We start from the raw sequence: 67,616 nt of genomic DNA on the forward strand, positions 1-67,616 counted from the left end.
CGCCTGTGGCGTCACTCTTTTGTTACAGTGCTCCATTATTTTTCAGGAATGGAAAGTTGCAAATTACAATGAAAGTTTTACAGAATTTATTATGTTCTTATTCTCTTTCCCGTGCCTTTACCGACGAAAGAACCTTAGAAAATTTTATTATTAAGTTTATTTTCACATATAAAGAAAAATGAATGTGCCACTGCTAAGAACCAAACCTGAAAACATCACTTTCATAGTCGGGTACTCATCCCACTGTGCTATCGAAGCGGTTGAATGAAACTTGATTTGAAAAAACTTCAATAAACTTTTTTTTCGCCTTTTTCTCTCTATATATATTATTAAATACTACTAAGATATAGTATATATTTACAATGTACCTTAAATTTAACTATTATCGATTATAATTATATATAAACAAACAATAAGTACAAGCATTGAAACAGGCGGATTTTACGCGGATTAATGTACGAGTAGCTCTATTGTCTTGCACTACTTTATTCATTTTCAGTGATTTTCGCCGACCAGGAATTTTAATCAAAAGAATATGTGCTTCAAGCGTCCACTTTTTGACATTTGCCTTTTTGCCATTTTGTACATGTACAGACAAAAGTTAAGAGCACGAAGTGTTCACTGTCATTGCAAAATGTACCTGTCAATGTACACTTTAGATGTACAAATTTTAAAAGCAGTCGGAATATATACAGGCTGATATCGGCCATCGTAATATTTGTACTCTCTACATCAGTTTTCCATGTCAGATAATTGACATTAACAAACAAATACCATGACATATATAAAGATAACAAATAGAATTCAAGTTCAAAAGTCCATTGAACGTCACTAAATAGGAGCGGAACAAAATGGACCTCCAAAACATCAGATGTTAGACTAGGTCCCATGGAGGAGTGAGCATATCTCCTGCCGACCGCTCACACTCGCCGTGTTCTCCTTGTCATTATCGGAAGAAACGGAAAATCCGTCAACAATTCAGTGCGTTTATAATAGCCTATCAATTATGAAAAAACCGTCAGCCAGCATTTGACTTATTGATAAATTGTCTTTGCTTATAAGGACATTATATCGAGCATAGAACTTACAAAATCATGGTAATTTTGATTGTGATTGTTGATATCTATGTTTCAGCAACTTGTTCGTCAATAATTTACCTCGCATGAAAAATTGTTCATACGTAGAGCAAGGTCTGGCGTATCAAATCAACTGAGAGATATAAGCCACATACGCCGGTGATGAAGGTATCTTGTTGCATAAGTAATTAAGGAAAGTTGACGATTGAAAAGTTAAAGTCATCACGTTTAGTTGTTAATTTACCATTAACAACTTTTTCAAGTAAAATTTTAAATATAACGAAAAGGATGTTCAGACTCTGGTATCTTTTATTTCAAGCTCATCGGGATATATCGCATCGACATAAGAATGGAAATTATCATTTTTAATTGACAATACGTCGTCGATATATTCCAATGTCGAGTTGAATAGCAGTAAATAACAAAAATTCTATGAAGGTCTCATTTGACTTCACCCAATAGTATAAGTGGATTTGCAAAGCAGAGATGGGTACCCCAAAACGCAACAAACGGACGGACGTCCAAAGGAACATCCCGACCATTATATACCCTCAGACGTTTCAAGTGGGGGTATAAGGATAAAGCAATACTGTCTAGCAGATTCTATATAATATTGGCCTAGGATACCTATAGTAGTAACTGGAAGTGATTTTAAAACATCAACATTTTACAAATAATTGTATATTTGAAATATTAATCTGATTAATTAGGTCATGGGGATTGCAACAAGCTATATGGAAACGGGACCTTCGAATGATATCGAAGATCCAGAGTAAAAAATCTTCCCTCGTTTGTCATTTAAAATAACCAAGACTAAAGAGTATATAGTATAAAGATGTGAGTTGGAGGCGTTCTGATGCGAAATGATTGAAAATTTCACAAAGGACGAAAAAACGAAGAAAAAAAACAAATAAACAGGTGTGCCTTTAAGTCTTTCAAGAGATTTCTTCATGTTTCCAGACGGGAAGTTGGATTTAGCACTTTGCTAACTAAAACATTGGGCAAACATTTATTTCTAATCTACATGTGATGTATTAAATAGTTTTCATTGTTCATTTATAAGCTTAAAAACAATTTAGTCGGAGCTATGGATCCGAGTTACAGGAATTTTAATCACTACATATTACATGTACATGCAGAATAAACACTGACTACTGAAAAGAGAGATGGAATCACGTGCGAATGGAGGAGTGTGTATCCCCTGTCGACTGGTTACACCTGTCGTGTGCTCTATGTCATGATCAATTGAATGGAAAAAGACATCTTAATGTGAACATAATGGTTGAAAAATTCCAGATTGTATACATTTGCAATCAATGTTATTGTATCGACTATAGGACTTGTGGAATATTGACTTAATGCAAAATTGCTTCATCACCTTATTTGACTATTGCTGGGCATTGATCATTCGTGGTTCGTACTCCTGAGTCTCTATATACAGGTTACGATTTTTAATTGCTACACAAACAAGATTACATGTACGAGAGAGAAAATTAGGTCATCATTTTTATCATGATTGATTGATTGTATGTTGTTTTACGTCCAATTTGAGAATATTTCACCTACATAGAGACGTCTCCATTACTGGTGAAGGCCTTTAATCAGCACTTACAGCCTACCGAGAGACTGGGCCTTAGTTTTTATCGTCTTATCCCACGTACCCGGAACTTTCACTTCAAGTGGCCGAATGCATAGACTCTACCTTTAAAATTCAGTTTCAAAATCGATAATGATAAACATTTCTTCTTTATTTAGTAATCATTTTATATATCCTTTTATCTTTAGCCATAAACATATAGTTATGCATCTAGGAAGTAAAGCATGTCAACAGTAACGTCTACACTAGCTAATTTCAAACTGTCAATGTAACATTTACAAGTTTTATAGAGAGAACAGTTACTTGTATATACAAGCAGGTACTTTAATTGAAAAAAAAGATTTACATGTACCCCCAAATGTCGTCGAGAGCTAATTAGCAATATTTTCTAAGTATGAACGAGTATGAAAGTGTTTATTATATCGGATTACTTGCTTGGAGGTTGCTTAATGTTTTGAAATTGTTTACAAATGAATAACTCAGTGATGATTGCAACGGTGAACTGTCAGGGGCTAGCAACACCTCAGAAGCGGCGCGATGTTCTTAATTATTATAAGAAAAAGGGTCTTTCTATCCTGTGTTTACAAGATACACATTTTACTGATGATTTAGAACCATATGTAGAAGCTCAATGGGGATATAAATGTATTTTTAGTTCTTTCAGGTCCAATTCACGTGGTGTTAGTATCCTATTTGATAACAACTTTGAATTTAAAATCCATAAAGAAAAAAAAAGGATTGTGAGGGAAATCTAGTTGCTCTAGATATAACAGTTGAGGATAACAGATTAACTCTTATTAATGTTTATGGTCCAAATCTCGACTGTCCAGAATTTTATGAAAAAAATTCGTGAAATTTTTTTGGAATTTGACAATGAATATTTCATACTATGTGGTGATCTAAATCTTGCTTTGAACCCTGCTATCGATACATATAATTATACTCATGTTAACCATCCAAAGGCTAGAGACAAACTGATAGAAGTTATGGAGGATCTTCATATTGTTGATTACTTCCGGATTTTGAACCCAGAAAAAAAGTGTACACATGGAGGAAAAAAAATCCATGCAAGCAAGGTCGGCTTGATTATATTCTTATATCTGAAGGTTTATCCAACTTCGTAGAAAATTTTACAATAAAACCTGGCTATAGATCAGATCATTCTATTGTAGTTTTAGAACTTAAGTTCAACTCTTTTGAGAGAGGGTGTGGCCTGTGGAAATTTAATAATAGTTTGCTGTATGATATGACATATGTGGAAAAAGTTAAACAAGAAATTAAAAAAGTAAAATTGAAATATCTACAAAGCAAAACATCTATTGATGATATTTTCTGTATTGATGACAGTTTATTTTTAGAAGTTCTTCTAATGGAAATAAGGGGAGTAACCATTTCATATTCCTCATATAAGAAAAAGAAGAGAGATGAACTTGAAAAATCATTAGTAGAAGAAATAGAAGAATTAGAGTTACAAAATAAAAGCAACACAGTTATTTATGAGGATAAAAAAATATCTCTCGAAAATTTAAGAAGAGAAAAAATGCAAGGTCATTTAATCAGATCACGCGCGAGATGGGTTGAAGAGGGTGAAAAACCCACAAGATATTTTTGTTATTTAGAATCCCGCAACTACATAAACAAAGTAATAAAAAGGGTTGATATCGATGAAAGTAATACAATTTATGATCAGTTTGAAATTTTAAATCAAGTTAAGATTTTTTACAAAAACTTATATACAAATAGAGACTCTGAACTTATTGATTTGAATCTCACTGATATTATTGATCAATCTGAAAGTAAAAAACTTGATGAAGAAACATCTAACATCTTAGAAAAGGAAATTGTTGAAAGTGAAGTTTTAGAGGTTCTGAAAAATATGAAAAATAATAAATCACCTGGAAGTGATGGATTCACAACTGAATTTTTTTAATTTTTTTGGAAAGACTTAAAATGTTATATTCTCAGAGCAATAACTTGTATTTTCAATAAGCAAGAATTACCAATTTCCCAAAGACTTGGCATTATTTCGTGTATACCAAAGGGTGACAAACCAAGACAATATTTAAAGAATTGGCGACCAATAACTTTATTGAATGTGCTGTATAAACTTATATCTGGCTGCCTAAGTTATAGAATAAAGACTACCTTAGATTCCCTTATTTCAGATACACAATCTGGTTTTATCAAAGGTAGATATATAGGGGAAAATACATGATTTATTTATGATCTTATGTCATATACTGAGTCGAGAAATATACCAGGTCTCTTAGTTCTTATTGATTTTGAAAAAGCCTTTGACTCAATATCATGGTCTTTTATTTACAAAGTACTAAATTATTTTGGATTTGGAAATAAATTCATTGATTGGATCAAAATTTTGAATACAAATTTTAAAGCATCTGTTCTGCAATGTGGACATTTATCTGAACAAATACATATTCAGACAGGGAGATCCTGTTGCACCTTATTTATTTCTCCTCTGTGCTGAAATCCTTGCTATTCTTGTGAAACAAAATAAAGACATTAAAGGCATTATTATTCAGGAGAAAGAACATAAAATTTCCCAATATGCTGATGACACTTCGCTTGCCCTTGATGGTTCACCAAAATCACTTTTTACAGCTCTTGACACTTTAGATTTTTTTTTCACGGTTATCTGGGCTGAAAATAAACAGTACTAAAACAAAAATTATTTGGATTGGTTCAAAAAAATTTTCAAACCAAGTTTTTCACCACCCGAGATGGAAGTTAGATTGGGGGTCAACAACCTTCTCCTTGCTAGGCATAAATTTTTCAGTAGATTTAGAAACAATAACTGACATAAATTATGATCTAATTCTACCTAAGGTAAAATCATTGATTCAACAGTGGAATCGACGAATACTAACACCCATTGGTCGAGTCACTGTTGTTAAAACCCTAATATTACCAAAACTGAATCATTTATTTATTTCTCTTCCTGCACCTAGCATTGACAAAATTTCCTCATTAAATAAAGATATTTTTCAATTTGTATGGAAATCAAAATGTGATAAGATTAAGAGAACAATAGTTACTCAGGATAATCTGTCTGGAGGTTTAAAGATGGTAAATATTGACAATTTTATGAAATCCTTGAAATGCACTTGGGTCAAAAGACTGTTGACTGCAACAAACAAACCATGGTTTGATATATTCCTGGCAATTAATGGAAATGATGTTATAAAACAAATTTTAGATTATGGAGATGAATACATTTCTAATGTCATAATGTCAAAGAATAACCCTTTTTGGTTGGATGTTTTTAGTTCTTGGAAATATGTTATGAAAAAGGTAGAACATGACATGGACATAAAGACTAAGGCTTGTAATATTCCAATATGGTACAACTCAAACATTAAGATCGAAAATAAGAGTATTTTTATAGAAAATTGGTATCAGAAGGGTGTCAAAACTGTTGGAGATTTTCTGTCTGAAGAATGCATTTTTCTTTCAAAGTCTGCTTTTCAAAAAAAATTTAATCTTCCTACTGTAAATGTAATGCAGTACAATAGTGTTATTAGTGCCATTGCAAAATGTTTTAAAAATATGGCTATTAAGAGAACAATATTGAACAAAAGTTGTCTACCTTATTTACCTTTTTATTTTAAATATATTTTTTCGAATACAAAATGTTAAAAAATTATCTACAATATCATAAACAAAAATTGTTTAAAGCCTACAGCAATTTCAAAGTGGAATTCAGAGTTGTCTCCTCATGGAGTGAATGATATATGCACTCAAGATGTTTTTCGAGTGTGTTTCAAGACAACAAATGATTCTTCAGTACAATGGCTTCAATACCGACTTCTTCATAGAATTCTTCCTGTCGGGTACTATCTTAAGAAAATCAATATAAAAACATCTGATTCATGTAACTTTTGTAAAGAGGATACTGAAACTATTCAACATGTATTAACTTGTTATGATGTAGTGGATTTATGGAGAAATTTGAGTATGCATATCTATAGAACAACTACTAAAAGAATTGGTTTTAATTTCAAAAATATTTTTTTGGGTGAAATGCCATTCACTAAAGATAGCATAATTATAAACTTTGTCATATTATATACTAAGCAATATATTTTTACTTGCTTATTACAATGTAAAAAACCAAACTTTCTTGGTTTGATAAATCATTTAAAATTGAAATATAATATTGAGAGGTGTGTATCAATTAATAACTCTAAACTGTCATTTTTTGATAAAAAATGGGACTCCTGGAAGAAAATGTTTGAATCAAATTGACATGTTTATTTTGATCTGAATGTAATTTGAATGTCTTTAAATATGTTTGCATTTGATAATTGCTTTTTATGATTGGTGAACAATTGAAGTAGTTAATTCTAAGAGCAGCCTTAATTTTTTCCGTATAATTCCAGTTTAATCCGATATGTGTGAGTGAATGTAAGGGAAGGTGTGTGTAGGAGGTAAAAATCCTTTGTATACAACTTTGTAGAAATTTTGTTTATATACAATGGAAATGTAAATAAAAAAAAATATTTTCTAAGTATCGTAAAACAATTTCTTGCTCTTATCTACATCTGGTTTTGTTTGAAATTAACTTCATAAACTTATTTTGATATTTTTTAGTCTAATTTATAAACCTTCATTTGGTATATAAGACTCATGATTTTCAACACGAGATGCAACATCTTAAAGCTAGAGAAATTTAAGGTAAGACCTTTTTCTAGAGATATACATGTATACTTTTTAATATCTAGGGGAAGCAAAAGCTTCTTTCTCAATATTTAGCATGTTCAATGTCAAGCAATTTTTTCAAGACGACGGTTATATGTGAACACTTTCTTTAAATTGCGAAATTAACCACACTTAAAATCGTTTTGGCAAATGATATACATTACTTTAAAATTGTGAATCAAAGAAAAATAGGATAAAATATAAAGACAGCTACATTCAATATCTATTCCTAGTATTTTGAAATGTTAAATGAAATAGAGCTACAGAAAGGATTAAAATTTTTCTTTTTGCTCACACAAAAATCAGTTTCTGAAATATTTTTCATATTATATTTTATAAATTTCTAAAAATTTTATTTTACTCTATTGATATATTCTATTTCCTAAAGGATGTAAGTGAATTAAACAAGCATGTTTGTGATACAAAATTTTGATCTTAATTAGAAACCTTACCCCCGGAATGATTTGAATTATAGTAATGAACTTCCTATCTTATACCGAGATTTTTTTTCACTTGGAGACTTTTATATGAAATATTTTTCTATCAAAGATATTTGAATCATTGAATGTTTTCTAATTCTTTTCTTTATTCTTTATGAAAATAAACATGTGTTCTGCCCTTGCTTGAATCAGAAAGCGTTTGCAATTATGTTAAACATAGATAAAACAAAAAAAAAACGTCTTTTACTAAATGCAGTTTGCTTTTGTTTTGCCTCTTAAAAATTAGCTCTTCCGCAAGGTGAACCAAATATAACTGCTTAAATGTTCATTACAGTGTACATGTATATGTAATGTTATGTTTGGAAATGTATTTGAGATTTTAAATGAAATTGTTTCAGTTCTAATACACATTCAATTAATACAGGACTCTTATTTTTATACGTGAAAAACATGTATAAACTATAGCATTAGAAGACCATCAAAAGACAGAACAATGAAAAAGGTAAAGAAAAAAATGTTGATTTTTTACAACTCAATAAACACTGATAGAAACAATAGGCCTAAAGCCACATCGTTCACAATCTACACTAACTAAGGGTGCTTACACACTTTTTTCTTTATGACTGTGATTTTTTCCTACAAAATTGAAATTTCATTGTGGCCCCACTCTACCCCTGGGGTCATGATTTGAACAAACTTGAATCTACGCTCTCTGAAAATTCTTCCATATGACCAATGGCTTTGGTGTTCTTGAGAAGATTTTTAAAGCTTTTTCTTATATATTCCTCTGTAGAACTGATCGTCCATTGCGGCTCCACCTTACTCAGGTGGTCATGCTTTGAATAATATTGAACCTACACTAACTAAGGATGCCTCCATATAAATAAGAACAATCATAACTTTGCTGTTCTTTTGAAGAAGATTTTGGAAGTTTCTTCCTATATTCAGTAGTTCTGGAGAAGAAGATGAAACTTTGAAATGTTTACGACGACGACGACAGACAATGGACAAATTTCGATCAGAAAATCTCACTCGAGCCTTTTGCTCAGGAGATCTAAAAAAAATGAAAAAGTATATAAAGAACATGACCAAGAATACATGCTATTAGAGTTCGTTATTGGAAATCGAACATTTATATTTTTCATTTTAACTCATACATGTATTTTTAATATATTTCGTAGTCTTACAATTCTATTTCATAAGGTAAGTAAATAAAAAATATAAATGTGGATTGTTGAAATACCTACATCAACCAGTAACTGTTAGGATTAGTATGACATTTCGTTATAATAGCAATTATTTAGTTTTTAAGTCATTACATTTCTATTCTAAAAATAAACATATTTATGATCTGATGCATATAAAAAACTTTTATAGATTTCCTTGTCATTGGTGTTTTTGGTATTGCTGGTCGTGACTTCCTTTGTCGATGAATCGAATGGCTGGTTTTGGAGACGAGTCCGCAAGTGTAGTAAAGTCTGCAAACTTCAGTGTGGTAGTGTTTGTCCCAAACTTTGCTGCGTGTGTTGCTCTCAGAAATGTCACAGAAAGCGTCAGGTTGAAGTAGGTTTATAATTTGTAAGCCATTTCAATCTAAAATTTTACATCATGAGAATGTGATTTTTTTATTTGTGAAAGTTCCTTTTAAAATAATATACCAAAAGACTGCAAAAATGATTCCCAGATGGGAAGAAAAAATATATTATGTAGAAAAACAAACAAAAACACTCCCAAAATATCGTGACCAAAAAGAGCAAAAAAATACTATAAAACTATTTTCTTCATTCATATCCAGGAAGTCATAGTGCCCCTGCCATGTAAACTTTCTTTGGGACAAAGACGGAGATGGGGCTGTAAGTAAGAAGGAATTTGCAGAGCTGACGCACTCGAGCACAAAGAGTATTGACGTCAAATATATTTTCCATTCTTTGGACAAAAATGGTAATTATAATTTTCTTAACAATCTGCATTCTACATTACATGATAAATTATGTGTATGAATGGACACAACAACATACTTGTAGGTTAATTAGGAATTTGTGGGTTTTAACGAAAAAATACAGTTTAAGTTTTCTGTGGCTTAAAAACTTAAAATTCAACAACTATTTCTTTGATAATTCATCTCGTTATATGATTAAGGTTTTGCTCATTGTTAAAGATAAATATTATGTGAACATTATTGTTAAGAATAATCATTGGCATAAAGTCATTTATTTGTGTCTACAATTTTTTTTATCATCAGAAATTGGAAAGAATTCCACAACATTAAAGATCAATAACACAAACACTTTTTTTCAGAAATCAGCAATATTTCTCATAGATTTACATTTAAATTGGTAACTTGAATAATGTTTACTAAGTATATTGGCAGAATTTTATAAGATTTTGTCATAAGGTTAAAAATTGTGCAAAATTTTGTATAATATAATAATATATTGAATTATATAGAAAGCACAATATTTTTAACCTTATGACAAAATATATAAAATTCTGCCAATATTTTTAGTAAACATTATTTTAAAAATTGTGCAAAATTTTGTATAGAATTATATAGAAAGCCTTGCCCTTTGTGCCTCCGGGTGAGGTAGGTAGGTAGGTAGGTATATAGAAAGCAAAACAAAGTCTCATATCTAAGTACCAAGGAAAACCTGCGATTTCTTTATATTTCGGGGATTTATAATTTATGTCTTTTCAAATCAAAATCAGTCAAAAAAATACATGTATATCAATCCTTGCATCAAATTTTTGTTTGTGTTAAGTACCCTTCAATATATACATGTACCTGCACCTATGTAAAATAAATTATAGGATCATAATAACCGACGAATTGTGTTCTGTTATGTATTATAATGCTGATTTCTTTTTTAGGTGACAAGATCCTAACAAAAGAAGAATTACATAATGCACCGATTTTTACAGACAAATGTTAGCTTTCTTCATGTAATGTAAAGAAAATGCAAAGCACTTTTACAGACTGAGTGATAAAAATCTTCAGCATCTTGATATTTGTTTTTGATTCATTTAAACTTGAAACCTGTGAAGATCAAATATAAATCGATACAAAATGGAACAAGCAAATGAAACAAAACGAAAAAAGTACAAACTGCCTTTAATTAGTGTTCCTCTATTCCAGTGTCCTCTAAAACATCAGTGAGCATCCCCTGGCAACCGGTCACACCCGCTATGCGCTCCTTGTCATGAAAGGGAAAACGCACTGTTATACATGTATCGAACATACGCGAGTTTGTTTGTTGTTTAACCTCCCTCTAGAAAATTTTTCAGTCACATGGAACGTGTTTGAAATTTTGCGTACTCGGTGTTAATGAACAAACAATCGTTCATCCTGAGACGCCACACCTTGCGGATGGAGGGCTGCAAATTTATTACTATACTCGGCACTTAGGTTCATTGAGCTTTTTGTGCCATCATCTAATGCGACACAGGTCCTTGGTTTATAAGTCTAGATCTCATCCGAAGGTCCGGTCTCAAAGTCGAGCAGTGAATTGGTATCCGTGACGTTAAGATATTACCGGTCGGCACGGGATGCTCACTCCTTCATGGCACCTGATTCCACCTCTGATGCTTTGGAGGTCCGTGTTTGCTCTGCTCCTATTTTGTATTGTTTTATGGACTTTGATATTGAATACTGTTCGTTATCTCCATATTTTTCATTCCTTACTCAGAATATACAAAATAAAATTTTAAATAGTGTTTCGAATTGATCCGAAAGAATTTATGTGGTACACTTTTAAAAAAAATTGACGGTCGTCTGACCAACCCGGACATGCGATTTTGCAACAGTTGTTCAATAGGAAGCTGAAAGATCCTTTTCTGCAAAATTTCTATGTGTATTACGTAAATATTGAAATCGGAACCGAGTTAAAAATGTATTATCATTTTATGCGAATGAATGATATGGACAGCCTTTCCAAAGTTGCGACAGTTTGCTAACCGGATGCATTTGTATATCTGTGACTCACTGGCGTGCCTTCTCCTTATATATTATTAAAATAAAACTAGGCTTGTTTGATTCATTATCCCTGCGAAGAAAAGAAACAATGATAAAGGTAAGAAACTGTCCCTTCGTCAGAGTTTTATGTCAAATTCATCTATTTTTTAAATCAAAAAGATTATAGCTTTAGCACCCTACTTTCTTAAAAAATGTAATACGTTTTCTTTCATTTGAATGCTTAAAAAAACTATAGATGTCACTTGTCGATGGGTGGTATATTGTTTAAAAACCTATTATTTGGAACCTTTCAAGTACATTTTCATGGGTCAGAATGTGGTAACATACATTGAAAATAAATAAAGAAATAAAAAAGACTCTTAAAAAAAAAATATTAGTATATTTTGTTTTATACCGGGTATTAAAAACTAGAGGCTCTTCTGTGCTTTATTTGTTATAACACTTGATGAATAAGGACGTGTTTCCTTATTTAAAAAAATAAGTAAAGTACTAATTAATGACTAAATAGTAACATTCAAATTCTCTTGGTAAGAGTGTCATTTACTTATACTGGAAAAAATTCCGTAAAGGTAGCTTGTCCTATCTTTGAAGAGTAACCCCCTTTGATTTTTTCAGTAAAAATTTTCAATCCGGTGAAAAAAGTTTTAAAATTGTTTTTCTATTCGTAATGATCATTTTTGATATTCTTAGTATTTATGTTTTCATTTTCAAAAATTCATTTGTTTCCATAGACGTCAATGCAAGAAGAATTATTGCTTAGGTAATAAAAGTTTTGAAATTTCTCTTGGTAAATCCTTTTGTTTTCCAAAATGCATTGATATAATGACAGAATATTTTATGAGCGATTGATATTTAAGGTGAGAAAAATAGGTCCTGAAGTAGGTACCTAAAAATGAGGTTTAAGCAAACAAATGCCTAGCTATGACGTATGATAACAGTTTAAAGTTATGTCCTGGAAAATACGACAGTAAATTATATTTTTCTTCTTATGCATCGATTTCACGGTAAGTAAAAGAACACACAGAACAATCGTGTTAGTTTTATTATCCTTGACGTTTTCAAATGGAAAATGACCTTTAAATTACAAGAATATTTTCTTCGTCCTCTCTGTAATAAGAAATGTAATAACAAAAATATAGAAGTTATTAATTCTTCTACGATTATTGCCGAGACCAAAGAAGAACATTACTAGTATTCCCCAATAAATCACGAACGTCATCAAAATATTATCAGATCTGAAACACGTATCAAACCTTAGCAGTGGAAATGTACGTTTTGACTTAAGAATGAAATACATAGTTAGACCACATCGATGTGGCGTCTTTTGCGATCTAAACACTGTATATTGCAGGTTTCTAAAGCTAAGCGGCTGTTTCACGGACCTCCCTATGCCATATTTAAACTCCGTGATATTAGTAATAAAGTGGTAAAATAGGAAACTGATTTTGTTTTTGTAAATTCAAAAAGATTTATCTATATAAGCTTCAAAGTACAAACAGATTCATAATTAATGAAAGGCTATTGTTAATGTGGCGAAAGCACAAATCGTCTGCATTCTAATCTCAGGTAACAAACAAATTTACACTCTGGTGCTAAATGGAACAACGTTATTGCAGCATAGTGACCTAATTCGTTTCTCTAAAGAGAAACGATCAGTCGTATTTTTAGAGCTGCTTAGTAGAATAGAAATAAAGTCCTTTCGGTCGTGAATGTTGCAGAATAACCTCGTAGGTCGAGAATTGTTGTTTGAAATATAAAAAACCTCGGCTAACGCCTGGGTTTTTATCTTTCAAACAACATTTCTCGACCTACGAGGTTATTCTGCAACATTCTCGAAAACGCGGACTTTTTTCCTTAAATATCAAATAATTATCTTTTTTTCAAATTTAGAATTAAATAATGTGTACTCTTGTTTGAAAGTAATTGCTACTTGCTCAGTCAGTAGAGCGCTCACTCCGTCATCGAAAGGTCGTGTGTTCGAATCACAGCCGCGACTGGCCTAGGTCGAAAGGATAGGTAACAACTACTTCAACTCAAGCGCATGGAACTTTAAAATTGCGGGTCTTAAGGATGAGACCTTAAAACCGAGGCCGTCTGTCACAGTAGCCGGTGCAACGATAAAGAACCCTTAGTGTTTAATGCCCCCGATTGCCGAGTAAAGGTCTGAAAGCCCTTCATCATTATATGGTGACGTCTCTCTATTCGCGAAAAATTCTAAAATAGGACGTAAACAAAATATATTCCATCACTCAATCAATATTAAGAAGTCTTTATGTTATAATTACCTTTTGATAATAAACTCTCATATGAAACAGTTCACCAATTCCATGCACATCTCTGTAAGAACCATAACGAATATCTTAAATAATCGCGTAGTTTTCTTACCGCCAATTGTTCAAAACAATTTGATATCGCTGAATTATAACCTCATCGGAAAATACTTTGCTTTTATAGTATTTTATTATGTCTATTCTGTGATGAAAGAAGTGAATTGGTATTGAAAAGTAAGTATGAAGACTGAATGAGAGACTCTCCTCTTCATTGAAATTCGCGTAGTGCAACAAAAATGAACATATGAAAATTACATTGTATGCATAAACATTTACATTTTTAATTGTTTTCTCTGTGATAACACTTTGAGTTAAATGAGTTGATTTCTTAATGATTAAACCAGAATGTAAGTGAAAGGTCTTATATGCATGCCAGTCTCATGCTGCTGTCTTTGTGTCTGACGTCAATTGGCGGATACTATTGATTAAAATTAACATGAGAGGCCTCATGTAATTTATAATCCTTTAGATAGAATCTTTAGAATTCATATTTACAATTTTTTCACATATGCACGTGAATGTAAATGTTGTTGGGTATGCCAGGGACATCAAAGGAAGTTGGAAATTATTTCTCGGAAAGATGCGAATGTTTTGTCAAGAAACATATGGAGATAGCGAAAATTATTCAAGATCAAAAGTCCATAAAACAATACAAAACAGGAGCAGAGCAAACAAGGACCTCCAAAACATCAGAGGTGGGATGAAACATATGGATATAACGGACAGTATTCAAGATCAAAAGTCCTTTAAACAATACAGAATAGGAACAGAGCAAACACGGGCCCCCAAAACGGTCGGAGGTTGGATCAGGTGCCATTGAGGAGTAAGCCCTACCGACCGGTCACACCTGCCCACCGTGTGCTCCTTGTCATGATCGAGAAATAACGGGAAAATCTGTCGTCAGTTTATTCAGTGTATGAATAATGGACTAACAATTAGCATGAAAAAAGTAAGTCAGGATTTGACTCAATGATTAATTGTATTTGCTTCGTACATGTATGCAGGCGATGGAGGTATATTGCTGCATAAGTAAGGGAAGTTGACGATAGAAAAGTTAAGGTCATCACGTTTATCATAGATCTTGTTAGTTAGAATACCATTAATGTCTTTTTCAAGTAAAATATCCAAATATGAAACAGATGTGTCAGACTCTGTGGTATCTTTTATCTCAAGCTCACCAGGATATATCGTATCGACATAAGAATGGAAATTACAATTGTTAATTGACAATACGTCGTCGATATATCTAAATGTCGAGTTGAAGGCCATAGCAAGTGTTTTCTTCTTTTCACGCATAAGATTTTGCACAAATTCTGCTTCATATGAATACAAAAATAGGTCTTCTAATAACGGGGCGTAATTGGTAACCATGGGAATTCCAATAGATTGTTGGAAGACCTGGTCTCTTAAAACACCATAGATATTGTCAATCAGAAACTCAAGCATCTTTTTGATGTCAACAAAATAATTTTGCAAATGACCAATCCCAAGGTAAGTAAATTTATGAGTTCCATTTTTATTGAAAAGCAGCTTGTCAATTTTATCGAAAATTCTGTACTTTATTTATCGTGTGGAATGGTTGTGTATAAAGTTGAAAAGTCGTTCGTTTTTTAAGCTGTTGATTTTGGTAAAATCTTGTGATTTCAAATTTTTCAAAAGTTCCTATGTCATAAAAGTGTACTTTTCACTTTAACGGTAGCCTTTGCCCCCAATGCTTGTAAACCCAAAATATATAATTTTATGCAAACTTTTAGGATTAACTTCCAAACGTGTCGAAAACATTTTTAAAGTATGAGTAAATGACCCTTTATGCATTTTTTTCCAAATTTCATTTGGAAAAAAATTTCAAGCCAGAAATGTTCAAATCAAACGGTATATATCTTCAATGCGTTTCATAGTATCTTGTTTTGTAGGACGCACTGTCACTACTGCTCGTAGTCATGCTCTTCAGCATCGTTTTCATAGAAGATGGAGAAGGCGGCTGGTGGAGAAGGAGAAGAAGAAGAAACCCTCCTCCTCCTACCACCCCAAAACCGATTATTTGCAAGACACTTTGTGAATTTGAATGCAGTAATGATTGTGCACCAAGATGTTGTTCCAAATGTTATCCTAAATGCAGTCGTGATTTTAAGCGTACTGACGTGGAAGTAAGTATCTTCATGCCTTGTACATGTAATTGTACGAGATGGCCTGCTCTCAAACTGCAACATAGATTTCGCTCTTTAGAATTTTTAAGGAAGCATTCATATGTTTTGATTGCTGTTTTCAATGTCATTTTTGCCCCCTTCATACTTTCAAACAATTCTGCATCGTTTTAAATCCGCCTAGTCACATCTCTGTTAAAGAAAGTATAGTGCCTTCTTTGAATTCGACCGTCTTAAAAGTCGCCCACTTGTGTTTAGGGCAAAAGGGGCGAAAATATAGCGAAAACAAATTTCTCTGTCACAGTTTATACTTGTATGTAACTTCTGTTCCTAAAGGCGTTTGAATACCATTTTATCTGATGTCACATAAGGCTAACATATTTTTTGAAGGAAGTAATTGTACCTTTGCCATGCAACATTACAATTTGGGACAAAGATGGCGACGGACTTGTGAACAAGACCGAATTTATTATTACAACTAATGCTCGCCCTTCGAACAAAGTGGATGTCAACTATGTTTTTGGTGTCGCAGATAAGAACGGTAAAAAGATGTTGGAAAATTTTAGATATTACTTTGAATGAAAATATATTTATTACAGTTGTAAAAAAGACAAGAACAACAACATAGGCTGTACTTAACATTAATCGTATACCCATTACATGTACTAAACCCTACTTCAAATGATTGATCAATAATAATTTCAATTATTCAATGTTGATTGAGGTATCAAAGAAAAACATTACGGAAACTTTACCCGTTGATAGAATAGTTTTTTCACCTAATTTTATTTTGATACCTTTATACAATACAAAAAAGAAGGATTTTTATCTCCAATTAAAATTTATCTTTTAATCATAGTCAAAAGAAAACAAAATTGGAAAAATAACAATGATCAACAGATAGCCATAATGATACTAATTTCTGGATCATTATATACACACTGAATTTTTGACGGATTTTCCTGTTATTTCCTGATCATGACGAGAAGCACACGACGGGTGTTACCAATCGGAAGGGGATGCTCGCTCCTCCGTGGCGCCTGATCCCACCTTTTGTAATACTTTGGGTAGGTCGTAGTACTCGGGAAATACTAAGGACACGTGTGTAACCTGATGCTGACACTTTTATTCAATATGATATATCTATTCGCATACACAAAGCAATTGGGATAACCGCGGGAAATTACAATTCACGGAGTACTTAGGCTGAACATAACTTACGTAAAAAGAAATAGTTCCATTAAAATAGAAACAATCAGGTAAATCATCAAACTTGCATGTTAGCATATTTTATCTTGCATATGGTATAGGGGGCAGAAATATGCCACCAGAGATTTGTGAAATCTTACATGAAGTTTATTTTGACCCCGTCTTTAAGTACTGTCTCTATCAGTACTTTGATTTTCTCTTTCTAATACAACTCCGGAAGTGGAAAAAAACGTCGTTTAAATTTAGCAAAATTATAAAATATAGATTTGACATATTACAGAGAAATGTAATAATTCTGGTATCAAATTATCAAACCGCCAGAAATCCAATTTTTTAACAATAAAAGAAAGATTTAAAGAAATTTGCAATTACTTTTTGAAAAAATACGATTTACGTCGGAACATCAAGTAAAAAATATGTTTTAATATTCCAACTAATCTTTTTAAACTTGATTCCAGAATGATCTACATGTATTTACTTTTACATGTTCTATTTCAGGGGACAAGTTTCTCTCGGAGAATGAATTAAACAAGGCGCCAATAATTTTCGATTGTTAACAATGTATGAAATTGTGGATAAATAATAAAGCGATGCAAGAATTCAAAATAACTTAAGCTATATCATGTTAAGCTATATTTGATAAGTAAGATATTACTGCTTAGAATGCTACTTTTATTACAAACTGAAGAGATTTCTCTAACACAAAATAATACTTTGAAATAATAACTCCCATATGAATCTATTTTACGAGGGAAAATACGGGGGGGAAATACAAAAACTTACGTATAAAAAACACGAGTGTGATTAAATGTGGTCAATTACACATCATTGCATTATGTTAATCAAATTATTTGCGAGCACAAGATACGTTATACTACTTTTTGTTATTTACGCGTTTCGAAATGGAATAAAACATATTTAGCATAAACATGTGAATAAGTCTCTAATAAACAAACATTATATTGATTGAGAAAAAAAAAATCAGATCTTTTTCCAATGTTTATTTAAATAGTTTACTTAATTAAGTCTTATGCAAATTTCAGCAGGCAAAAAGAAGTAAAATCATGTAGAAGTTAAATATGTCATTTATTAAAGTAATTGACGAAAGAAGTGAAACACAGTTTACATGTACTACATGTACCATGCATATACATATAGCTTTAATAATATAAATTTATTGACTTGACTTGACTTGATTAACATGCGTTACGTTGGACCAGGAACCAAAATGTTTCTTGCCTAAGGTTGTTAGACCGAAGGCTAACAGTTTGGTTCGAACAAAACGCCTTGTCCGAGAACACAGTCAATAACCGCCTTGCGGTCTAAATTTAGTCAAATCCAACGAATGCAAATAAAACTCTGACACATCTGTTTCATATTTGGATATTTTGCCTAATAAGATGTAAAGCGTAACCTATCAAGAAAGCTTTATGATAATCGTGTTGACTTCAACTTCACCCTGAATTGATTAGGGATTTTTTGTTTTTCTCTATCATGAAAAGAAACACACGGTGGATCCCAAATCTGGTGTTTTTAGATGTCAGTGAATCCTCTTCTCCCTATTATTATTGAATACACTGACTCCGAACTTAAATGCTGTACTTTATCTCTATATTTCTCCATGTTTCATTTCATTGAAAATTCCAAGCACTTGGCGAATGAACAGTTGCTACCTATTTTCTAATGAACAAACGGAATGAGCTCTCTACCGAATGAACTACCGTGTCGACTTATTTTTCTGAGAAGAAAATGACGAATTTGATTAAAATGTCAGAATGGATTAAATGTATCAGATCCATGTTAAATTCAGATATTAAAAGATTGAGGGGGAATATGAAAAACCATCTATCGTTCTGTATTCAATAATCCAGAAGTGAAAAAAAAAGAATTAGATAAATTACATGATATTACATGATCAGTACGTACTGGCCCCTGCTGACAAAGCAGGTAACAACATCGTCTTCGTTTGTAAGGCTCATTTAATTAATTGTATTTTAGAACTTGGGTTTAATTCTACAAGTGGTAATCCACTTATAATCATATTTCCCTTTCTAAGGAGGAAATTCTTCAAAATCATATTTCAGTTTTGAATATTTTTAATATCCCGAAGACCCTGAAGACCCTATACACTGAAGACCAAAATGAATCTGAACTACCATGTATATATAATGGATTTCGAAACTCCATACGAATCCTTACAAACAAATATACGAGGGCTGTTCAATAAATAATGTCCTGGACTGTATGACATACAATACAAATATCATATGGCATTAAACTTGACTTTCTCTCGTTATTTAATCTTTAATGAATTTATAACAGTTTATTTAACCACTTTTCATCACAAAGTTTCATCGTGAGAAGCTGGGAAACAAGGGCTATTCGAGACACTGCATGTAAAATGAATTGTAAAGAACCATTAAACTAGAGTGAAATTAAAGGCTTTATTCAAGCTGCTGTAAAACTCGTTAAAAATCCCAAAGAAATATTCACTAAAATATGTGACATTTACAGCAACCAATGCCTGTTTTATAGACAAATGAGCAGGTGGATTTCAATAATAAAAATATATAATAGGCATAAAAAATGGGTACCGTCGTTGCCAACAAAAATGATACAGTTTATGTACTGTTTGCCAAATTTCAACAAATAATATTTGATGATGTATGATTTACTTTAAGACGCATAGCAAAATTTGATAGACATAATTTCGGAAGTAGTTTACACTTTTTTAAAGAAACGTTTGACGGTAAAAAAGCTTGATATTCAAGGTCACCCTATATTTTGAAAAATGAGTGAAAATGACAGCGTATACGAAAGTCTTAACAATTATTTTGAAATATCAGTAATTGTAGTTATCCACGTTTGTTTTATATTTAAACAGATATTGGAACATGAATCTATTGCTTAAAACCCTCAGAACAAAACTTACCATAAGTTGTACTTGATAAAAACGGCGAAGGTCTGACAAGAGCAAAGGTATGCAAGAGTACAAATACAGATTAATATGTAATTTTCTTAAATATTAGTGGTATTGTTGTTAAAATTCGTATTGGGGAAGACAGTTTTATTTATGGAGAAGTCTAGAAAATAATTTTTTTGCTAAAAAATCGAAAGGTTTACTAGAGGAAGGATCCAGAATCAGGAATCCACTACACTGAATTTCATCATGACAGCGTCCAAACCCGCATGCCCTGATGAGTAAAGGGGTTTTCGGGGTAAACAGAAAGTTAATGTTTTATTCACATTAACCATCTTCGCCTGATCTTGACCTTTTGACTTGATTCTATTTCTAAACTTGAAAAAAACATTTCAGAAGGAAGAAACAAGTCCAAGAAATCATTGGATCTGCCATTTTCCAGTATACTAAGGGTCATACCCAAAAACGAGTTCTAAAACAATCAGAAATTGGATTAAAATATGTTACTGACACGTGTTTTAATCAAAAGAGATTAATAAGTAAAATCATGAAGACTAAATAATCATTAAAAGCGTCTTTTGCTTCTTTCCGAGCACCGAGGACATTATTTATTGAACAGCCCTCGTACATTGTGGATTCCAGTAAATGTTCAACCAAGCTTCTTTCTTTACTCTTCACTAAGATATTGACAGAAGTGAAGGGAAAACTTCAAGAGTACTGTGCAACAATATATTCAAGAAGTGGTATGAATCAGATGTGGATACTAAAAAATTCCCAAGAACTTTTGGACAATTTGAAATCACAAGATTTTACCAAAATCAACAGCTTAAAAACTTTTCAACTTTATACAAAACCATTCCCCACGATAAATTAAAGTCTAGACTTTTTGATATCATTGATAGCTGCTTTTTCAATAAAAAATGGAACTCGTAATTTGCTTACCTGATCACTGGTCATTTGCAAAATTATTTCGTTAAAACACATTCTGATTGCACACACAAGTGCTTTGAAGTTGACGTCAAAAGATGCTTGAGTTTCTGATTGAAAATATCTATGTGGTTTTTGGAGACCAGGTCTTCCAACAATCTATTGGAAATTCCATGGTTATCATTGCGCTCCTTTATTAGCATGCTCACTCCTCCATGGCACTTGATCCCACCTCTGATGTTTTAGAGGTCTGCGTTTGCTCTGCTCCTATTTTATATTGTTTTATGGAGTTTGATATGAAGTACTGTTCGTTATCTCCGTATCCTTTATGGAACAAAAGATATCAAGATAGACAATTTTTACTTGTAGGATTTGCTCTGAGTTAGTATTTTAATCAAGAGAATTAATTACTAGTTGTACAATAATATTATCGCCTTTTTGATCATTTTAATACCAACAACACCCAAACTTTTACCGATCTAAAAGTATATAGAGAATATTTGACTTTTTGTATGGCCTTAATCACCGTACGTATTGAACTAAAAACCTTAATAGTAGTATAGTATTAACAGCTTTTAATTATCAGTGCATTTAAAGGAAAAAAGAATCAAGTTAGAAATTAACTGTAGACGAGAAGAGAAAATGCAGCATTTTCTCTTCTCGTCCACAGATTATGCAATCTAAGGTTATTTTCGTTCTATCAAAATAGATCTATGATACTGAGTATTGTTATGTTAATTAGCTTCAAATAGATATTCTTCTCATCAAGTATTTTTTTTAAATAAAAGTCAAAATTGGTATTATACAAGTACAGTGTATAAATCGTTCTAAAGGGATTTTATAATGTGTTTGTTTCTATCTGATTAATTCCAAATTCTCTGTAAATGAACCAATTCTTTGCGGCACAATGATACAAATTTTTCCATAACAATAAATAATTTTACTACAAAATTTATGAATGAAGTTAATTTAAATGTATTTTTAGTGTCAATATTGGTCTATCACTTCTTGATTGACATTATTTAAATCGATCTGAATTATGGGAAAAAAAGTTGATGACAATTCTGACATTGTGATATATACATATCGCTAAAAGCAGAAGCTGATTACACGCCATGACACTAAAATCAATAATTCAATTTAAAAAAATGCTTTGAAATAATTGAATATTTGGATTCAAAACGGCTGCTATTTTTTTACATTTTCCCTAAAAAAAATAAAATTCGAAAATAGTTTTTCCCAGCCAAGTATGCATGGATATTGTGTTAACTGATAATTTTTTAACTAAATCTGTTCATGAAAAAAAAATTGTACAAATTGTAAACAAAAACTTCAGTCAGGTGAAAATTGATGACAACTGTCGTCTATAGGGGGGAAGGATTAGCGTTCAATTACTTAAAAAAAATAAAAAGGCATATGTAATTAACATATAATATAACGATGCATTCAGCTGTTCCGGGAAACTCGTAAATTGCCACATAGTCTAGCAGTAAGATATTTCTTTGAATTAAATCACTTTCAAAATAATTATTTAAAATAAAAAACGCTTGTTAAATACATCCTTTTTCTTCTGTGTATAAGTACTGAGAGTCAAGGCAATGTTCAAGGTAAGTAAAATTATATTTATGTTAAAATATAAAAACAGATAATTAAGGATATCTGATCCTCAGCCAGGAAGGATAACTCCACAAATTAATATTTAATTTGAAATGCATCAAAATGAAGCTTGAAAATGAATTTTTTTCATGCAACAATTTTTATTTTATTCATCTTTATAAGATTCAAGGTTTTTGGAAGTCTTAGAAAAGGTCTTATAAAAGTTGACATTTGTACCCTATAAAAGGAAAAAATAATATTGTAAATTCATTGTAAGTTGACATTTGTACCCTATAAAAGGGAAAAAAATAATAATTGATCTAAAATGCAATTAAGAGAACAGCCAAAAAGTAATTTTTGTTGTGTAAACAACTACAAACCAACAAATAACCTAATATGTATTTTTTCTATTTAATCCCTATTACAACAAAAATTACTTTTTGTCTGTTCTCTTAATTGCATTTTAGATCAACATTTCACACGTACTGGCATTGTTGCTGATGACCAGCGTATTTATTGAGGATTCCAATGGGGCTTGGTGGAGTTGGACTAGAAGACGTAAACCTAAAGTACAGATACATGTACCTGTGACCACACAAGCACCAGTCTGCCCCCGTCTTTGTAGCTTCAGTTGTGAACCATCAAATAAATGCGGAAGGTTCTGCTGTTTTTACTGCTACCGCAGTTGTAATGGAAAATATCAGAATATTGTAATTTAAATTCTTTTGTTTGTTTTAGTTTTACATGTATTTGTTTGTTGTTTAACGTCCATCCCGAGAATTTTTAACTCATATGGAGACGCCTATTTGATTTTTTTTTTTTTATTTTGAGATTGACTTAAAATGATTTTGTTATTTGTCTATTAACACTAATATGACGTTTTTTTTCAATTACAAGAGCTTGCCATGTAAATTTTCCGTGTGGGATAAGAATGGTGACGGTGCTGTTAGCAAGACTGAATTTGTGAATGTGACACAAGCGAACAAGAATGTGGATGTTGATTACGTTTTCAAAACGTCAGACAAAAATGGTAAATATATTTTAATAGTTTAATTAAATGTTTCATTGTATAATTTGTTTTCCTTTTTATCAGAATATCTTTTTATTTAAAAACATTTCATTTCTGCAGCTGACAACGTCCTATCAAAGGAAGAGCTACGCAATGCACCAATTATTATGGAGAAGTGTTAAATGGCAACTGCATAAATTGTCACACAAGTCTAGTTGAGTTCTTCAGAAATAAATTCAAACTGTTGTGTTAGTTATTTTGTCCGAAATTCTCTTTTGTCAACATGTCATCTGCTTTTTACTCTTAATCACTGGGGAAATTTTGATCTCTCATGAATACCTTTTAATTGTTAATCCCAAAACTTCGTGTGCATCCATCTATAATACTGAATACATGTATATATTGTTATACCACCCGCTTGAAATGCAGGAGGGTATATATTAATCGGTATGTCCGTCCGTCCGTCCGTCTGTCTGTCTGTTACGCTTTGGGATACTCATCTGTTATCCGCAACTCCTCTCATACCACTGAATGAAATTTGATGAAACTTTCACATAATCTTTATCAAATATTGGCATTGTGCACCTCTTATTTTACTTTTTGATCCGACATATATTTTGGGTTTCCCACAGCAAAACATGGACACTGCCATTATATTGATATGGGAGGCTGGGGAGCTCATTTAGTGAGCTCATTGCTTACAATACCTCTAGTTTTCTATTACTATGACGTTATTTGTCTTTTCCCCCAAAAGATCCTATACTATTCTTGTCTAAACAGTGTCTGTTTAGAAGCTTGGGTACTTTGGATATGACAAAAGTTAATGAGATCATGTTCATTCTCCGTAAAAGAAAATTGTAATATGTTCAGTGCAGTGTGTAACGACAAAGTTTTTTTCAACCTGCGCACAAGTTTTTGTTGTTTAAATGAAAACTGCACACGAAAACGTAAGATATTTCGGACTAAATAGGGAAATAAGGAAAACTCTGTCGACAATAGAGTGTGTAGATTATAACAATAAGTATGAAAAACGTTTGTCAGCATTTGACTTAATGATAAAGTTACCACTGTATGTACCTACATTAGGTTATTATCGTAAAATATTAGAAAAAACGGGAAAATTTATGATGAAAACGCTGAATTCGTTCTGTTTGTCAATTAGATTATTTGTTTATTAGTTGGTCTTAAATGTTTTATAGATCTTTTTCAGAGTGCTTATGCGTAGAACAAGAATTTTTTGGCAAAGTCATTTTGTAGATAAGTGATCAGAATTGGCCAAAAATACGAGGTCCATTTTAACTGAGGATGTAGTTACATACATACATGTGTATCATACTCAAAGACATGAAAATAAAGTACAATGACTATTCTCCTTTGAAAACTATTCTCTAACAATATATAGATTTATTAAGAATCATGAAGATCTCTTTTTTTGTAAAATCTTAACACTTATACACCAGGGGAATCTTGCAATAAAACGTTCTTCTGAAAGGAATCTGTTTCCTGAAAAAAAAAAAAAAATCTAATTTACAACAAATTAAATTTAAGAAATCAGTGGAACTTATTATAATAAGTAATAACTAATTAGTTCTAAGCTGATTTAAATGCCAGACAATTTTCAACCCTTAAAATAAAGTATTTTTTAAACCTTCTTGGCTTTAGCATGCAATTTTTGTCTTCAGAGATTTATTTTGATTATGCAAAGCAGACTCTAGCGCAGACGCTCTAACCACTGCGCCATGCGGGCGACGCAAGCAAGGAGAAAGGATGTCCTTCAGATATTTTATAAACGTTTTCCAAAAAATTAAAAAAAAAAAAAATTCAAGACCCCAACGGATATAGACTGGTTTAAAATATGTGATAAAGAAAATAGTTAAAAACATTTTATCTGGTAAATGAAATGTATGATTTTTGTTCATGATTCTAATCATTATCCAATAATAGATTATATGAACTCTTACTCTCTTCCTTCCACATAATTTTTTGCAGACTGGAGCACACGCTAGAGAACACGTTGGACAGGCCTTCGTACATGCTACTGGACATGCTATTTTACAGATTCTTCGCCCCCTAACTCTTATTCTTATTCGTCTCCGCCACCCTCCGTAAGCCTCGTCTAGAAGGCACCACGTGACCAATGTCAGAATCAGAACAAAAATCAACTTCGAATTCATCTAAAAGGAAAAAAGAATTATTTTATCTAAAGTTATAATTATTCTGATAATATTAAACGTCGTCAGTTTAAACTTAATTTTAAGATTATTCTTCATATGAAATGAAAAGTAGAAAAATAATTGATATATAATTATTATAAAATAAACAATAATTTATAAAAGTTAATATACATTTTTACCAAAGACAAGGCAATGCGACCTACCGTTCTTGATGCTTTGTTTCTTTTCCTGCCGGGACACTGCAACGTGGGTCTTTTATAAGAACTAGAAATGATGAAAACTGCACGTCTGTTGTCGAGTCCTGACTGTACCACTGTATCAGGTTTTTAAAATTGAATTATTCATTGAAATATGAGTTTTTGATAAACATTTTAGACTTTGTATATCCTGGTTGTGAATGTCAAGGAAGATGCTGATTTAAAACAACAGCTGTTTTTAATGTAAAAAACTTTAGGAATATAATAAAGCAAACATTAATATATCTGTTTACTTATATTTTCAATATTCTGCTACTTATTGATAAGGAAAAATAACTAAACAGATTCTTGGTCACGTCCTATGCAAAACCAAACTTCATATAAATGGCCATCAGTGTTTCCTTAAGACCAGAAACAATTTAGATATTTCAAAAAATGTTACAGCAGTGCATGCTATTCGTACATATATATTTTAAAACAAAGTAAGCAATTTAAAAACAAGTTGATGAAAAAAAACCAACAATCTCGTTTAAAGGCAACATTTTACAAGTTCTATGATCGATAAACTGACCTTGTCCATAAATACAAATTTTGGCGTTTGGAGAGAAGATGAAATCGTGATAAGGTAAATACAACATCAACAAGACGACAATGAAAGTCAACGGACACATTTTAATCAGTTTAGTTCACTTGAACCTTCGTCTCAGGTAATATATTCCGAATAATTAATAATACAAATACTAGAAATTGAAAGTTCAAGACATCTAAAATATGAATTCAGCAATCATTGAGTTTTTGTAATTTTTCAAAACAGGAACAATTCAAAAGATTAATACCATGCATGCAAATTAGGGGGATTATCCATGTTAGTTTTAAAGTCAGGATGACTAAAATTGAGAAAGAATGAATGGACAAATTCTGGGCTTTTCCAATGCGACTTCAATGCACAATATTTCTTTTACAGTTTGATTCAGTGGCGGATCCAGGAATTTCGTAACGGTGAGGGAGGGGGCAGTAGAAGGTAGGTGGTCTGAGGACTGAAGCCCCCAGTGGTTCTAGGGCAACGCCCTGGTGGGGATGAAGCCGCCGAAAGCTGACAAACCTTTACAAATAAGAGATGTTTTTCCTTGCTATTAGGATAATGGACATGTAAGTTTACATACAAAAGAATTAAATTGAAAGGGGGCGCACGGAGCGACGGCCCTGGATCCGCCTTTGTGAGTTAAGGAGTACATAATGTACTTTAAATACTTGAATTTAGATTTAAGATTTGACTGACAAGAATTAGGCATTACTCTGTACCATTTGTTTTCTATCACAAAAAAGAAGTACAACTCAAATTTTGTGCTTCAAACGTTATTAAACAACGTTTCGAAAAATACATCTAGATTCTGTATAATATCATTTTGCGAACCAAAGTCCTCTCAAAGGCACCGGTAATTTTCGCATTTTAACGAGACCGAGTTCAAGTATTTTTCCTCTAGGGATTTTGATAATTTTTGTTTATTAATTTTTATTGTTAAATTTATTGTTCTAAAATTTAAAAATCGAATGTTTACAACCTCAATTTCCTAAGGGGCCATCTCAAAGGATGTCAAATTTAACCTTTAGACCCTATGGAAATTTGTTGGAAAAGCGTCAAATTTTCACATTTTTTTCATATTTTTTGTATTTCTGTCCTAGAGATTTCTTTGTCAGTGATGCAGAAGAAAGTTATTGTAAAAAGTTAACAAACTGAAATTTTAAAAAAATGCCCATCTAGGTTGGTCCAGGAATTAATAACAAAGTTTATTTTTTTCAATGTCCAATACCTCTAAAATTGCCATACTGCAGTAAAAAAAAAATACTTATCGGTGCACGGTGCAGATGAATTATCGGCGCGGATGAATTTTTGGTAAAAAAAAAATATAGTCTACAATTATTGCATGATAGTGAGGGAGACATGAAGATTTCTTCTCCCATGAAAAATCATGTTGCCCGAGGGGAAAATGATTATTCATGGGCGAAGAAATCTTCATGTCTCCCAAACATTCATGCAATAATTTTTTTATTATACCGAATCAAGCACAATGCAGGAAATATAAAGAAAATCCAATAAATAAAGTAAACATTTGATGAGAACAAAATGAAACAGATGTAATTTACACCATTAGCTGTGCTTCATATAAAAAATTCTTCGTGACAAGTCATTCTGATTTGAATATTAGTAACATTCATTCCCACTCATGGGAACACTTTTCTAAATATTTATATTTTACAATTTTATATCGACATAATTAATCAAAGATATAAACAATCAAACCCAGCACATTCGCCGCATTGTGACGTCACATTCATGGAACACGACGTGAAACAAATTCGGCACACTTCGGCCAATTACATATATATGAAGGGTACCGCAGTCAGCCGAGGTGAGCTGAATGCGTGAAACACAAAGTTTTGTTGCAGGGCAAACACGACGGTCACGTGCCTGTCTCGGCCAATCAGATTCTACTTAACTAGTGTTTATTTATATGAGGTATAATAATTTCGATTGAGTTGACTATAAAGTGGTCCTTATAAATGAAATCCGTAAAATCTGAGTTGACAATTCATTGAATTTCATGAAAAACTGTCTTCAGAAATAGACTAAGTTATCTTTCTTATCAGAGGGATATTACACCTTAAACATTCTTATATTTTTTTTGTAAATTAACTGCAAACAGTAAAAGTGGTTGATTGATTGATTGATTGTATATTGTTTAACGTCCTTCTCGAGAATTTTTCACTCACATGGAGACGTCCAGTAAAAGTTGATGTTATCTAGTTAAAACATCAAGTAAATTTAATTACATGCATCTGTACATATATAAATTCCGGTCTTTACACAATCAGTTTGAAATGCGATATGTACTAAATAATTTTGCCAACTTATCTATGTTATATTTGAAGCAGAATTTATCCATAAATCTTGTATGGAAAAAGGGCGGGGCGCAGTGTTTAGAGCGCTTGCTCTAGAGTCGCGAAGTAAGGAGTTGATCACAACGTCGCAGGTTGGACTCCCACCGTTAGACGTGGATACCGGTCCTTCGGATGAAAAAGTATAAACCGAGGTCCCGTGTCGCAGTAGGTGCTGGCACGAAAAAGATCCCTCCCTGCTCCATGACCCTGAGTGCCGAGTATAGGACAAAATTTGCAGCTATCCATCCGCAAATGGTGGTGTCTCCATATGAGTGAAAAATTCTCGAGAGGGACTTAAAACAACACACAATCAATCAATCTACGGAAAAATTTTCATTATATGTCAGCATAGTATATTTAAGTGAACTTGAAACAAAGAACACCATAAAATATGACACACCTCCTTCATATATGGATATTTGATATTTCAATCGGTAAATAAAAAGACTTTTCGATCGGTTAACGGTATAAATGAGTTGTCAAGGAAATGACATTTTTTCATGAACTACTCAATTATTAGTTTGTCAATGAAGGTTGACCGCCCCTAGTTTAAATAATTCCACCGTATCTTTACTGAGATCAAATGAAGAAAACAAATTAGATTGCCCTTATCGAACACTTCCCACAACTTTGACAGAGGATATGCATATTTCGCCTCAGTTAAGTTTCATACTTTTCATCGACGATACTAATAGTCAATACAAGAGCGGATGGATGGTTTCGGTCTTGTTATGAACCTAGACGACTGTTGACACCAAAATGACTTATTGATGGTTAAACGAGATTCATTTATAGTATTCCGTCAACCTGCTAATCCTATCGTGGGACAAATGGAGAGGATTCTGTCTTGTCGCTTAACAGAACATATTATCTGCCCAATGTTAAATACTTTGGTACCAATAATATAATTTTTTGTTGCATACAAATCCTGGTTTTCAGCTAGTGCAGAGAACTGATTTTTTGGCAACAGTTTAGCAACTCTTTCAAATTACATTTTATGTGTTATTCTAATCTATGCATTTAGGTTTGCCAGAGCAATAAAAGTGTTAATGTGAATGTGTCGAACATTAGCGTTGACGAGGGATACAGGTACAGTATATATACATGTATTTCTATTTACTGCAGTACACCCTTCTAGATTATACTCGCTAGAGATTTTCTACTTGCCTCCACTAAAAAGTCTGCACAAGTTAATGTAATTTCTTCAAAAACTTTTGTTTGAATAACCACTTCATTTTTGGTGGGATACTTATGTCAGAAAGTTCTGTAGCAGTAACAGAAAGGTTTTGTTTATAAAATGGATCACATAAAATTGCAATAGATTGATCGATAAAAATTTTATCGCGGTCTAATATGGAAAATTTTTAATTTAGGAGGTAAAAATTATGCATTTAGATTACGTTCAAAATACATAAATATAGAGATTTTGTCTCCTAAAACTAGAACGCAAAGTTTAAAAAAAAACTGAATATAAGAAAAATTTTCCTCGACGGTTTATACACCTTCAACACCAGCAAAGAGGTTAATATTTATCAGTTGGTTCGTTCGGCAAGAGCATGCTCACCTATGATCAATTTCTAAACAGAGGTAAATCATTGATAAATAGGTTGAAGATACAGGAATCTCAGCGGTCTCGTTTTAAGTCGATACTATGACCTTGTCAGCAAATACAATTTATCATTACGTAAAATGCTGACTGAAGTGTTTTATACTAATTGTTAAGCCATTATTTACACAATGAGTTGCTGACTGATTTACCCGCTTTTTACTGATCAGGACAAGGAGCACTCTGGGTGTGACCAGTCAGCAGGGGATGCTCACTCCTCCATGACACTGATCCCACCTCCGATGTTTTGGAGGTCCCGGTTTGTTCTTTTACAATTTTGTATTGTTTTATGTAATTTTGAATACTAGTCGTTATTTTCGCATATTTTGCTTTTCCAAACTGCACACTTTAAAGTAAATCACTTGATCCAGCAGCACACAAGATTATATTATTGAAAATTTTGTCTCGCTATCCTATTGTAATTTAATTTCAGTATCCTATTGTAATTTAATTTCGATCTGTCTTTCAGTTGATCATAAGTAAGGGATTTGCCAACATAAAAAAAACTGTTTTAAATTTCATTACTCAAGCTTAAATGTAGCATTTAGGTCTCTTCTTCCTTCGTTAACTGTGAATTCTACGCACACAGTTCTTTTAAGAGTGATTATTTCACTCATTCTATTCTTAGATTTGGGACGATTCCTGCCAATATTCCCTTCTTTGGAATAATTTTAACTCTTTATATCCTTATTATCCCGTCTATGGTAATCTTGCATCATGAACATTTACTTTCGCTACTGGTGTATATTTCTTGAATGCACTATTCGAATGTATTTAACTTTATCTAGTGTATTTTATCAATTCATAAAAATCTCTGGGATGCGATTTGTCTTATATTTAGGTGTTATAAATTTTGTATTGTGACCATGTTCTTTTTTCTCAATTTTGTAATCAACTAAACTGCGTAAAAAATGGTTTGATATAAATTCGGAGGGCTTTATTGTTTGATGTGCAAACGCATTTTAGAATCTTCTGATGTTTCTATGAAATCTTCTCTTTTCAATGTTTTCTTGACCTCCATTAATACCGAGCGCTAATCAAAAGATTCTTCTGATAGGTAGGTATAACTCTGACAAGGTCTCCACTGCTCTCTGACGTCAGACCATCAGCAGTATCATTTAAAGTCATCATTTCGTCGATACATTCTAGTTTTATGGTCGATACATGTACATGACCTTGTCACAAATGCAATTTATCAGGAAGTCAACTGCTGACTGACTTTTTTCATACTAGCTGATTTACTATTATTTACACACTGAGTTGTCCATGGAATTTTCTTTTTTTTCCGAACATGACAAGGAGCACACGACGGATCAGACCGGTCGGCAGGGGATTCCCACTCTTCCATGGCACCTGATTCCACCTCTGATGTTTTGGAGGTCCGCTCCTATTTCGTAATATTTAATGGACTTTGATCTTGAATACTGATCGTTATCTCCAAATATTTTTGCTTTAATTTGGTGGTAATGACCCTCATGGAAAGATAGGCTCGTGAAGTTATTTTTTATCTTTTGAAAATAGCCTCTTTCATAATATTTACATATGATTGTCGTTTAATGTTCAAGTTTTATCATTTTTAAGGAAGCACACTGAGGTGGTAAATTTTCCGTTGAATGGGACATTTTGAACTGTCCTTAGAATGTTGATTGTCAAATAATGCCCCCTTTCTTTAGAAAAGGAAAACAACGGTTATATGGTTTATTCAAATACCTGTTGAATAGGTATTCCAGAAATTTAATACCCATTCAAGCTGATAGTACATCAACACCGAGTAAAGGCGTGTTCTGCCAATACATAAGTTGTGAAAACTTAAGCTAACATGATTAACACCCCCTGCCAACTGGTCAAACCCGCCGTGAATTGCTTGTCATGATCAGGAATAGTCCCAAATATCTTGCGTTTTCCTGGCTTTTTTTCACTATTTTGATATTTTACGTGCTAGGAAATCTGCCTGGAAAACGTTTGATATTTCGGCCTGGATCGGGAAATAACGAACAGTCCATAATAGTTTTATTATCCTGAAGAATCTAAATTATCAGTAAGATAAAGTAGAAATACTGATCAATCAAACCTCTTGTGTTCTCCTATTCTGCTTTGATTCGGTACTTTCAAAATATGTCAACAGACAACTTTGACGTCATCGTTAGAATTTATTGTTTACCGATCCCGCATTTTTAGCAGTTGTATAGTTATAAATAAGAGTTGTCTCGCTTAAGGATGACGTTTACTCAGGTTTCAGATAACAGAAAAGAAATTTTAAAAAGTATAATATATTTAAATCAAAAATTGTTCTAAATGGATAAAATAAGCAAGTTTTAAATCAAAATCAATTTAAAAATTTAATATTTTTATGATTTGAAGGAAATATACAGGAACAAAAGTCAATGTATGGTAATGCAGAGGAAATTCGGACTAAATTTTTGTCAGAAATTTTGATTTCTTTCAATAATAATCACGAAGTAAAGGTTAAATGTTTTTTTAAACATCATTTTGCAAATATTATATGTGTTAAAGCTCATAAATTATTTCAAATAATTGAATGCTACGAAATAAAGAAATTCAAAAATATGTACAAAAACCATTCCAGACAATATATCTCAATAATTTGATCAATGACCCCATATAATATTAATACCATGAGAATTAGGGCATCAAAAGTAATCTGAGGGTATAGATATTTTAGAGTTCTTATCAGTCAGATTTTTGTAATATTCGATTTAAAATGGGGAAAAAATATAAATATAACAGAGGAAATTCGGACTGTTATAATTATCACATTTCTGGCCCAAACCCCAATCATTTCTTTATATAATTATTCTATAATACATTTGCTTGTAATATTTTGTGTGTATAGAAAAAATTGGTCATAGTGTGAAAAATTGAGGTATTTCCCGAGAAATACTCAGTTGCCACTACATGTAGCATGAAAAGTAGGTCATTGACTTAGTTATTTGAAATTGAAATTCAACACAAGAATCATTGGTGTACAATGTGCAATAGGTGGTTTTTCGTTCTTATCAGTGGAATTTTTGGTCATCTGAGTAAAGGTATACCTTAAAACACTGTATTTTCATTAAAAGGGCGACAACACAGTTGTAACCCTGCGTGCTCGTTTGCGCTATTTCATTGGCATCTGAAGGGTGACAACAGTTGTCACCCTGCGCGTGAGGGAGACATCAGGAATTGTCTCATCCCACGTGACGTGCTCGACTGTATAATTCTGAAGGTGGAAAACGTCAGTCACAATTAGACTTAATGATGAATTTACCACTGTATACCTACATTAGGTTATTATCGTAGAATAGTAAAAAACGGGAAAATTGATGAAGAAAACGCTGAATTCGTTCTGTATGTCAATTAGATTACTTTTTTGTTAATTTGTCATTAATGTTTTATAAATATCAGAGTCCTTAATTATGCGTAGAACAAGATTTTTAGCAAAGTGACTTTATAGATGAGTGATCATAATTAATTTTGAAAAAAAAAATACGATGTCCATTTTAATTGAGGATGTAGTTATAATACTTAAAGACATTAAAACAAATTACCCTTTATCTCCTTCAATGACTTTATTCTCAAACAATATGGAGATTTATTGGGAATCATTAAAATTCCTTCTTTGTGTAAAATCTTAACAATTAGACATCAGGGGAATCTTGAACCAAAAAGATCCTCTTCTGATAGGACTCTGTTTCCTGAAAAAAAAAGAAATATACTTTACAACAAATTAAAGAATAAATTATTACTTTTGTAATGCTGAAATTAAAAAACATCAAGTACATCAGAAGTAGTTGAGCTGTTGTAAGTAAGTCATATCAAAATAACAGACGATGTTCAACCCTAAAAATAAAATATTTCTAGACCTATTTCGCGTTAGCAAGAAAGTTTTGCATTCAGAAAGATTTATTTTAATTTTTCTTTTTTTCTTCGAATAAATGAACTACATAATATTTCAAAAACGAATATGTAAGGCAGTTAATTAACGTACATGGGGAACAAACTAGCGGTGGTTATCAACATTACTCCATCATTTAGTGTATGAAATATACTTGTCCACAGAAAGAGTAAATATAAAAGTTTGTGTACTAGGTCGTAAACTAAATAAATTAAAGATATCATCTCTTCATAAAAAAAAAACCGTGAACATGGTATATCTACTGTAGTATGAGCTTTTACTTCAATAATACAGATCCTGTTAAAAACTGTTTTAATGATAGAATTATATCTTTGTTGTTTAACGTCCCTCTCGAGAATTTTTCCCCACCAGCCGATAAATGGCTGTAAAAATCTAAGTTCACTTTATGCCCAAACTGGCTCTGTTGATATACCAATTTATAAAATTACACCTTTTCTTTAATTTTAATCATCAAAACAAATAAGGGACTTTGTGCTTACATTTCCTATTAAAATATTCCTCCTAAATGTTCAGGTATTGGTAAAAAGACTTTATGAAATTGCAATGTTCTTGCATTTTATGGAAAACGTGTATATTTGAGTATTTTCGGAGAAGAAAATTAATATGAGCGCACTTCTTTGTTCTTTGTCAAAAAAAAAAAAAATAATAAAATGAAACATATGGAAATATTGAACAGTATTCCAGCCCAAAAGTCCATCCAACAATACAAAATAGGAGTAGAGCAAACAGAAAGCTCCGAAGCATCAGTGGGATCAGGTGCCATAGGGGAGTGAGCAACCCTGTCTATGGGTCTATCCCGCCTTGTCATGATCGGGAAATAACGAAAAAACCGTCGTCAATTCAGTTTCAATTCAACATAAAAGTGTGTAAATCATGGACTTATAATTATATTAAAACGTCAGTCAGCATTTGACTCAATGATAAATTATATAATTGCATTTGTGTATCTTTCGTTATTATTACTTTTTGTTTTGTTTATTAAAAAATTGTAATTTGAGCAGAAGCTATTTGCAATTGGCACTTATAAGCATCCTTATCTGCAAGTTAAAAACGCGTTGAATATTTATTCTTGGGGCAAATGGGTGAACTTCAGCCTTGAATTCTTTGAAGTTTACAGTTTAAAAACGGGTTCGAACTCCACGGTGGGACGTGGAGACCGGTCATATGAACCGAAGTCCCGTGTCGCAGTGGGTGCTGGCACGAAAAAAATCCCTCCGTGCTCAATGGCCCTGAATACTGACTATAGGATAAAATTTGCAGCTCTCCATCGGCAAGTGGTGCCGTCTCCATATGAGTGAAAAATTCTTGAGAGGGACGTTAAACAACATACAATCAATCAATCAATTTAAAGACATGTGATATATGAATTTTGTTTATGATTCCGATCATAATTCAATAATAGATTATATAAACTCTTACTCTCTTCCTTCCACATATTTTCGAGCAGACCGGGCTACACACTGGGGAACATGTTGAACAGGTCTTCTTACATACTAGAGGACATGCCACTTTACAGATTCTTCGCCCCCTAACTCTTATTCTTATACGTCTCCGCCACCCTCCGTAAGCCTCGTCCAGAAGGCATCACGTGACCAATGTCAGAATCAGAACAAAAATCAGTTTCGAATTCATCTAAAAGAAAAAAGAATGATTTTCATCTCGAATCATTATTCTGATAATATTAAACCTCATACGTTTAAGGTTTTAAGATTATTTTTTTATATGAAATGAAAAGTATGAAAAAAGCAAAAATTATCACTGATATGCATTGTAATTACTATAAAATAAAACAGAAAAGTTAATATACATTTCCACCAAAGACTAGGTATTGTGACCTACCGCTCTTGATGCTTTTTTTTTCTTTTCCTGCAGGGACACTGAAACGTAGGTCTTTTATAAGAACTAGAAAATCCACGTATGTTAATGAGTCATGACTGTCCCTCTGTATCAGATTTTTTGAATTTTAATTATCATTGGAATCTGAACTTTTGATAAATGTTTTCGACTTTGAATATCCTGGTTGTGAATGTAAGGGAAGATGCTAAATTAAACAGCTGGTTTGAATTAGACAATGCAGAAACTTTAGGAACATAATTAAATCATATACTCGTAATATACATATATATGTTTGCTTACATTTTCAATTTTAAGTTATATTCATTAATAAAGATACCGAAAAAATATTTGTTCGTGTTCTGTTCGAAACCCTGTCAGAGGAATCACTTCATGTAAAAAAAAAGTCTATTGACTGGAAAACAGGGTTTCCTTAAGATCAGAAGCCATTTAGATAACATATTTCAATAAATTTAGAATTACTTTTTTATCTGATGAACAGCAAGGTTGAATTTTCGATTGAAAATGATTTTCTGGGGTCGATCTGGGAACCGACACAACTGTCTAAATAGTCAAAATCCCGTGATTAGTTTTCATACCAAAAGCATCGAAGTGAGGGTCAATATTTATTGTAATCAGAAACTCAAGCATTTTTAGTAACTTCAGAGTACCTGTGTGTTTCATAATGATTTTATCAAAATAATTCTACAACTGACAGGGTAAGTATAATTATGAGTTTTATTTAAGGAATAACTGTCTTATTTTTCGAATTCATGAAGTGATCAATGGATTGGCTTGTGTGTAAACGCCGAAGGCGTTTATGCAAATTATCACACAAGCCAATCCATTGATCACTTCATTTCGAAAAATTTTTATTCCTTATATTTACATGCTTTGATTCCGCCAAAGCTCCAAGCCTGCTTCTCTCTAGGTGTTGTCCCGCCCTGCACGTGGTTTTTTTTGGAACCGCGCCAAAACATTCATGAGGAAATAAATTACATTTACAATTGGTAATTTTATCTCGGACAAAGACATTGGAAATGTAAATATTTTTATGTAAAAAGCAGCTGTCAGTGATGTTATGAAGCCTGGACCTTTATTTTCGTGTGGAAGTGGTTGTAAAAAGTGTCAAAAAGTCGAAAAAAAATTTATGTTATTGATTTTGGTAAAATATTGTTATTTCAAATCTTCCTAAGGTCAAGATCTAGTAAATAAAAGATGCCTAAAGATTTAACAAATTTGAGATATAAATTTCTTTAATGATGCTTTACAACTTTAGCTTGGTCAAAAAAGGTGTTTTGGGGCATGATCTGTAGGTGAACAAGATGTAAAACCATATTTTTAACTGTCATTTTCAATGAAAAATTAAGAAAACCAATCATGAATATGGGAGGTTTTTTTCATATTCGACAAAGGAAATGTATCCAAATTGCCTACAGTCTTTCAGAAAACAGTTATTTGAATGTCCATGGCCTCGTATTTAAAAAAATTTCAAATTTAATGTAAGTATTGGGATTACATTTCATATGATTTCAAATTGAATGCCATGAAAATACCCCTTTTCTACATAATTCTGCTAAAATCGTAAAGTACGGGAAAAAGAAAGCTGAAATTGACGTCATAACGGATCTGGAACCAAAAATTAGTCCAAAGTCATTTACTAGATCTTGACCTTAACGGGTCCTTTGGGGTTTTTCAGCATCCAAAACTGACTTACACTACTTCTAGAATATACTGTTATACAGTGTCAACAAGACCTCTAAAACATCAGAGTTGGGATCAGGTACCATGCAAAAGGAAGCAGACTTGTCACATCCGTCGTGAGTTTCTTGTTCTGAACAGGCAACAGAAAAATGCGGACAATCCAATATCTAAATAATGGCCTAACAATTAATAGTAAAAAAAAAACAATCATTATTTGATTTAATGAGAGATTGTACTAGTTGATCGGGTCATTGTATCGAACAAAGAGATGTGAAATAAAAAAAGAGTCATTTTTTATTCTTGTTTCATCGACTTGTCAAAAGCTTGCTTCTTTTAAGAAACTGTTATAAGATGCTTTTCGATTTTATAGAAAAAGTGAATCGATTTCATAAATACAGTAAACAAAACGGATCTTTTGGATGACAAAACTTGGCTTTAAAAAACAACAAATGTGGGATTTATTGTTTAGAAGAAGGACATCTCCCTTGCAGAAAATCACATCGGCCATGAGCCCTATGTATCAGGTAGGTACATTAAATTTTTGTCAAAAATTTTATAAATAAAAAATGGAATCATAAATATCATGGAAAATCTGACTTCAAACGTGGTTTGTTAAATTCTTTTAACATCAGTTTATTTCTTAGTTTATTGCCTTAGTTAAGAAAATCGATCGTACTCAAAACGTGGTCTTGAGAACTGAATTGGTGTTGATGAAAAATTACTACTAAAGGGGAATTGGGTTAGGGTTAGGGTTAAACTACTGTCATAGGTTATGTTAGGTTGTTATGTTGCAGTTATATCTACTCTAGTCTGTTTCAGATCTAATTATGAAATAAATGTGACAGACTTTGTAGTGAATTATACATGTATTTCGAGTTCATCGGGTCGAAATATGACAGAATGTAATTATAGTTAATTCAAAAAACAAAAAAAAACAAAAAAATTAAAATATCTAAATGTCAAGTTAAAGCCACAACAAAATATTTCTTCTTCTGAATAAAAATAAATTGTCTACTATGCTTGATATGTACCGTAAGAAGTTTGAGGAAAAATAAACAGTTACAGTAATAAGAATAAGACAGAGATATCAGTATACATGTACTGTAATAACATTATCATTTATTACTTTCTTTGGAAAAAAAATGGGCATCATCCTTGAAATTGAAAGGAAGAGCCCAACCATGGAGGAAAATATGTTCAGGGAAGTACTTAATGTAAGAAAAGACTAATTAGCGAATGAACGTACAGACAGCTGTTGTTGTAATGATATGTCCAGACTGCTTTGAGAGAGTGTGGGTAAGAATAATGAGGTAAGTCAAAATAAAATCATAATACAGGAATAACATTTTGTAGTTTTTATATACATGTCAATTAACCTAACCTATAATTTGAAATATAACTTTAAATAATTAGATTTCATTAATATTATTTGCACTTTTATCGCAGTGGCTATATCAACGGATACCATCTGCTGATGTATACTTTACAAATATAAATTGTTATGGTTTCTTTTGAATTTTTTGACGTGCAACAGCTTTTGAATTGTAAATTAAGAAATATTATCTTAACAAATATTAAATCGATATTTATGTACTTTCTGATATTTGGTTTCAAAATCATGAACTCTATCTTATTTAGGCTGTGTCCTCCTAATAACAGGACAGGGGAGTCAGCTGTAAAAAGGGCAAATCCCAGTACTTTACAGTAGTTTTCCTTTACGAAAACTTCAATTAACTTAAATTTCATTGTCAGACTGCATCAAAAAATATTTACATTTGCAAATGCTTTCCTATATATAACACTACTGAAAGCATTTGCGTATCTATAACTGTATAAATACAGGTTCGGGGTCAAGAGGTCATAGATGTGCGTATGGATAAACGTTTGACGTAATTTCTCAGTGACGTCATAAAAGGTCGACGCGCATTCAGTGGATTACATACTTGCAGTTGGGTTTGAAAAATAATGCATTTCACATCTTAAAAGTCACAACCAGGCAAATATAAAGTATGAATAAGTCACAAATGTAAATAAAAGTAATAAGGTATCATTTTCAAACATCTATCGGGCTATAAATACGGGTTAGTACGAGATTAAATTCATCATAAAGCCCGAATTTAATCTCGTGACCAACCCGTATTTATAGCCCGATAGATGTTTAAAAATGATACCTTATTTCTTAAATAAATCTTTACTTTTCATGCTTCATGACATTTTCCTGACTGAATAAAATTAGGAAAGAGGGTCCTATGCCTACACGTGCTTTTAATTTTTCCAGAATTGATTCCATCATCTGTTAAAATATAAATCAAATTATATTGTAATGTTTCAGCAAATAAAGTAAAAATTAATTTGTCCATCTTGCCATCACATTGTTTTTCTTTAAATTTTTCATTCTTTTTCTGTTAGTTTTTTTTTGTATTTGCTTTGTTTTAAGATGATTTTCATCTATATGTATGTCTTTGTCCCGCGGTTTAATTTCCCACTCCTGTAGCTTTTTCGGATCAATAATTCTTCATATGATGTGATACGATTGCATTACATATTTATGATAGGTAATTCTTATTAATTTGGGGATTTACACAATAAAAGAATAATCAAAACGTTATCTTCATTATAAAATGGCAACAAACGAAACAATGCCTGAAACTATCACGAGGCTTCCCAGGTAGAATACCTTACGACATGAGTGTCCCGATATCAAATTAATCACTTCTCCACCAAAGCACTACACGCTAGCTAATTAAGATCGCTGGACAAGATAATGCTGTGGTCATTTACCAGCCTCTGTTGTGTCAATGTTAATGGTTACAGACCATTCCTCGTATTGGACATTTTACTGATATTGAATACGGTAGTCACGACTAGTCCAGTCTGACGTATACCTTGTAAATGCTTCTTAACGTGTCAATTAATTAACATCGAAATGTTATAAATACGACAGGTCTCCAAGAGACTGACGAATATCACAGATACAGTGAGCTCGGATTTCATCCTGATTTAGAAAAAAATAAGAACTATGAACAATTCCAGCATATCCACCGAACTGAGTACAGAAGCATGGATTACACCAGTGCTTATAATGTACGGACTGATATTCCTGACTTCTATAATAATGAACTCGTTAGTTGTGGGAACTTTTTGTCGATACGAGTGTTTGCATTCTATTCACGATCATCTTATTTTCGCGCTGTCTTCCGTAAATATGATCCTTCTAATTGGAATGCCTTTTTACCTGATGTACTCTATAGGTTACTCCTTTGTGTTAAATAGTCGGTACTTCTGCCTTCTGAACTATGTGATTCTACACGGTGGAATTGGATGTTCTGTATTCCTTCAGTTAGGATTAGCATTAGATAGATACATGTGCATCGTATGGCCTTGGAAACATTCCAAAATACGCAAGCGATATGTGGTTTTATATGTCTTGATGTCTTATATTTTTGGATTTGGAGTTAATCTTCTTCCAGCCTGGGGGTGGAATAGTTGGTCCGAATACAACAAATGCGTCTGGGGGAGTTTTCCCTGGGAATATCGATACTTTGTACGGATAACAATGATGGTGATTCTTGTCGTTAACCTTGGAATTCATCTCTATGTTCTGCATGTCGCCAATCGTCACTCAAGGAAGATCAGACGGCTTATCAAGCGGATTAGAAAAGAGCATTCTAGGACACGTGGATGCGAGCATACGGCCGTGACCACTGTAGTTCTTCTTGCAGTCATTTCGTCCTTATGCTGGTTTCCATATTGGATTGCGGCCTTAGTTCTGCCACAAAATACACTGACCACCGTCTTCATTCTTCAGATTTTATACGCCATCATTATACTGAATTCTGTGACAAGTCCGCTCTTATTTGTAATGAGGAATAGACATTTCAGAGATGCAATGTGTAAAATGTTAGTATTGAGTCCAAAGTTACATCACTGCGGTAGTTGAAATGTTCCACACACACACACACACACACACGGAGAGAGAGAGAGAGAGAGAGAGAGAGAGAGAGAGAGAGAGAGAGAGAGAGAGAGAATTTGTACTACTAATAAAATATATTAATGAATGTACATGTATATAAAGGAAATTGTACATGTTTGTTTGACTCTTAAATTCGAATGCATACAGTATACCGAATACCAATTTCGAAAATTTATAAATTAAGATTTAACTATGTTCATATAGCATTAAAATTTTAATGAAGGGAAAAGAGGTAACAAAATACATCAATGTTGCTGAAGTGCCTAACAATGATCGGACCTCAATATCAATATATCTAAATTATCATATAAAATAATTGTATCATGACACATTCTGTTCAAGGTTGAGGCATGTTTCAATGCTATTCCTGAAACTTGATTTGCAGACTGATTCTGAAAAAAAGACCTAAAGTGATATAAAATATGTTCGATTCGAATTTTCGTAAAAGATAGAAGAGTTGTGAATCAGTTAAATATGTTTGGAATATTGAAATTTTAATTGTTAACTAAATATAAACATTTTTTGTTTCCTGCACTTTTGACCAGATACCTGAACATAAGGATCGTAAACTTTCGCCTTTTTAGAATGCACATATGTGCGATTATTCACCGTGAGATCTTGGGTAAAATAATACAGAGCTAATGCTACCTGACTGTAAAATCTTCTTAAAGATTTATGAAGGAGTTGATCTCTGTGGAACTGTCATTATCGCTTAAAGGAAATGATTCCTTACACTGTAGACACCACACAGTACTATTTAGTAGTAGGTGGCAAAGTTAACACACGAAAAGCCGCATTAATGACCTTGAAATCATTCTTATTTCATTAATTTTTCTAATATTTTTTATACACAATAAGTAAATATAATTTATCTAGCTATTGAATAAAACTTGTATTTTAACAGGCGTTATTTTTGCATTATGAAATAAGCAAGAGTGTCATTTTAATATTGTTGAAAAACCATGTTCGTGGAAAAAACTTTAAAAAAAAAAAAAAAAAAAATCCATTAATTGTTTAAGAGGCAAGTTGGTGAAAAATGAGAATATATCTTAAACTTTAATTTTGTTGAATTAATTTTGTTGAAGTCTTGAAATTATTACATTATACTATATATAATCCCTTTTCATTCTCAAAATTACTTCATTGGAAAAGTTTTCATTTACAAGTAAATATGCCTCGATCCCTTTTGGATGAATGCGTGTGTAAAAACCATAAACTTTACCGCTTTTGCCTCAGAACTATAGAAGCTTAGTGTATGTAGACCTAGAAATCTGACAAAATCTACGAAAAGATACAAGCACAGTGTAATACAAGAATATCTTTAAATTTGCCTGCTTATATTTTTTGTAGTTGTGAGAGGTTTATATAATTTACAATCAAAAGTGATATGACTTTGACAGAGACCTATAACTAATATTTTGTGGAAACAACTTTTGTTTGTTTGTTTTAAAAAAAAAAAATTTTGCTACAGGTTTTGTCAAAACATTTTGAAAATAGATTTATTTATTAACATTAGAAATAACATGAAATAAAAAATTATAGATATCTCTTTAAAATACACAATATACTTATCGTAATTGAATAAATGAAAAATGTGACTTTAAATGACAGTGACTGCTCTAAATAATCTACAAAAAATACAAATCTATGAACAGGATATAAAACACATACTCCTTGGAAATTTCAGAGTTGAGATCAGGTACCTGGATGAAGAAAACATCCCCTGATAACCGATCACACCAACCGAGAACTTATTGTATTGAACAGGTACATTGTAAACGGAGTATTATTTAAACAGTAAAATGCTTTCTTTGCTTGTTATTACTGGAATTAACGGAAGCAGCTGTTGCAGAAAAAATACATAACCCGCGTAAGCGGAAAGAAAGAAAAACATTTTATTGTTTATATTGATATCTGTTTAAATAATCTTTAAAGTAGGATTAAAAAGATTATTTAATCTAGGATATCTAGGAATGTATTCCAGATTTATCCTTTTTCTGTGAAGGAAATTCGTTGCAAAAATGTTTGCTAGTTTGTTTGTTTTGTTGTAAGTTGATTACTACAATATTGTGAATTTTTACAGTACTTTAGGCAAATCCTAAGTACAAGTTTGAGGCAGTCTTTTGTACTTGCCAAGTTTAAACCCGTTCGGGTTTTTTCATTTTAGTTTCAGCTTTTACCATGCAGATGACGATTTTTTCCATCGTTTTTTATTTGATGTCTTGGAATGAATGTTAATGCATTCCAGATTTATCCTTTTTCTGTGAAGGAAATTCGTTGGAAGAATCTCTGCCAATTGGTTTGTTTCGGTATTAGTTGATTACTAAAATATTGTGAATTTTTACATTACTTTAGGCAAGTCCTAAGTACAAGTTTGAGGCAGTCTTTTGTACTTGCCAAGTTTAAACCCGTTCGGGTTTTTTCATTTTAGTTTCAGCTTTTACCATGCAGATGGCGATTTTTTCCATCGTTTTTTATTGTTTTCAGACCCATTTTCATGATTTTTCTGTTAACTCTAAGTGGTAATTACTGTAAATTTGGATTATCTCCCTTTACAAAATTGGTTTATTTCTCATCTTGATATTTTGTGTCTGCTAAAAATTATATGTCATTGTTAATAATACTTTTTAGAATTTCAAACAAATTATTAAATGTCACAAAGGTGGCAACACACGACAAACTGTTTTACAGACTTTTTACTCATTGAAGGAGGATAAGATAACACTCTTAAAAAAGTTTTACTTAGTAGTCATTTTTTACTTGAAATAACAAAGATAAGTAATAGATAATTACTAAGCCTTTACTTAAAAATTTAAATCAATTACTGAAACATATGTAAATTACTAGATTGAAATGTTTTACTTGATTTTTGTATTTTAAAGAATTGATTTACTTTGTATTTCCTCTTTACTGAATTTTGTTTAGATAAGTAATTAACACTTACTAAATATAATTAAAAGAGTTACTTATACATGTCAATTACTTAAGCATTGTCTAATTTTAAGTTTCTGAGGAATTCTGCAATGATAAATTATGCAAATAAGCTTGTAATTAAAAATAAATTAATATATACCGTGTTTACCGGTACATGCATCAACTTTATTCTTTTGTCGTAAGGAATATTAGGATGCATGTCCCGAAAACGTCAAGTGCTTTATACATATATTTCCTGCCGTAATGTTAAGTATGTGCAGCTTTATGATTTTATGCATAAAATAAATTGAGCAATTATAATGCAGTTGATGATCTTATGCAGGGAGTTTCTTGGGGCTTTGGCGTTTAGGCCATTTGCCCTTGACCTTGGAGATTTCAATCCTTGTGAAAAAAACTGTTAACCTTGGCCATTACTTTTGAACGATAAGGGATAGGGCTTTCATACTTATATACTAGTAGATATAATTCCTGTGAGAAGACCATTCATTAGATACCAAGAACTTTGATCCTTTGACATTAACCTTGGAGTTTGACCCACTTTTAAAAAGCAGACCTTGACTTTAACTTTACAAAGGTTGGATTTAGTGCATTCATACTTTACATATTTCATCCTTGTGACAAGACCTTTCTTTGGGTACCATCAAATCTTACCCTTTGTCCTTGACCTTGGAGTTTGATCTACATTTCAAAGTTAGTAAACTTCACCATAACTTCTGAAGGGTTGGGGATAGTGCTTTCTTATTTCAGATATGAATCTTTTATGGCAGGACCTTTCATTAGATACCAATAACATTGACCATTTGACCTTGACCTTTGAGAGATCAAGAAATACCAATATATTGAATTTGTATATAAGAAAAGTTAAACCTTTGCTGTGTTGCCATATGGGGGGGGGTCAGTATTTCACAAGCACATCTTGTTTAAATTGTATTCAATTGATTTACTTAAAACAATAATTTATTTACTGAATCAAGGAGAATTCAGAGCAGTTGCAATACAAATAATTACTTAAAAATGGTAGTCTAATTACTATCAGGACTGAATTCTTAATGGCTTCCATATTAATTGTCTGTGAGGAGGAGTTATATTTCTTCTAAATATTTCTTCATGTCAAAAAAAAGTTCTACTAACTAAAATGTTGTATTAAGTACTTGAAACTATCAACCATTTTTAAAATGGTCTTTAAAAATATACAACTTATTCTATTTAGAAGGCGTTTGATATTGGAATTAAATGTTTTATTGCTTAATATAATAAAACAGTTACAAAGAAATAATGTCGATTTTAGTAAATATGATAAATATTTCATTTACTTGGCATTCTCTTGAAGTAATAATATTCTTGATTTTAATAATTAAATTATTAATTTCAGATTTACAATTACTTAGTAATAATTCATAAAACCTAGTAAAAAGAAAGCATATTATCTCTTAATGAAGTAATAAGGATTTACTAAACATGAGTAGTTACTTGTTTCAATCCCATGTACATGAAATAAGTAAATGGTTTATACTTTTATGAGTAAATGAATTACTTGTTTCAATCCCACATGTATATGAAATAAGTAAATGGTTCAAACTTGTATAAGTATTCCAATTACTTAATTTAAGAAAATTATAAAATAAAAATATAAATTTGATCACTAGAAATGAGTAATAAATTGAGTATATAAATAAGTAGTCTTAATACTTATTTTAATACTTATTTCAGTAATTATAATAATAAATAGTAAAAGAATTGACAAGTAATTGTTTTATTGGTATTTACTATTTATTATTGCAGTTACTAAGCAGGATTGCCTTTTACTTACTATTCTGACTAATTGTATTACTTAATGTTTATTGTTTTTCTAAATGCAAATACTTATTTTGAAAATTAATAGTAAAACTTTTTTTAGAGTGAAGGTGTGCTAGCGTTGAAAGGATTACGGAAAGAAATTAGCTAGTTGATGGGTAATCGGGCTATCAAAATACTTACTGCATTAAAATAAAATGGTATTTATATGGAGATAACAAACACTATTTAAGTTCAAAAGTCCATCAAACAATACAAATTCAAATTTGGGGCAGAGCGAACACGGACCTCCAAAACATCAAAGGAGGGATCAGGTGCCCTGGAGGAGTGAGCATAGCCTGCCAACCGGTCACACCCGCCGTGTGCTCCTTGTCATGATCGGGAAATAACGGAAACATCCGTTGACAACTCAGCACAAATTATGCTTTAACAATTACATGTAGTATGAAAAACGTCGGTCCGCATTTGACTTAATGATAAATTACATTTGCTTACATTGTCATTGTAATTACGAAATGATGACTTCAAACAAGACTGCTGATATAGTTTTATAAACATGTCTGTCAATAACTTACCTTGTTTTAGAAATTATTCATACGTAGAGCATGCCCTTGTGTATCGAATCAACTGAGAGATATGAATCCCGTATGGAGGTGATGAAGGTACATGTATATTGCTGCATAAGAAAGGGGAGTTGACGATTGAAAGTAAGTAAGGGAAGTTTGCAGATAATCATTAACAAGTGGCATCAAGTCTGATTTTTTGAAAACCTTTTTTGAGAGTCGAGTCTTTCTTTGAACCAAAGTTATATTTCTGCCAGGACCTCTAGTTTTATGGACGATGCCTGCTTAGATGTCATCACGTTTAACATTTAGCTTGGTTGTTCGATTAAACTTCATTTTCAAGTAAAATATCTAAATATGAAACAGACGTATTAATTAATCTCTATGGTATCTTTAATTTGGATTTTCAAGGTCACCGGGATATATAGTATCAACATAAGAATAGAAATAACCATTGTTAATCGACAATGCGTTGTCGATATATCTAAATGTTAAGTTGAACACAAAAAAAGGTCTGCTTATAACAGGGTGCAATTGGTATCCATGAAAATACCAATAGATTGTTGGAAGACCTGGTCTCCAAAAACCACATAGATATTGTCAATCAGTAACTTAAGCATGTTTTTAATATATGAATATTACCCACTAAATAATTATGTCTTAAACAAAATAAATATATCAGTATCACGCATGTATAGTGTTCTCTATTTTAAAATGAAAAAAAAATAACATTGTGAACCCTTGTTCGGTAAGGCATTAAATCTTTCTTAAAAAGGAATTGGTTAAGCTTAATGTTTCTTTGCTTTCGTACTGGTATATTTGCTTGTCATAGGTATGATATTGATTCAATCCACACATTGTCAAGATTTGCTGTCATATAACCAGTGTAAACTCAAACAAAAAAACAATGACCTTGATATACATTTAAATATCAATTAGCAGATCCTTTATCAAAACAGTTGTTCATATTTATTCAGAAATGTGAATTAATTAGGTTTACAATTCAATAGCAAACCTAATTGCTCATTGACCAAATTGACCTCTGACGTAAGCACAGTGATTGGAAATCCTTGCTTTCCCCCCGATTAGTATTTTCTATTTATAGATTGATATCGAAACAGAAAAACCTACCCCGGGATCCAAAGATGAAACCACTAGAGTGGAGTGTTATCGAGGAATTCAAAGATGTTTTAAAAGGAAAAGTGCTTTTCTCAAACACCGTTTTAAGGTCGTTACAGTCGCATTGGTATCTTACCAAAAAGGAAAAAGCCCAGTTTCAGGCCAGTTTTTGTGCATTCTTGAATAAAACTGACATTTTAGTCATAATATGCAGGTATATTATATTATTATATATTTTTAATATTTTCAACATTTTTCTTCTTGTACTTGTAGGTCAAAACTTTAAATCGATGTGCATTATTAGAGATTTTGCATCACAAACCTAGAGGATTTGAATGCTTGATGAATGCTCTTTTAAAAGAAAAGAGATCGAATGAATTTTTCGTTAATAAGATGAAAGAGGCATTGAAGAAGAAAGAAAGGAGAGAGAAATCAAATGAAAATAAAAAGCAACAGCAAAATTTAATTCCCTCAGTTATCGAGGGCAACCAGATCTATCCAGGCTTGACAAAGTTAATCAAAGGTATTCCGGACAATGTAAAATTTGAAGAAGAAAATCTCCAAATTCTTACTGAAGACCTTGAAATATTAAGAAAGACGATGGACCCAGAAGAGAAAATGAGCAAATTGTCACTAGATCAAATACACCGTGAAGTGGTGAAAAGTCATACAAATGCTCACGAAGACAAAGTTAAATCTCTTAAACTTAGAATGAAGGAACAAAAGGCAGAGATCAAAGGATATGAGGAAGAAAAACGAAGTCTTCTGCGAGAACGAGACGACCTCAAAGAAAAAATTCGAGAAATGGAAAAAGAGGAAGAGCGAGCCAGGAGGAAGGAAGCTCTAATGAACATTGAATCAGAATGTTCTACAAATCCGGCTGCTGCAAATTCCATAAAAGTCTACCATATTAAAGCAGAAAACGTTAACATTAACAGTTGATGATTTAAAAATTTGAGTTACTGATAACACGGAACAAATAACTAAGCACTTACTTCAATTTAATGTTGTTTGGGACTGTTGAAGTTTTAGAAAGTCTTTTTTGTAAATATAAAAGCCAAATTGAATGTTGAAGAGGAGGACCTATTATAGGTATTGCTTCGATCCTTACTTAAGGTCAAACAACACGTTTCTCAAATACATGTATATGTTTCGTTTTCGTGGCACTATATAAAAATAATTCATAATAATCATTTTTGTGGTTGTTTCATTGTTTTCAGTATGTTTTATGATTAAAAGTACACCAAAAATTGCGATAAAAGTCATTCAGAAAATAACTGTTGAGATTTGTGTAAGAAATATCCCCCTCTGGTATCTTGTCCATATGTCTGGTAAGGTACCCTAATTTTTGTAAGGAAACTTGATTAAGTACCTATACTACAATGACAAATTCTTAAGAAAAATTGTACATTTTTGAGGAACCTGTCGTCTGACCATAACCTTGTTTGAAAAACTTTCTTGGATATATAGGTAACAAAAGTCTTTTAGAAAGAGAGTGGTGTCAAAAATAGCTTGTTTTTTTTTCAATTGTTAAAAATATACGTTCTCTCTTTCCTGACTGCGAGCTTTGTGAAATGCTGAATTAAATCATTTTAAACTGATTATATTGAAAGAATATTTTTTAAAGATATAATTTTATATACATTGAAAATTTTCTGTTTAAAATCTTACGTTGTTTTATATGTTAATATCGGACAGAAAAAGTCTTGTTCGGAAGAATTACTTTAAATTCGATACGGGTCCCGGGATGTTAAATTCCCCATCTTTTGTTATCTGATATTTCTTGTTTATCTTATCTTATCATTGGTTGTATTTACCATTTCATATTATCTGCTATTTATATGAAAAAAATGGCATTCACATACAGCAAACCGAAAGCATGATTTGCTAACTGAAGTCTCTTATTTTCATTTCCCTGATAAAATCATTTTTTATGACAATATTTTCAACATTTTTTTTGTCATTTATACATGTATTATATTTTTATTTTTTTTAAATAAAAATGCCTTCAAAGGAAAGCATAAGTCAACCGCATCATTAGAAATTAAATCCTTTTCTTCCGGTAGCGATGAAATAAAATATTGCTCGAAACTATTTTATTGAAAGTGTAATATACATGTAAGATTGTATTTTAAGTTGACCTTAAGAATTTTATCAATTAATTTTCAAATCATTTTATATACAGTAGTCAACTATGCAATATTCCATTTTTATATAGAAATTCAATATGTGTTTTGAAATTAGAAAAATTGGGCATTTCCGAAATGTTAAATTGCACCTTTTAAAAGATGATATCATTTGCCCATGACAATTGTAGGCATTATGCCAAGGACAAATATATCAAAGTAATTAACGAGGCCCAATCTAGTTGGATATTACGAAAACGGAATGATAAAAAATTTTGATTCTTGGAAATAAATTTGTATGTATTATGCTAAGAAAAATTAGAATGAAATTTTGTTACATTGCCTTTATTGTAGTCAAATGGGGGCACTTTCAAGATATGGACCATTTTTCGTGTTTTTATACACAATTACATAATAAAACTCCTCAGTAAACAACGGAATTGACAAATTAAAAAAAATGATGAAATGTTTTAATTTTCATATATATCATGCAATTCACATCCCTCTTTTAAAAAATGAAAAGAAAATCGGAGATAGCCTTTATTGCAGTGAAAAGGGGGCATATCAAAACACAAAAATAGGACTTATTTTATCCAACTATAGCTAGTTTTTTATAAGTTGCAATAGGTCAACTTTACATAACATCAACAAACGATTGTAATACGGTAAAAGTTTCTAAAAATTAAATCATTCTTACATTATGGCATAATTTTCCTTTATGCTCAATAAAAATGGTGAGTATAAACACTTCAATGTTCGAGGAGAAAGACTAAAATCGTTTACTTTTGGTTGCAGTTGGAATTTTTTCTAACTCACAAATTGAAATAAAACAAGATAAAATTAATGAATCTGTTCCAAGAAATTGATACCTCAAAATAAATTATATTTCAAAGTTGTTATTAATTTAAATGTAATAAAAAGCCAGAATGAGCCAGCTTTCAACAAGCAGTCTATAGAGCAAGATCCGCGAAATATTTTAGCGCAATTTGACGTCATTTTAATTGTGACGTTATTGTATTCAATTGTGACGGCAGTCCAGGGTACTGTGACGTGCCTGAGTCGACGCTGCGTTAAAACGTATGCGCAGATCAACTAGATCGGGCCTCGTTAAGGTCAAGATCTAGTAACTGTGTTTAGACTAACTTTTTGATGCTAGATCCATTATGACGTCATAATCACTTTCAACTTTCTTTTTCCCGTACTTTACGGCTCTAATAGAATTATGTAGAAAATTAAGTATTTTAAGGGAATTCAACTTGAAATTACATGAAAAGTAGTCCCGATACCTTTATTAAAATTGACATTATTCTATAGAAGAGGCCAAGAACATACAACTTACCGTTTTCTGTGAGACTGTAGGCTATCTAGATATATTTTCTTTGTCTGATATGGAAAAAACTCCCATATTCATGGCCCATTTTCTGAACTTTTCATTGAAATTGCTAGTTTAAAATGTGATTTTTCATCTAGTTTACCTACAAATGATGCCCTGAAACACCTTATTTGACCAAGTTAAACTTATAAAGCATCATTAAAGGAATATATTTCTCAAATTTGAGAAATCTGTAGGCACCTTTCATTTACTAGATCTTGACCTTAAGAGAATACTGATGAAATATTTAATAAAGCTTGATCAACATAATCAGACAAAAACGGTTTGTCTAGATCTGATTCTCTAACAAAATGACAAAAAGTAATAATAATTTTTTTTAAAAAATGGATAAAATATTTTGCTGATTTTGAGATTAAAAAAATGTTTTGCTAAGGCATTGGCGACGTTATATTAAATTAAAATTTAGCACAGCCAATGTCACTGCTTAGGTCGAATCATCAACCTTATGTTCTTCAGAGCAAAGTTGGATTTTTTCCAGAAGTACCACACTATATACTTCCACCCCGTTGTCTCCCTGTTTGTATATTGTCCGTTGGGATTGGTATAGAAGCACGCCTTAAACCACCAGGCTGATTTCCAGTAGGTGGCGCAGTCGCCGCTGTCCTTGTCGTTATCCTGGTCTTTCGTTGAAAACTTCATGCCACTGCTGTAAGTCATACTGTCTCCTGCAAAATGTAATGTAAAGAAACACTAATAAACTATCAGTTGTTTTATAAAAGTTTTTCTTTTAGTTTTACGAATTTAGACACATCTTTTTCTCACACAAGATGTTAACAGTATGCATACTGTATATCAAATATAATTCAAAATATTTATACATTTATTTCAAAAGTTATGGCCAAGGTTAAAGTTTTTTTTGTAAGTACGGATATGTCCTAGGTCAAAAGGTCAAAATTGTTGGTTTCAAATGAAAGGTCTTGCCACAAAGAATTGATATTTGAAATTCCTATTTCTACCGTTTAAAAATTAGGGCAAAAAAAAGATTGGATTTTTTGTAAAAATGGGTCACGGAATTTGATATCAAATGAAAAATCTTGTCACAAGGATTAAATATGTGAAGTGTCAAAGCCCTAGTTATGGTCAAGGTTATAGTTTTTTTATAAGTATTTAAATCTTTAAGGTCAAGGTGAAAAGGTCAAAGTTGTTGATACTTTATGAAAGGTCTTGTCACAAAAAATAAATATATGAAATATAAAAGTCCTGGTATTTACTGTTCAAAAGATATGGCCAAAGTAAAGTTTGGAATTTTTGTGTAAAAGTGGGTCAAACCAAGGTCAAAAGGTCAAATTTGGTGGAACCCAAAGAAAGGTCTTGTCACAAGAATACACACGTAAAATATGAAAGTCATAGCTCCACTAAATCAAAAGTTATAGGCAAGGTTAAAGTTTTTGCGGACAAACAGAAAGACAGACAGACAGAGAGACAGACGGACACGACAAAAACTATATACCCCTGAAACTTCGTTTACGGGGGCATAAAAATGAATACTGGATACATACCAGCATTCCCAGAGTATCCATTAACAGTCAGTTTATATTTGCTTGCCTCATCTCCAACAGAAAAGGTTGAGAAAACTGCGTATGCTTTGTCTCCATTGAATCTCTGCATATCGACTCGAAGTTCTTGAGATTTTCTTGATGTTAGATTGTGTAATATTTCATTTCCTAAAAACATTTAATTAAAACAAAATTAATTGATAGATAATAAACAAAAATTATCATACTACTCTGTGATGTATATATAATGTATATTTTAAAATACTGTATACAAATAGAAATTGCTTCACAAAAGTAATAGGGCAAGATATAACTATACAAATATGCAAACACACAAATTCAGTATATTTAAGCTCCCTTGTTCTAATTACTGGTGTTAAAATCAAATGTTTTGGGTGGGTCTAAGAACGGAAACCAATCCAGAGCAATGCATGAACCCTTTGTAATGCGTAATGAATGATACAATTGGCCTTTTCAAAACACTGATGTGACTCAAACTAAAGAAGTCTGTTATCCTGTTTACCTCTGTTTAGATGCTATATAAAGCTCTGATTTGTAGAGAGAATCATCCTTAAACCCGAAGTTAGAAGTTACCGGTCTAGTGGAAGCCAGAAGAAAGAGGGTAACATGAGATGGCTCTGATGAGTGCCGAGTAAAGGTCTAAATTTGAAGCCTTTTCCGGTATATGGAGACGTTTCTTTATACGTGAAAAATTCTCGAACTTGACATAAAACAACATTCAATCAATCAATCAATAATTACCAATCCAATATTCATGACTCGCTTTTCCAAATCCGTTCTTGTATTCGTTCCAGTTACGATAGAAGTCGGTGGATCCATTAACTCGTCGCTGTATAACCTGTTGAAAGAAAATAACATGTGCCATTTTCAGCCTCTACATGTATGTTAACTTTAAGGACTAGAGGTACTTTGTTCTGTGAGCAGTGAGCTCATAAATATTACAGATTGCAGTTAAGTGTGAAGTTTTACGATACGTCACGATCTAGTTTGACAGCTGCGCTCAAGGTAAATAGTACACGCCTCCTAACCGCAAGCTTTACGTCTGGAATTTCTTCTAATCGCTGATTGGTTGCTCGTATAACAGACTATTTCTGTGTCAATGTTGATAATATGAGTTGCCAATCACGAGAATTGTTTACGCTTGATGCATCTGTCGAAAAAGATCGTAACGTAATGCAAAACTTCACACTGAACTGAAACTGATAGTAATACCCCAGCCTCGCATATGATTATAATAGCAAAATCCATTTCTTACTCTTGGAAACGCGAAATAAGTGTCAGATCAAAAAGTAAAATAGGAGGTCACAATGGCATTATGTTATAAAGAATTTTTAAAAGTATTATTATATTTTATTCATTGGCATAGGTGGAGTTGCGGATAAGAGATAGGTACCCTTCGATATTATAGAGAAAATGGCAATGTCAGTGTTTTGCTATGGGTAACCAGAAATATGTTTCAAAAAGTTAACTTGCAGGTGCACAAATGCATGCACTATGCACTAGGAGTTTCGGATAAGAGATGAGTACCGCAAAGCGAAACAGACGGACGGACCGATATCACGATTACTTTTTACCTTCTCATTTTTCAAGTTCAATAGTTGTTATTGTGCACATCATGAAAGTTAAAATTTCTCTTTAGAAGAGCCAGACAAAATAGACGAGAGAGAGAGAGAGAGAGATAGAGAGAGAGAGAGAGAGAGAGAGAGAGAGAGAGAGAGAGAGAGAGGAGAGACAGACAGATAGACAGACAGACCGTCCATCCTCCATTATCCGTTGTCATGTCACAATATACAGCCTTCCTCTCTTTCTGTGAAGTGGGGATATTGTATACACCATTTTTGCTTTGAGTGTCCGGAAACCTCTTTAGTATATCAGAACAATCTTCACCTGTAATATTTTGCTTCGTATTTTATTTTATGCATATTACTTGAAAAATAATTTTAAAATGTAAGTAAAAATGTATCTTTTTCTCTCATGTATAAATTTGAAAAGAATGTAAAAGTTTACCCGTCATGGGTTCCATAACGGTATGTTGTTTGCTGTTGGAATTGTTTCTATCGCTGGCTTCAATACCTTTACTTAGAATTTCTATATCGCTTGCTTCAATACCTCTAGTTAGATTCTCTAATCTGCTCACAAAATAATCCAATGAGGCTATGGAGGAATCATTTACTCTAAAAGAACATGTATCCTCTCTCAAAGATAACTGCCCATTCTTCAAATCTAACAAAAGACTTTTTATGTTTTCAAAATTCACAACTAACATTTCCGTCTTCAACTTTTCATTTTCAAATGACAAGGTTAAATTGGAAATAAATTCCCTGATTTGATGAAAATCCTCCATTCTTGTATTAAATGTGGAAAGTTTCTCAATCAGCTTATCTATCGAGTCTGTGTGGTTTTGCATTCCAAGCATCGAGACAGTCTTAAGGATCTCTTTTTGGAACATTTCTTGTGACCTTGTGAGGCTACTGATGTTCTCAAGACCAAAGCCCATGTCAGCTATATTGGATGAAATATTGAGATTCATTGGCTCATTACCAATGTTTAGTTTTCCAGGAAGATTTTTGACGACTTCCATTAGTTTATCAATTGAGTCCCTTTTCACTGTAGGACTTGGTTCTCTTTTACACGAGAGGTTAGTCTGTATGGACACCAATTCTTCTCGTACGTATTGCTGCCCTGTTTTTATATCCTGAATGCTTCTACTGACATTCCTAAGGAGATCGGCCATCTTAACTGATTCTGATTTTTCTTTCCTATGTTCAACGGTAAGATTACCCAGAGATTCCACGATTTTGTCGACATTCTGCACTTTTCCTTGGATGTTTTTGACAGAACCATGTATATCACGAATTGTCTGTTTTCGATCATTCTGTTCCTGCACATCTGATGGAGACTTGGTTTTGAGCATTTTAAGTATATCCTGTTGTTCTAAGATAGATTTGCTCAAATTTCTGACGATATCACTCTCTTTTTCCATCTTTTCCTTTTGAACTTGTTCAATCATTGAAGTCAATTTCTCTTCCATAACACGTTGGATTCCGTCAAATTTCTGCATAATCTTTGTCTCTATATTTCGAGTTATTTGCTGTATTTCTGATTTTAAGAACTGTGTCGCTAGTTTCTCGGCTTTCTGTTGTATAGTAGCCTCTTGATCATCTAACCACTGTCCGGACACTTGGTGTAAGGACAAAGTCCAGAAAACAACCGTAAAAACTGTCCTTTTTGAACACATTGTACCAAAATCAACCAGTTTCTTTCTATTCTAAACCAAACAAGATCGCTTTTGATAGTTTTTCGTGTGATTTTACAGCCTATTTATTATTAGTGACTATATCTTGGAGTAGATGTCCAAAGTCAACACTTGCTGGTAAGTACTCTTAAAAATAACTAACACTCTTTTTGACACAACTATCCATTGACACAATTTCTGTTTACTAGTACCCTCTTTTCACATCCGATTTTGAAATAAAATCAGATATAGGCGGCTTTGCTAACAGAGCATCTTCTTGGAACGCGATATGATTCACGGAAAGCAATGTCTCAAGTTTTGATTTAATTATTAAAAGTAAGTTTTCAAATGTTTAAATGATATTTTTTACTCTCTTTGACAATGATATGGCCATTTTTTTATTTGGCCACCATCACTGCGTTGTATTAATGAAATAGTTCCACTTTGAAACATTTTGAAATTGTTTGCTGTTATGAAGCAAATATTGTTTAAAATATTTTGATACTTATTGCAATGTACAACTACTAGCCATGGATTAAAAATATTTACTACATGCAATTGATAGAAATAAATTACATGTATTGTTATTTGATTCAGTGTTCCCATTTTCACTCTTATGTGAAATGACAAGGAAAGGCCTGCGTGTAAAAATGAAATAAACAGTAAGCTCAGAAAGAAGATGTAGCAATTTTCTCTTTCGTGACAGTAATACAAAGATTAAAAATTGATTCCATATATATATTTTTTATCTTCCCAAAAGCTCTCAATTCTTCTTAAATCTATTCGAAATCCATCGACCAGTTTTCTTTTAAACGAATCCTGAAAGTGGTGGCAAAAGTAACCAGGTCATAAAGAATGAACGGGTACTGAGGTGTACCTGTTCAAATACAAAATTAATGTAATTAAGTTCTAGTCTTGCCGATTTTTTAAACCCTGTTAGTCATGATAGCAAAATTTCGAAATGACATAAAAATTAACAGTAAAAATTAAAATAGAAACTTCAAACTGATTATTCACGAAAACGGACATTAAAAAGTAATTATTTGTAAATCATTAATTTTGGAGAATGTCATGATATAACCCAAGCAATGAGGAAAAGACCATTCTCTAGAATGTATGCTTTTAAATTGTTTTATTTGTACAGTATACGTAAATAAGGATCACACTGAATTACTCGCGGTGTAAATAAGATGTCGTTAAGAGTCCGCACTTTACTGGAAGAGTGGTATCTAAGTACATGTATAACACACTTAGTCTTTTAAATTTTTAGGTCACCTGAGTAAACTCAGGTGACCTATTGCTATCTGTTTTCGTCTGTCGTCGTCCGTCGTCTGTCGTGCGTCGTGCGTGAACATTTGAACATTTTCAGCTTCTTCTCTGAAACCACTGATCCAATTTCAACCAAATTTGGCATATAGCATCTACAGGTGAAGGGGAACAAAAATTTTGAATTTCATGGTCCCTGCCCCCCTGGGGCCTGGGGGTGGGGCAAAAACCACTAAAATTAGTGCAATCTTTAAAAATCTTCTTCTCTACTCCGGGACATCAAGCAGTCAAACTGTTGGTATGATTGTAATCAGCATTGAGTCCTCTACCAAAATTGTGAAATTCATGGCCCCAGGGTCAGGGGTTCAGGTGTTGGGCGGGGCTCTATTGATTATATAGTAAAAATGCATTATTTCTTTGAAAATCTTCTTCTCTGCTCCTGGGTACTAAATAAACTAACTAAGTACATAGTTGTGATGAGCTAGAGTGCCTCTACCAGAATTGTGAATTTTATGGCCCCAGGGTCAGGGATTCTGGTATTAGGGCGGGGCTCTATTGATTATATAGTGAAAATGCATTATTTCTTTGAAAATCTTCTTCTCTGTTCCTGAGTATTAAATAAACTAACTAAGTACATGGTTGTGATGAGCTAGAGTGCCTCTACCAAAATTGTGAATTTTATGGCCCCAGGGTCAGGGGCTCTGGTGTTAGGGTGGGGCTCTATTGATTATATAATGAAAAGGTATTATTTTTTTGAAAATCTTCTTCTCTGTTCCTGAGTATTAAATAAACTAATTTAAAAGTACATAGTTATGATCAGCAAGAGTGCCTCTACCAAAATTGTGAATTTCATGGCCCCAGGGTCAGGGGTTCTGGTGTTAGGGTGGGGCTGTATTGATTATATGGTGAAAATGCATTATTTCTTTGAAAATCTTCTTTAGGTATTAAATAAACTAATAACTAAGTACATAGTTATGATGAGCAAGAGTGCCTCTTCCAAAATTGTGAATTTCATGGCCCCAGGGTCAGGGGTTCTGGTGTTAGGGTGGGGCTCTATTGATTATATAGTGAAAATGCATTAATTCTTTGAAAATCTTCTTCTGTGCCTCTGGATATTAAATAAACTAACTAAGTACATAGTTATGATGAGCAAGAGTGCCTCTTCCAGAATTATGAATTCTATGGCCCCAGGGTCAGGGGTTCTTGTGTTAGGGCAGGGCTCTAATGATTATATAGTGGAAATACATTACATCTATGAAAATCTTCTCTCTACTTCTGGGTATTAAGGAGGTGAACTACCTATATAGTTATGATGTGCAAGGACTCTCCTTCGAGAATTGTGAATTTCAAGGCCCCTGGGTCATGAATACAAAAGAGGGATGGGGGGTGGGTGGGCTCTACTCATATACTGAAAATGATTGTTTGAAATCTGCTCCTTATTATTAATTAAACATTTTTGATAAGCTTGTGTGCCTTTTCAAAAATTGTGCAATGTGTATACCTAGGGTCAGGGGTTCATGTGTGGTAGGGGCACTTCTGATTATTGCTGAATATTACTGATTAGTTGAAATATATTTTTGTTCCCCTACCCTGCTTATGGGTATAAAGTAAACAAACTAAACAATTTCTAAGTGTATAGTTATGATTTACAATGGTGACCATTTCAAAATTGTGAATGTCATAGCATCTGGCTTAAAACATGAACCAAATTCAATCATTTGAAAGTTGTTGCGTGATGCTCAGGTGACCTATAAGGCCCATGGGCCTCTTGTTATTTTTACATTTTGTTAAAGAATACGTAATCTTCAACTAGTAAATAACGATAAAAAGTATCCGTTCAAATACAGGCTGATGTCTTCTCTTGACATTTTTTTGTTGTTGTTTTGATGTAACATTTTCTTACTCTCATCTCCTCATATACCAGGTAGGATTCTTTTCTGGTTTTTGAGTAAATGAAATATTCAATGTATATTGCTTATATGTCTCATATATTTAGGTTGAAGAGATTTAAAAGGCAATATTTTTCTTTCCTCGTCACAATTGTACAACTTTAAATAGAAATGGTAAATTGTGTTCGAAAACTATCTGGGACTATATTTTTGGCGGAATGGTGGCGTATTAAAATACCTTCTTTTCTACCTTTCAAAATTATTATAGAACAACGAATTTTGTTATAAATTTTTACATAATCAGAGACTTGAACAATTTTTCAAATGTTAGCTAAATTAATAATAAGGAACTAAAGTTTCCAAAGATATCAAATAAATATGAATTTCCAAACAAACTACAATTATGTTAGCTTTTTAAAGCTTCCAATCTATGGTTTGGGGTATGATACAGATATAAGCCAAAATTTCGTAGAAAGTGTTTTCACTCTCTTACTAAACGGTAAAAACTTTTTGTTTTTGTATCATTTTGTATCTCTGTATGATTTATTTACTATATGTGAAAATAAGAAAAATTTAGATATAGGGTAACTTAAATATCCTAAAAATTTTATAAAAATTGGAGAAAATTCGGATTAGACAAAATCCATTTTTGTTACACTATTTGTGGCAATTTGGTAATATCATCTTAAGACCTTATATGGTAATATCTTTTTTGCAAAAAGAAAAACATTTAATCTTTTGAAATATAAGACCCTATCTCATGATTGGATGCAGTTATTTTTATTCTTAATGATCAGGGAAAAGGTAAGGACCTTGATCTGACCTTGACTCTAATATAAACGGTCAAAACAAATCTAACTGATATCATCACTTGGTAAAATTGTCTTCTTGATTCTATGAAAATTTCTTTAATTTTTTAATACTAGAAATAAGTTTTGTGTGAGAAGAATCCTAACTTAAGCTTTGGGGTACCCATCTCATACCCGCAGCTTCTCTTATACCTATGAATGACATTTAATGAAATTTTCAGAAAATGTTTGTTATAAAGTGCCATTGTACACCTCCTCTGTTATTTTTTTGATCGGAACACATACATGTATTTCGGGTTTACCATGGCGAAACAATGACCTAGCATTCTTTGTAGAATATGAAAGGACATCCATCTCTTATTCGCAATTCCTCCTATACCTCGGAATAAAATTTTATGATACCTTCACAGATTCTTTATTACATAATGCCATTATGCACCACCTGTTTTACTATTTGATCTGAAACTTATTTCAGGTTTCACAAAACATGGACTTCACCATTATATTCTTATAGGAGACGGGAGTATCATCTAATGAGCTTTAATTTGTGCTCACAGTACCTCTAGTTTTTGTTTTATATTGTCGGGAGTACTCATTTCTTTTCTTTAGGTCTTCATGAAACAACCTTATAAAATTTAACATTACTTTCACAGGGACCTTTATGACATAGTGTCATTGTCCATCTTCTTTGATTTGATGGGACAGATATTTGGAATTTCCTAAAGCAAAATGTGGCTTTGATATATCGTACTTAGGCCTATAACGGGGATGTCTCATTGTTCAGTGTCTCTATTTTTTTTCCCGAGACTTTTATTATTTTGCAATTTCTTTCATAAATGGTGTGTTGGTAGTTTTATAATAAATATGTGACTTTTATTTTGCTCGGTTTCCTTGTTTGCTACTAATAATCAGCCTGAGAGAATTCACATTCATTTCATGTTGATGTTTATACCTAATTAGTCATCAGGACATCAGGTACATATAACATGCAAAATGTTTCGACAATAAATTTTTAATTATACTGTAATAGTTGGAAAATTTAATTCCGAAACAGGTGCCCGTTTTATATTCATGTACGTCAAAAGGAAGGCTTAGCTTCTTTGTGTAATTAAAATTAAAAGCATTGAGCGCGGTGCACTGTACTACAATGTAGAACTTTTTCTCCACCCATGTAAATTCAAGTTTTAGAACATGACTCTCCTTATCTATCCGGGTTCAAATTCAGCTTTAATGCATGCAGATTTATTATTTAGGAAAAGTATGAACATTTATTGTTAGGATTAAAAGTACATTCTGTTTTCCTTAGAGTTTTAATTTTTCAGTTATTTTATCCTGGTACTTCGAAATTGCATGTTGCAAATGCTAGAAATATTTTTAACCTTCCGTTTAAGGGAAGATAACTCCGAGGTACCTGTTTCATTCTCCACTTGCAGTCGAACTTTAATTTCTTAATTAAAAAGTATCGTATGCGATTTTGAGACGAGAAGCTTTATGTTCATCAGTATTCAAACCCCTGCTTGAGGGTACATATAGTGATCGGAATGTTCGTCCGTCTGTCTGTCTGTCCGTCGATTCGTCTGATGTGCTTTAAGGTACCAATCTCTTATCCGCAACTCCTCCTATTCCACTGATATTTCTGAAATTTAATGAGACTTTCACAGAATCTTTGTTACATAGTGTAATTTTTCTTTTTGATCCTACTTTTCCCTTGGATTTCCCAGTGCAAAACATGGGACACTGCCATCCTTTCTATAATATTGAAGGGTACCCATCTCTTTATCCGCAACTCCTCCTAAATCACTAAATGAAATTTAATGATACTTTCACATATTCTTTATAACACAATGTCATTGTGCATCTCCAATTTTACTTTTTGATGTAACTCTTATCTGACACCCCCAAGCGGCACTGAGAACAAGGATCAGGACGAAGTCGATGACTTTGTCTCCAAACATCTACATAACGTTTATGTGAGACATAAACAGTTTCCTGGCTGACTAACATCAAGTTTTCTGTTTGTTATGTAGTCCATCTACAAGTATGAGTAAAAGACCGCCCTACTTTTCCAAGATTTTTTTCAGTCCCTTATCTGCTTTTTTTGTCACATGACTTTTTCTCCCTCTCTTTCAGCAAAAGTTGGGGATATTAATTAATTTTGGGTCTGTTTCGTGAAAGGGAAATAACCTAGATCTTTACTTCTGATGTTGTACAATGTACATACATGTAGCCAAATGGAAACGAGTAGTAGGAGTTATTTTGTATTGGTTGTAAAAAGAAATGTATTTGTAATCACATAATATTGCTTCCTTAGTAATTATTTCAAAATTAGATATTTTTTTTAAACGGAATACTTAAGTCAGTTTGTCATTCATGAATCAGTGCAAAATAATTAAACAAAAGAAAAGGAAACAAATTATTTTTTCTTAATATATAATAAATATCTTAATCATCGTAGGAACCTTTGTAACAATGGCCATATCAGAGACTCGCATCACATGTACAGATAAGATCACGGTTCTTTTTTCGTGTTTTGGGTAATAAAAAGTAAAAAGAGTCCATTAACTAGCTGGCTAACACGAGCCATCACGCTATTGTCGTCCCACGAACATGTCCCAGGTTTTTAATATAGTAAAGCCAAACTATACATGAGTTTGAATAAACATTTTTTTCTCAAATTCAAAAACTATAGAGATTCTGTCAAGGATATCTAAAAAGCACCAGTCAGCAGGTCACAAATGATAGGGTTATCAGTTTACAGGTGAAAGAGCGAGATTTAATGAATATCAGCGAGATACAGTGAATAAAACGAGAAGACTTTTGTGTAGGTATGTAAATGAGAAAACATACTGAGAATCTTCATCAGGTAATCAAAAGTTCAGTAGATATTAATAATGAGAAAAAAGTGATTTTTCCCCTGACTCTGCAAGTTAAATCGGGAGGTTGAGTGAATATATAGGGCAGTGGAACCGGTATCAATCATTTGGTATCACACCACCTCAATAATTAACAAGCTAATTCAGAGAATTCGTGTCCCCCGCTTAGGGAAAAAGTCGGCTCCCCCTGACTGAATTTGTAGAATTATTAAATGTATACATGTATACTGAAGCAAATAAAATACATGTATGTCAATATGCATATAAAGATTTGATTGCTTATTCTTTATTATGTGTATAGAAGATTTTTTTATATGGAATGTTTATCACACTGTAATGATGATTTTATAACCTCATAAATTTTTCATTTCACATGCTGAATACTATCATTTAGTAAAAAAAAAAAAGTATTTAAAAAAAAAAAAGAAAGAAAGGATCGACCGAAATTCGATCCCGGGACCTCTCACATTTAAAGCGAGAGACATAACCACTAGACCACGGAATCGCTTTACGCGCTGTGAAGTATATGCAGAATTGAAGTCACATACATGTATATATTCATGTTTTCATGTTCGGTATTCTGAAAATTTTACACAATCCATGGTGTTTGATTTATTTAGCCTTTATTAAACAGTTCTAATAGATGTAATAAGAACATAATGTCCGCCGAGAACCTGTTTTATACGCAGTAACTCTCCTCATGCCCCTGCACTAAAAATAGCGACATGTAATACTATAAATACTAATAAAACAAACGGGGCGGGGCACTTTGAGAGGGGCGAGAGACGTCCTAGGAGTTTTGGTATAAAATTACATTGCATAAGCTCAAAATCTTCTTGAAATATCACCCGGAAATGATAGTTTTACATACAGACAGAATGTATAAATTTACGACCTTGAACTTTGACCTTTTGACCTCAAAATCAATAGGGGTCTTCATTAGGCCACAGGGAGTTGTTATGTAAAATTTCATTGCAATAGCTCAAATGGTTCTCGAGATATCGTGTGGAAACGAAAGTGTTTTAACAGACAGAATTTGCTTATTTATGACCTTGACCTTTGACCTCAAAATCAATAGGGGTCTTGTTTAGTCCATAGGGAGTTGCTATGCTAAATTTCATTGCAAAAGCTCAAAGGGTTCTCGAGATATCGTGTGGAAACGAAAGCGTTACAGACAGACAGAAAGACGGACGGACGGACGGACAGACGGACGGACGGACGGACGGACAAACCCAAATTAATATCCCCCACTTTTAAAAATAAACCCCCAGGTGTTTACTCTATATATTTATTCCTCTTTAAATAGAAGCAGATAATTATACAGTGATAATGTGTAATTGACATCTCTGACCACAGTAAAATGTGTGGTTTACTATAAATAGAACTCCTCGGGTGACAATTTGTATCAGATTGACCCAGGAGTCACTTACAAGATCAAATAACCCTTGTAGTTTGTTACGCCACACTTGATTGATTTAAATCAGTTATGATCACATATTACATTACAATGCACAGATTATCGACCACTTGTGTGTGGTCTTCACTCTAGTACTAGAAGTTTACGGTATTTAAAGTCTCCGACATATTTGTCATTCATTACATAACATTACATCGTAATGTCTATACCTATCTACACAAGCTTTACGTAACAGTGGTAGGGTCCTACACTACGGTATTTTGTATTTGGCTGAGTTCAGACACCGACAGTCTTTTCATGTCTCTGTGTACCTGGGACACGGAGTCTATAGTATCGTACACATCATCCCTCTCTTTTGAGTCCCGGACTTTCTCCCCAAGGCTACCCTTTCTGTTCTCGGAGTGAATTATAGCGGTGATGGTGACTTTCTCGTTTTCATAGTCGCGGTAATAAGCTTCAGGGTGTTGATGTATATCTACAAAACCTGAATTGTACTTCTCGTTATTGTACAAGTTTATATTTCCCACACCAATTACAGCAGTTTCGTCAGGGTCGTTCAGGTAGGGATCATCACTGGTGATATCGTCACCATGGTGATCTCTCTCAAACTGAAAGTCTTTAAGTTCCCGGATGGAGGAATATCCTGTATCCTGGGACCCCCCATACACACTAGCATCTTCTGACGTTATGTCCATATTTTCAGACAAATCAACTTCTTCGAAGCCTTTGTCTTTTGGCTTTTTATTGACCTTTGCATAATGATATTCTTCTTTTTGTGTTTTGGAAGTTGCAGTTTTGTCGTCTGTTTCTATTCGGTCACTTTCTTCATTTTCCGGATCGGAAATCGAGTTATAAATGCCTTCGTCCGCGATGACCTTTTCAATATGGACATTTCGATCATCGTTCCGATGACAACGCTGATTTTTGTCAGTTTTATGGCGAACACCAACGTCTTTTGTGTTCATATTAATGTCTGTCATTTCAGGTTTTGACCATCCATGACAAATGTCTGTGCAGTTGTGGTTTCTGAAGAACCTAGTTATTCCCTCCATGGCCATATCCCTTGGACCAAAATCCTTATTAATAGAATGAATAAGAGGCACTGTGAGACGGTAACTTTCATCAAGTTTAACACCTTTCAGTCCATGTAGTAAATACTGACCCCTGCTGGTGTGGTAAGAAAAATGTGCTAAGGAGTCCATGATGGCGTCAGAATTTTTATCAAAGTTTTGAAATTGTCCATGTAAGTAAGGTTCCACGACAATGTGCTCACCACTGGTTAGAGTCCTGTGGTTATAATCCTTAAACTGCATCATGAATTCATTCCACTGAGTATACCCTGAAAACTTGGCTTCATACTCATCCACAAACTCAATATCCAGTTCGAGTTCCTCGTCCACGACTCGATCAAAACGAGCCAGGACATTTCTGGAGATTCCGGACCTAGCGAAGTAAAATCCCCAGTAGTCGTCTGCGGCCGGACGTTCCCTACGAACCTTGACGATCACGTCCCTGTTACAACCGTCATCCTTTCCTATCGGGAGCAAGGTGCCCGCGAATATTAGGAAACGTTTGGTTCGGTACTTGGGCTCGAAGTCAAAATTCACATACTTTACGAACCTGTCCTCGGTTTCGAACGGTTGGGACTGTTGTAGGACATCAAATCCCAGAAGATATGTCAGGTTTTCACATTGACACACACTCATGTCTTACTGTCCGTCTGGGAAAAAAAGTTCTCATCTATTATGGTTAAACATGGCAGGTGAAATAAATGTCCAGCCAGGTTATTAGAATAAATTAACATCCAGACTGTGTGAAAGTGCCCACGTGTTTAAGTTGTGTGAGGATCCTCAAAATTTGACATAACACAGATCGATTTCATCAGTTTACCTACACTGCTGGTATGTATGTTCCGCTTTACCTGGCGAGATAGGCCCGTCTAATTTTGGATGGAGGCTACGCCGACTAATATTGGTTGAACGGTACATAACCCCTGATTTTCCCGTCTGTTTAACATCGCGTTACAACTTCGTTGTTATCATTATCTGAACACCAAAAAGCTGATGACTTTTTTCACATGGTCAAGTAAAATGTCAGTCATGCGCGTCATTCCAAGTGGCAGCTGTGTACTGAGTAAAATGGCTTTTCCCTTCTTTATTTTAACTCGTAAAAATCTCTTTACCAAGATATTTGCAAGTTAATCCGAAATAAACTAAGTCTACACTGGTACTCCATTTATCATCCACTAAATAGCCATTGTCAGCAGTTCTTTGTTGTTTTGTATACTTTTAAAGTTTCCTTTTGTTCACTAACTTGGCCTACAACAAACTGATAAATGAAATTGACGTAATGTTACTCCGTGCTGCATGCACCCCGCGGTGTCATGCCATTGTAACCTTTG

The 67,616-nt window shown here is 32.7% G+C and overlaps 3 protein-coding genes and 2 long non-coding RNA genes across 7 annotated transcripts; 3 read left to right on the forward strand and 2 right to left on the reverse strand.

Annotated features, from left to right (window-relative positions):
* The first annotated feature begins 8,287 nt into the window (after positions 1 to 8,287).
* Positions 8,288 to 10,835, forward strand: LOC134258688 (uncharacterized). The gene is made up of 4 exons (XR_009990206.1): positions 8,288 to 8,334; positions 9,210 to 9,395; positions 9,628 to 9,773; positions 10,701 to 10,835. It is a non-coding gene; the product is annotated as an uncharacterized LOC134258688 (long non-coding RNA).
* Positions 10,836 to 11,785: 950 nt separating this feature from the next.
* Positions 11,786 to 24,183, forward strand: LOC134258722 (uncharacterized). 3 transcript variants are annotated; one of them, XM_062741278.1, is made up of 4 exons: positions 11,786 to 11,899; positions 16,046 to 16,279; positions 16,667 to 16,817; positions 17,984 to 18,247. In XM_062741278.1, exons 1-4 carry the CDS (start codon positions 11,891 to 11,893, stop codon positions 18,040 to 18,042), a joined length of 453 nt encoding a protein of 150 aa, XP_062597262.1. In that variant the 5' UTR covers positions 11,786 to 11,890; the 3' UTR covers positions 18,043 to 18,247. The 3 variants fall into 3 exon arrangements, with proteins under 3 accessions (XP_062597262.1, XP_062597263.1, XP_062597264.1); XM_062741279.1 differs by lacking the exons at positions 16,046 to 16,279; positions 16,667 to 16,817; positions 17,984 to 18,247 and adding exons at positions 23,396 to 23,638; positions 23,826 to 23,958; positions 24,058 to 24,183 and having other exon boundaries at positions 11,796 to 11,899; XM_062741280.1 differs by lacking the exons at positions 11,786 to 11,899; positions 16,046 to 16,279; positions 16,667 to 16,817; positions 17,984 to 18,247 and adding exons at positions 22,329 to 22,939; positions 23,396 to 23,638; positions 23,826 to 23,958; positions 24,058 to 24,183.
* A 10,251-nt stretch (positions 24,184 to 34,434) lies between these two features.
* Positions 34,435 to 36,916, reverse strand: LOC134258690 (uncharacterized). Its single transcript, XR_009990207.1, has 3 exons — positions 36,610 to 36,916; positions 36,190 to 36,402; positions 34,435 to 34,549 (listed from the first exon to the last, which is right to left on the reverse strand). It is a non-coding gene; the product is annotated as an uncharacterized LOC134258690 (long non-coding RNA).
* A 4,410-nt stretch (positions 36,917 to 41,326) lies between these two features.
* On the forward strand, positions 41,327 to 42,254 carry LOC134258691 (violet-sensitive opsin-like). Its single transcript, XM_062741231.1, has one exon. The coding sequence runs from the start codon at positions 41,327 to 41,329 to the stop codon at positions 42,245 to 42,247; it is 921 nt and encodes a 306-aa protein (XP_062597215.1). The 3' UTR covers positions 42,248 to 42,254.
* A 10,331-nt stretch (positions 42,255 to 52,585) lies between these two features.
* LOC134258723 (angiopoietin-2-like) lies at positions 52,586 to 57,033 on the reverse strand. Its single transcript, XM_062741281.1, has 5 exons — positions 55,734 to 57,033; positions 55,480 to 55,613; positions 54,468 to 54,564; positions 53,709 to 53,873; positions 52,586 to 52,874 (listed from the first exon to the last, which is right to left on the reverse strand). Exons 1-5 carry the CDS (start codon positions 56,962 to 56,964, stop codon positions 52,627 to 52,629), a joined length of 1,875 nt encoding a protein of 624 aa, XP_062597265.1. The 5' UTR covers positions 56,965 to 57,033; the 3' UTR covers positions 52,586 to 52,626.
* Positions 57,034 to 67,616: the final 10,583 nt, after the last annotated feature.

Source organism: Saccostrea cucullata, unplaced genomic scaffold (assembly GCF_032062105.1).
Source record: "Saccostrea cucullata isolate Sc308-1 unplaced genomic scaffold, CSIRO_AGI_Scuc_v1 ctg27, whole genome shotgun sequence".
In the NCBI taxonomy this organism is placed as follows: Eukaryota; Metazoa; Mollusca; class Bivalvia; order Ostreida; family Ostreidae; genus Saccostrea; species Saccostrea cuccullata.

Bases quoted from the DNA above. Each gene is read 5' to 3' on its own strand.
- LOC134258722 (XM_062741278.1), top strand. The intron at 16,280-16,666 runs GTAAGTATCTTC...TATTTTTTGAAG, and splicing joins TTAAGCGTACTGACGTGGAA to GAAGTAATTGTACCTTTGCC. The intron at 16,818-17,983 runs GTAAAAAGATGT...GTTCTATTTCAG, and splicing joins TGGTGTCGCAGATAAGAACG to GGGACAAGTTTCTCTCGGAG.
- LOC134258691 (XM_062741231.1), top strand. From the start codon at position 41,327: ATGAACAATTCCAGCATATCCACCGAACTGAGTACAGAAGCATGGATT.
- LOC134258723 (XM_062741281.1), bottom strand. From the start codon at position 56,964: ATGTGTTCAAAAAGGACAGTTTTTACGGTTGTTTTCTGGACTTTGTCC. The intron at 54,565-55,479 runs GTCTGTCTGTCT...TTCTTTCAACAG, and splicing joins CGGATAATGGAGGATGGACG to GTTATACAGCGACGAGTTAA. The intron at 53,874-54,467 runs GTAATTATTGAT...AAATGTTTTTAG, and splicing joins GAGTCATGAATATTGGATTG to GAAATGAAATATTACACAAT.